Source organism: Aethalodelphis obliquidens, unplaced genomic scaffold (genome assembly GCF_003676395.1).
Source record: "Aethalodelphis obliquidens isolate GAN/ISIS:26980383/991018 unplaced genomic scaffold, ASM367639v1 scaffold13, whole genome shotgun sequence".
NCBI classification, from domain to species: domain Eukaryota; kingdom Metazoa; phylum Chordata; class Mammalia; order Artiodactyla; family Delphinidae; genus Aethalodelphis; species Aethalodelphis obliquidens.
Window position 1 is genome coordinate 75,050 of NW_020837957.1, and position 72,089 is coordinate 147,138.

Sequence of the window (72,089 nt, forward strand, 5' to 3'; positions counted from 1 at the left end):
TAGTGTTTAATAACTGGCTCCCAGGGGGCAACTGTGTGCATAGGTACAGTCAATGCTCATTATTCCAGGAAGTTTTATAAAGCGGCAGCAAACACTGAAATTGCTAATATTGACCATTGCTCCCAGGGAAAATACAGGATTAGGTTCCTATAAGCCTTTTGGCACATTTTCATCAACTGATCAATACATAGCTTTGTTTTATGTTTTTGTTTAAAGAAAAAAAAATATATATATACACACATTATATTTTTAATATGTATCATTGATTCATAAACATTGAACTAATGGCCAACCGTGCCATAACTCACACCTGAACAAAGGTTATCCAACACAAGTATTTTCTCCAAAAAACAGCCTGCTTGTGCTTAGGAACGCTGGTAGCAGTTCAGCAGTATGCTTTGGGGCTGCCTTGAACAGTGAAATCACCTGCAAAAAGTGTGAACATGCAAAAGAGTGCCACCAAATAGACCACAAAAAGGACGTTTGTTTATAGCAAGAGGCTGAAATACAAAAGCAGAGGGTCACCTTGCAACCTCAGCTGGGAAGGTGCACACAAGTTGACTCAAAATTTTGGTAAAAATTTTGCACATATCCACAAATGACTACAAACTTGCTGCAAGTATTGATTTGGGGTTACAGATAAATTTTAGCAAAGTAAGTGAATGTGCAAACACAGAAGCCACACGTTATGAGGAATGGCTGTGCATATAGGTATCCATGTACGCCTTCTGGGGCCCTTCATATCCGCTACCTATCCCTCCAGGTTTATCCCCCATTATCCTCCAGCCAGACTGGACACTTAACCATTCCCCAAACATGTCCCACACTTATCTAGCTTATGACTGAGCGCAGGCCACTGCCTATACCTGGACTCTTTCTCCTCTGCCTCCCAACACGCACATGCACACGCGCACACACACACACACACACACACACACGCACGCACGCACCCGCACATGCGCGCGCGCACACACACACACACACACTCTGTCTTCTCATGTCCAAATAATTCTACCATGCAACTGTACCTTCTCCATAAAGGCCTTCCTGTTGCCCCAACAATGGGATTTCTCCATCCTTGGGACCACCGTGGCATTTTGAAGCCTGTGTCAGACACTGCTCATGTTCTACTGTATGGTCAGGGCCCTCAAGATGGCTCTTGTCTTGCTCTCTGTACATCCCCTGCTGTCCAGTCCCTGCTTCACCTACACCCTACTCACACGACTATTCAATCCTCTTAATCATAGGGCTTAATCAGTAACGGCCTATGGCGCTTGACCTCCACCCCAGCTGCTGGTTTCCCTGGTAATTGATGAGCCAACCTGACGTCAATACCCCCTATAACTGGTAGATTCCACCCTCTCCCCTCTAGAAGACTGCTGCTGGGTCCTGCCACTGTCTGCTGTACATGGTGAGATGTCACTCCAGGACTTCGCTTTGGACTTGTAAGATTCACTATCCAATATATACTTAATGTCTCTGTCGTTGTCTCCAGGCCCTTTCTTCGGCCTCGCAGCTGGACTCTTACAAGGTTTGCAGGTCTGTGGAGTAACAGCTACCTTGCAGGCCTGCAGCCTAACATCTACCTTGTATTACAAGGCAGCCTTAGTGATCTTCAAAAAACACAAATGTGACCATGCCCCTCCCCTGCTTAAACCCTCTGAAAGGCATCCCATTGCTCCTGGGATAAAACCTGGATTCCTTTAAGAAGGCTTACAAGTCTAGCCCCTTCCTACCTCTCCAGCTTCATTTTGTGTCCACCTCACCCTCACTTCTCTAGCCACGCGAGACTCCTTTAGTATCTCTAACATGCTGGATTATTCCCTACCTGGAGTTCTCTGCACATGCTGTGTTTTCTTCTGCCTGGAATTTTCATCCCTCCAATTCTTTGTCTAGATAATTAATATTCATCCCATGAGTCTCAAGCATCACTTCTGTGAGGAATCTCTCTGATGTACCCCAACCTCCCCCTGGACTAAGTTAGGAGTTCCTGGTCTCCAGTAGCATCTCTGCTTTTCTCGTAACACTCAGCATAATCTAAATTATGTGTTATTGCCCATTCTCCCACAAGATTGTAATTACATGAAGAGAGGCCTATTTTCAGCATCTAGTTCAGAATCTGGCACACATAAATGTAAATCTCTCAATAAATGTTTTATGAGTGAATAAGTAACTAATTCTCCATTGTCTTCAGACCTATTTGGGGAGTGATAGGTTAGCAGATGGGTAAAATAATTATGGAGATGTCAAGTTTTCTCTTGCTTACTTGTGAGGTTAAATTACTACTATGTTGGTGTTTTATACCACGCTTAATTTTAAATTCAAAAAAGTTACTATTATCATTAAATTCAAAAGGAATATGTCCCCACTACATTATATCATATACAAAAATCATTTAGCTAATGTAGATTAAAGTGTGAAAGATAATCAATAAGCTTCCAGAATATAACATAGAGAAGACTCATGTCCTAGAAGGAGGCCAATAGGTCTTAAACAAGGCACTAAACCTAAAGAAAAGTATTGATAAACTTGGAATACATTAAAATTAAGAACTTTTGTTCATCAAAACTTATTGACACAATGGGAATTCCCTGGCGGTCCAGTGGTTAGGACTCCACGCTTCCACTGCAGGGGGCACGGGTTCCATCCCTGGGGGGGGGGAACTAAGGTCCCACATGCCTCATGATGCAGCCAAAAAAAAAAAACTTATTGACACAAACAGCAGTCATTTTTTTCCCTCTTATGAAGGTGAGGGTGGGCTGGCTTAGCTGGGCAGATGCTGGCTGGGGTTGCGTCATCTAAAGCTCATCTGAGATGGAACGTCCAAGATGGCTCTTTTCCATGACTGGGTAATCAATGGTGGTTATTGATTGGGAGCTCTGCTAGGGCTGCTGACTTAGGAGTACCTCCACACGGCCTCTCCATATGGCTCGGACTTCTAACAGACTGGTGTCTCAAGAGCAAGTCTTCCAGAGAAGGAAGAAGTAGAAGCTGCCCAAGCTCTCAAAAGCCAGGACCAGAACTGATGCAGCATTGCTTTCAACATGTCTTATTGATTAAGCAGTCACAGGGCAAGCCTAGATTCAGAGGGAGGGAGTAATAAACACCAATTCTCAATGAGAGAGTGAAAAAGAACTTATAGTCACCTTTAATCTACTGCAATACTATTGAGAGAGTGACAGCAAGCCACAGACTAGGAGACTAATGTTCAAAAAACGTTATCAGTTGAATTGTGTCCCTCTCCCTCAAATTCATATGTTGAAGTCTTAACCCCTAGCACCCTAGAATGTGACTTTGTTTGGAAATAGGGTCATTGCAGATGTAATTAGTTAAGATGAAGTCATATTAGAGTAGGGTGAGTCCCTACTCCAATATGACTGGTGTCCTTATAAAAGGGGAAATTTGGATATGGAGACATGTTCAGTGGGAGAATACCATGTGAAGATGAAATCAGAGATGTTCAAGCCAAGGAATAACAAATGTGGCCAGCAAACCACCAGAAGCTAGGAGAAAATTGTGAAACAGACTTTTTCTCCTAGCCCTCAGCAGGAGTCAACTCTGCCAACACCTTGATCTCAGACTTCTAGCCTCCAGAATTGTGAGACAATACATTTCTGTTGTTTAAGCCACTCAGTTGACGGTACTTTGTTATGGCTCTCCAAGGAAATTAGTACAATATATAAAGAATGTCTGCAAAGCAATATGAAAAAAAATCCAATAGAGAAATGAGCAAAAGTTTAAGCAAACACTTCATGATAGAAGACATTCAAAGGTCAACCATATGAAAAAATGCTCAATATCACTAGTTATTAGAGAAATGTAAATTAGTCCCCAATAAGGTCTCACTGTACACACTTCAGAATAACTTATAGTAAAAACATTAATATCAATAATACAAAGTGTTGGCAAGGATATAGAGCAAATGGAACACATAAACATTGCTCCTGGAGTGTAAGTTGGTAAAAACCACCTTGGGAACATTGCTCCTGGAGTGTAAGTTGGTAAAAACCACCTTGGGAAACTGTCTGAATCTACTAATGACCCAGTAATTCCACTCCTAGGCATAGACCAAATAAAAATGTGTACATATTTACAACATGGGGCATAATCATGAATGGTTATAACACTACTATTCTTAATTTCCCCAAACTAGAAACAGTCTAAATTTATATCCAGTGCAGAATGGAGAAATAAACTGTGTTTTAGCACTGCAATGTAATACTATACAGCAGTGAGGATGAACCAGTCCCTGCTACATTTAAACAACATGAATGAATTTCACAAAAATGAATAATGAGCACCAAGAACAGAGTACAGAATATATTATTCCATTTAATAAAGTTCAAACACAGGAAAAACTGCTCTGATGAGAGAAATCAGGGTAGTGGGTATCTTTGGAAAGGAGTGAGCGACTATGAGGTAGCACAATGGAGATTTGGAGGGGAGAGTGATATGTTTTCTTTTTTTTCAATCTGGGTGATATTTACTTTGTGAAAATTCATTGAATTGTACTTTGTGGGCTTTTCTGTGTGTTATACTTCAATGTAAAATTTTATTTAAAAATTAAATACATTCCAGAGTGTCAAGTCATCTTTACCTACTGATAACTGAAAATACTAGTCATGCTTTTCACATTTGTAATGATTTATAAATGTGTTCTACTGGAATATCATTCTGAGCATCTTTGAGGTTTTGTAAAGAAAAAAGAGATTTCAAGTTCAATTTCTTTATCTTTTTATATAATGAAGCTTTGTTGTGTATGTGAAATATTCAATGTTGATTAACTATTTAAAACTTGGTTAAATCATAGAGTGGACAACAGCATATTAAGCAAGGATTTGACACTAAGTTGGGAGGCACAGGTGATCCATTGGATGACAGAATTGGTCATCAACATCAGCTTGCATTCTAATCTCCATATGGATGGCAGCCTCCACTCTAACCTTCCTGAACATGTAATTCCTCCAACTCCAGGAGCTCTCCCTCCCTCACTTCCAAGTTATTTCACATATAGCATTCTCTGCCTAGAACGGTCTTACATAGCTCTTCACCTATCTAACTCCTTCTGAGTCTAGTTCAGATATCCCTGACCCTTATGATAGACCATCTCTGAGATGTTCCCCAGCGAGTGCCTCATCCTGGTCTTCATGCCCTGTGCAATCCCTTCCCTTGAGTGTGGGCTACACCCAGTGATTCACTTCTAAGAAACAGAATATGACATAAGTGATGGGATATCACTTATAAGACTAGGTTACAAAAAGACCATGGCTTCCATCTTGGGCTCCCTCTCCTCTTGCCTTATTCTCACTCTTTTTCTCTCATAACCCTTGCTCAAGGAAGTCAGGTGCCTTGTTGTGAGTAGTCCTAGGGAGAGGCCCACATAGCAAGAAACTGATGCGTTTGGCCAAGAGCCAGTGAGGACCTGAGGCCTGCCAACAGCCAGGTGAGTGGGGTATTGATTCAGAATGAATCCTCCCCAAGTCAAGCATTGAGATGACTTCAGTCCCAGATGACACCTTGACTGCAGCCTTGTGAGACCTTGAGCCAGAGGTACCAACTAAGCAGTACCCAGATTTCTGACCCACAGAAATGGTGATCTAATACATGTTTGCTGTTTTAAGCAGCTAAAGTTTGGTATAATTTGTTACATAGCAATAGATGACTACTACAGCCCCCACCTTCACTTCTCCCACCCCCAGTTGGACTCATTGCCCCTGTTGTACCCAATGCTTCCCAGAATCACAGCATTTATCACACATTATAGTAATCTACTGCTTACTTGCCAATCTCTTCCATGAAAATGACCAGGGACCATGTCATAACTTTTTTTTATTCCACTTCCTAGAGCTTAGTTGTATTCAATAAGTGTTTGATTAACACATGAAAGACGAAATAGATGCTAGCTGTTTAACCTTGGGAAATAACAACCTCTCTGATTCTCAATATTTTCATCTGTAAAATGATAACAAAATTTGTAGAATGATTTAAGAGACAAAAAGAGCATGACTTGGTAAGTAATTACATGTGAAAGGTGAGGGAAAAGGAAGAGTCAAAGTTTGGACAACTGGGTATTCCTAAGAGAGAGAAAGAATACCAGAGGAGGAGATGGTTTAAAGTGGAAGATGGTGAGTTCAACTTTGGAGACGCTGAAATTGAGGTATTTATGAACACATCAACCAGGCTGATGGATATATAGTCCAATGCTTAAAAGGTCTGTGTGGGATAGATTTGGGAGTTAATGGCATGTAGATGGTAACCGAAGCCATGGGAGAGAAGCCAAAGAGTGAGGTAAGCTGTGGGCTGAGAATAAACCCTTAGGGAACATTCTCATGAAGGGGAAGATATAGACAGAGGTCTGTCTAGAATAGGAAGACTGTGGTAACCCAGATGGATGGATGTAGACAGTTTCACAAAGCAGGGAATGATCGGCAATAACAAATACAGTAGCGATCAAGATATTAACATCCTTTGGAATCGGTCATTGGAAGATCATTGAAGACTGTTGCAGATTGTATCGTTCAGAGATGACTGTAACAATATTTCCTATCCCATATGCTCTTCTACAATGTGACCTTGCCTCTGTCCCATTGAGAGATGGGGTCTATACTATCTCCCTTTGATTCTGGGAGGGCTTGTGACCACTTTGATTAGTGATCATGGTGGAAGTGGTGCTATGGGACTTCTGAGGCTATAAAAGTCACAATTTCTGAATCATAAAAAGCAATGCTTCTTCCACCTCATTTCCTGGAACACTAGGCCATGCCATGTAAGAAGCCAGACTACCCTGAGGCCACCATGCTGTGAGGAAGCCAAACCACATAGAGAGGCGCGTCTAGGTCTCTCTGGTCATCATCATGGAGCAGAGACAAGCGATACTTTGTGACCGATCTGACTTCCAGACCCTCAAAATGCACAAGCATAATAAAATGGTTGTTTTATGCCACTACGTTTTGGGGTAATTTGTACTTTATTACACAGTAATAGTACCTAGAACAATGACTTTAGGGAAAGCAGTTTCCATGGCATGGTTAGGACAGAAGCCAGAGTGCAGTGGGTTGGGGAATGTGTAAGAGAAAGAGGGGACACGTGAGTAGATTATCGCAGGGGGAGCTCAAATTGGAGGTTGATAGAAAGAACTTAGGAGAGTTCTTGTCAGATGCAATAGACTGGACAGATTTATAGGGCAAGAGGAAAATATCGGAGGAGTGAGAGTGTTGAAGCAGAGAGGAGAGGTTGTAACAGAGGAATCAGCAGGGGAAGTCCCAGGCACAGGTTGAAGAGCAGGACTTGAACGGTCTCCATGGAGGCTGGAAGAAAATAACTGGAATTTGTTGGGGCAGGAAGGCATAGCTGGTTAGCATGCAAGGAAACTGGTGGTACTGGTGTGAGTGCAGTTCACATGATCACCTACCAAGTCTGGACTTCCAGCTGGGGGGACTGATAGACTGGAGGAAATGGAAAGGAACAAAGAGCTGGGGTCTCTTGGAGGTCAGAGTGCAGGTATCATGGGTATGAAGGCTTGAGATAGCCAGAAGAGTGGGACAATGCAACCATGAAGGAGGTTACTAGAATCCAGATGACACAGTCCTGGGTCATGACAAGATCAAGGGTGGGGTCTGGGAGTGGTGGCTGAAGCAGAGTAGAGGTGAGGTCCCTTGGAGTTAAAGAGATCAAGGAAGTAACAGTCCAGTCAGTTGTCTGCCTGGGCACTGAAATCTCTTAGGGTGACACAGGACTTCAGCAGGAGAGGAATGCTGAGAGCCAGGCCATGAATTATTCAGTGAATGAGCATTGGACAGTTTTCAGTATTGGGGAGGAGAGATGTTGGATGGCATGAGGCTCAAAGAAAGCTGTGAGTCTGGACAAGCAATGGTTGTGGAAGTGACAGAGGGAAGCCAGGAAAATCCAGCCACCACTTCTACTTCAGAGGTGTAGGATATGGGCCTGAGAGGGTGAGCAACTTTCTCCTGAAGGGCTACATAGAGAGTGAAGACTTCTGTTAAAACAAAAGATGATGAGAGCCTTCTACCGAGAATCCGGGGATAAAGGGAGTGTGTGTCCACAGTGGATGGAGGGTTCCTGAGGGTGTAATGGCTAAATAGGGTTTGGAAGTGGGATGAGTAAGAAATTCAAGGAGGGCAAGTAATGGTGCAGGTGGCGGGGTGTGGAATTTGAGGTCGCAGAAGGGACTTTTTGTTGCAAGGCCCTTGTTCTGGGCAGAGACCCTCTTAAAGTATTTAGAACTTCAGTATTTAGAGCCTGAGCTATGCAGGTGGTGGGGCCTTGTTCTAGGCCAAGGTTCTTGCCCTCCAAGTCCAGTACCCCTCCCTTGGGCAGGCCCCTCTCATTGGAGCCAGGAGGCCCCTATGCCTGGCAGATGGCTGTTCTTGAACTCCCCTGAGAGGAAGACAATAAAAGCAATTTGACCACCCACCTGGAAGCTCATATTAAGTAACTTTCTATGGCTATTTTAAGACAGAAATGGACACGGCTCCTATTAATAAGCCTGGCTAAGTAAGGCCTGTCTGCCGCCAGAGTGACGCTGAAAGCCTCTTTCCCCACAGAGGCCCTGAGGGGGGACAAAGAGAAGGGGTGTGTGCTCCTGTCATCGGACAAGCCCACGCTGGTCACTGCAGGTAGAAAATTCTACAGGGAAAAAGAGTCCTCAGCCTCTAATCTACCTCTTGCCCTTCATGGAGGAGTTTACGCACATAATTATAGCATCTAAAGGAGAGACCAAGCATGTTGCTTTCCAGGCAAACCCCATGAGACCCCCAACAACCTGAGGGAGGAGGTTCTGTTCCATGCCCATTTTACAGATGTGGAAACTGAGACTTAGAAGAGTACATTTACGACCAGGTTCTCACAGAAAAAGCAGCTGAGATTTGAAGCACTCTAGCTGCCGGATCCCTGGAAATAACCACTCCACCGTTTTCCCTGCCTGCCTGGGGCACGATGTAGTTGTGTGAAGACTTTCAAAGTCAACTTCCTCTTGCTTCACCTCAGATGTGGTCGGGAGGCAGCTGATCATCACGTCCACTCTGCTCCTTGCTCACACCATCCTTCAATGTTCTGGCTGTAATCTGCAAAGCCACTGTGGACTGAACCTCAGGGCTCCTTCAACCCAGACGCCCCCAGCCTCCTGCAGGGAGGTCACCCTGGCCATCAGATACTCGGGATTCCTGGTTCCATGGAACAGAGGGCCCCTCAGGAGAAAGGGGGTCAGGGCTGGAGCTGCGACTGAGGGGCCCTGGGGATTCTGTGGGTCGTGGTGTCCACCTCCGTCGCTGCCTTTCTCGCCGTCTTCTCACTTCTCGCTGCACACCTTCTCCTACCCAGGTCTCTGCCTGCCTCCTCCTGGCCTCTCCCCCTCCCACGGAGGCTCCAACTCCGCCGGGTGGGACCTTCCAACGCATTCCCGTGGCCCCCAGCCCCTCTGCTAACTGCCTGCGCATCTCAGCATTCTTGGTTCAGATTCCTGAGGTGGGAATATGATCGGCCTGGCTCCGTTTTGGGGCTAGACCATAGGTCGTAGGTTGCTGGCTGGCCTGAGTTGGCTCAGATGACCTCCCGGCTGTACTGGACACCAGGGGTGGGACAAACACAGCTGAGGAATGTCCCTCGGCTCTTTCAGCTGGGGCTCTCTGTTGAAGTGTTCCTTTTATTTTATTTTATTTTATTTTAACATCTTTATTGGAGTATAATTGCTTTACAATGGTGTGTTAGTTTCTGTTGTATAACAAAGTGAATCAGCTATACATATACATATATAAAAATATGGAACGCTTCACGAATTTGCGTGTCATCCTTGCACAGGGCTGTCTAATCTTCCCTGTATCGTTCCAATTTTAGTCTGTGTGCTGCCGAAGTGAGCACGAATTGTTCCTTTTAGAAGAGATGATGGCCAACATTTGTACTGTACTGCTAAAAACCTCCACCCGCCCTCAGGCAGGAACACAGGCTTTTGGAGCATTTATAAATGAGGGCTTTTAACTGCCAGAAATGATAACATACAGTAAGCATACTCTCACTCCAGCGTTCACGAGTGTGTGACCCCGTTCCCTTTCAAACCGCTCCCCCTACCAAAATGTCTCTGTCTCTGAGAGCTCCCAGATAGTGACTCGTGTGTGAGCAATGGGCCCAGTCTGTCACCAGATGACATCTGCATGCTGTCCTCTTGCCACACACACCGCTGGCCCTGCCACCTCTGGCACTGGCGTTTTTGCAGCTGTCACTGTGTCCCCCAGCCTCTGCTGATCCCCTCAGCACACCTAAGCCCTGCGGTGATTTAAAGAACAACCCCAGGAGGAGTTCTTCATCTTGTTTTGTCACCTGTTATTAAGGGGCATCACCATGCTCTGACCACCGATGGCTTGGGGGGGCTTGAATGAATCTGCTCTTCCAGTTTGTCCTCACTAGCCTCTTTCTCCAGGACCCAGGCACAAGGGCATGGGGGGAGGGGCAGGGCGGTGGCTGACAGGCTGGGGCAAAGTTGAGGAGAGACAGCCGGGCTTACCCTGCAACGGCCTCCATTTGGTTCCCTGGGGTTTAGTTATTCCCCAGGAAATTCCTTGTCTCTCAGGCTAGTAGACTTGGGCCAGACCTACCCCAGAGTCTAACCCTGATGGTGGAGGTAGCTTAGAATCGAGGTGGCTGTAATGGGCACAGCCTCCCAGGATCAGCAGGACGGAGGATTTTGAGGTGAAAAATATACCAGATCTGCTGGGTAAGCAGATGGGCAGAGGGCAGATGAGCCCTTAAATTTACACTGGTCTCCTTTCTATACCTCTCTCTGCCTAATCTTGGGGTGAGAAGTAGAAAAGGGTAAGAGCTGTAGGGAGAGGAATGGGGCAAGTGACTGGGCCCAGACAGCAGTGGACCCAGGGCAACGGGTGAAGCAGTCACACATGCTAGAGCACCAAGCCTCTCAGGGGCTGATTGCTCCCTGGCAGCCGGTCCTTTACAAGGGACGTAGCCTAGCCCTGTAGGTCAGCTGGGAACAGATGGTATAGACTTGATGCGACACTTAAGAGCACATTTTCAGGAACCAGACTGCATGCATGAGCATTCCAGCCCCACTCACAAGCTGTGTGACCTTGGACCGGTTACAACAAGTCTCTGTGAGATGGAAGTCACTATAGGACATATCATGTAGGGTCACTGTGAGCAGGCAACCAGATGGTACACACAAAGTGCGCAGAACAGTGCCTGGCACTCAGCATTGGGTTCACTATTGTTGCTGAACTCATCTGTGTCTCGCCTTCTCCAAGACTGTAAGTCCTTCAGGGATTTCAATATTTTTCTTTTTCTCCCTGTACATCAGTGTTGACAATGGGAAAATAAATGAGTGAATGATTGGAAAATAAACTTATTGACAAATGTCCAGGGAAGAAGAGCTTGTTAACAATGCTTAGACCTGTGTGATTTTATGCATCTGCTGGGCTTATCCCCTCAGTGTGATGACTCAGGCCCACTCTCCTCCCCACGCTCTCCCCCATCCCACATCTGCACACCCCTATACTCACTCTTCTCCCCACACGCCTCCCACACATCCACACCCACCTTCTACACTCCCCACAAGCACGCATACAGCCTCTCACACGCAGCCACACCCACTTCCCTCCCAGACTCCCCTCTTCACATACACCCATCCTCACAATCACACACACACACACACACACACACTCACACTCCCATCCTGACACAATGTAAGGAATATATTTTCCTGCTATACCCTTCTTTAGGGTAAGTCAGGAAAAGAAAATGAGCCTCCTGGCTGCTTTAGGTCTTCAGCCCTTATCCCTTTCTGTCCCCGTCTCTGCTTCTCTCTACCTGTTCCTCTCTCAGTTGAAAGAACAGAGCCCTGGGAAGCCTGGACCTGAGTTTCTCAGATGCCACTGAAATTAAGCCATAGTTCAGAGGTCACTCAGAGTCAGAATCACCTTCAATTTCCTCATGACAAGGGGAAACTCATTTTCTCTTTGGCTACCTGAACAGAAACGAGTCTTTTCTCAATCCCAGAGGCATACAGCTCTACATGCTCTGGAGCGACTCAGCTGTATCTGGAGTCTTCCCCCCACAGGGGAGTTTCTAACCACTCTCAGCTCATCTCTGCAATGGTTTTCACGTTGCCTACATGACAGAGAGGAGAACACTGACTTATATTTAACACAAATATTTGTTTAAAATATTTAACAAATATCTCTATTCGAGCAATATAATGTAAACCTCACAGCACTATTGGGCTGGGTAGTCCTCCAGTTTACAAACAAAGAAACTGAGCACAGAGGTGTTCAGTAACTTGTCCGTGGTCACACAGGAAGTAAATGGTGGAGCCACTACTCAGATTCTTCTGACTCCAAAGCTACAACTAAAAATTGAAAGATCTTCCCTATAATCCTGGGTTCAGGGAACAGCTTTGCCATCACATGGCCTTGTCTTGCACTGGTCTAGTGACACGCGTAGCCTTTTCCTGTGATGAGCTTTGATATGAAACCAAATGTGACTTGGCAGCTCTGTCTTTTGGGGAAGATACAAGTACTTTCTCTTGTCTGTGGCAAGAAGCCTCTCCATCCATCCGCCCAACCATTTGTCTGTCTATCTATCCATCCATCCGTCTAACTAAAAGCTTTCTGAACAAAATTTATTCATCTATAAAATGGGGATAGTTGATGTAAAGTCTGAGTGTTACAAAACATGTTAAATACTTGACATAGAGTGGGTGCATTAATATTTATTCCATGATGTCTTTGCCTTGTTAAGGAGTCAGTTTCAGGGTGATTTTAATTCTTCTTTGGAATGTCCCATTCCTGCAGCTGGATAATGTTCAAAGAGCTCTATCCTTTGATTTATGGCTCTGGAGACCTGGGGTTATGGGGATGCATTGGGTCCTTTTTATTAGATGTGTCTCTCTGGCTTCCACAGAGAGCAGTAGGAAAGTCCCGCAAAGGAAAACCGTGGGCAGGGGGATCATGAATGATATAAACAAAAGTCAGGAGCAGCCTATAGGCTTCATCTTAAAGGAGTCAGGCATGGTAGGGGGAGGGGCTGGAGAGCAGGAAGTTTAGATTAGCTTCCCACCTTTTCTCCAGACTCCTTATCTCTCAAGAAGGAAGTTTGTGCAACATTGAACTATAAAAATCCTCCGTTGGGCCTTTGATGCGTCTTCTCTGTAAAAAGACTGGCCTGGCCCTTAGGGAGAAGGAGATGGAAAGCTTAAGGTCTGGGTTTGGACGGCAGTGAACAAAGCTGGCAAGCCGGCAGCCTGGACAGTTTCCTGGAGATAATGATCATGGGACTATTTATGCATGATATCCATACAGTACTTCACAGTTTGCACAGTTTCCATATGTGCCATCACATCACAGCCCCGTATGTCAGGAAGGACAGGCATTTTTAGACTGTAGGGGATCGAAAATAATGCCACCTCAAAATATGCCACTTTGGCAGAAGGATTATTTTGAGCTGAAGACAATTGAGACACAGTAGACACACAAAAATCTCTCCACCCTCACCCCCTATTTGCCTAAAAGCAGAACATAAATTTCCATTTGCAGAGGTGTCTCCTTCTCCTGTACTAGGAAGATGAGGACCCAGGAGGACAACTCTTAGACTCTTAATTGCGGGAGACAATTCTACACTCTTATCAGCCCAGAGGTGGTGCCGCGAGGACTCTCCATAACACATCTTACTAAAATAATCCTTATCTTCTATTAGTTTCCCATGTATTTTCCTACCCAGTCTTTCCTTTGTCTTATCACTGCTCTACCAATTTATTGTTTTTCATTAAGATGCTATGTAAGCCCATTTGAGGCACTCATCACTGCATTTCTCCCACATGTATGCCTGCTGCACTCATTCATAAACTGTGCTTTTTTTTTTTTCTTGTTAATCTGTCTTTCTTCAGTTTCCAGGCCCCAGCTGCAGAACCTAGGAGAAGAGGAAAAGGCTTTTTCCTCCCCTACAATACATATTCTACAGATGAAGACACTAACATAGCCGCAACTGTGGTCCAGATCACCGAGGCTCCAACCCTATCTTCTGACTCCCAGTCAGAGCCCCCTACCCCATTCCAGAGCACCCCTTTTCACAAGGTCCCTAGATGGGAAAGTTATTTCACCATGTCTTAGGCAGCTGTGACTTCCAAACCAGCTTGGAGAGACTGCTGTTAGTTTTTTGTTGCTTTTAAGTTTTTAATTCATTCATTCAAATTGATTTTACAGAGCACCTGCCTCGTGCAGGGAGCTGCCCTCCTGGGTAAGCGAAGGCCATTGCAATTCGGTAGGTGAGGGGCGTGGTCAGGAACAGTTTGCCCCAGGAGCATCAGGTTACCCTGCCAATAACGTCTTGGAGGAAGTGACTCAGCATCCCAGACATAAAAGATAAGTCAGAGAGACTCAGACCTACTAGAGAATGGACTTGAGGATACGGGGAGGGGGAAGAGTAAGCTGTGACAAAGTGAGAGAGTGGCGTGGACATATATACACTACCAAATGTGAAATAGATACCTAGTGGGAAGCAGCCGCATAGCACAGGGAGATCAACTCGGTGCTTTGTGACCACCTAGAGAGGTGGGACAGGGAGGGTGGGAGGGAGACACAAAAGGGAAGAGATATGGGGACATATGTATATGTATAACTGATTCACTTTGTTATAAAGCAGAAACTAACACACCATTGTAAAGCAATTATACTCCAATAAAGATGTAAAAAAAAAAGAAATAAGGTAGAGAAAGTTACTTTGTAAAAAAAAAAAAAAAATAAAAAATTATTAAATATTATATATTAGTGGATAGTTGAAGACACTCTTCTAAATTAAAACCAGTTCTCTTAAAAAAAAAAAAAAGGGAGCCAGAGGAGACGGTTCTGGGTAGAGGAATCCCCACTGCAAAGAACAGGATGCAAAGAGCTTGGTGGGTTTGGGAAAGTGAAGAGGTTCAGGAACTGGGAGGGTGGAGGAGAAGGAGGAAGAAGGGGAGTGGTGAAGTGCAAGGCTGTTGAGGGGTGCAGGACAGAGGTCAGGGGATTAAGCAACAACGTTGAGGAGTTAGTCTTCATCCTAAGAGCAATGGAAGCCTTTGGAAGGTTTTAGCAGGGGCTTCAGAAGGTTACAATTGCATCCTACTGAAGTGAGAAGAATAGGTTGAAAAAGGTGGGAGGTGAAGAGTTAAACTTGGGGGATTTTGTTTTTCGGTGTTTTTTCAACATGTCTTCACCACTAGACCGAGAACTACTGAAAGGCAGAAAATGAGTCAAAAATATGGTCCTGAAGCTGCCAGTGCTCCCACAGAAACAAGCTTCTGGAAGAAAAAAGCCTTTATTAGTATCACTAGACTTTGGGTGCCCACCATGAGCCAGGCAGAGCCTATGTAGACCTGGGCCTGCCCTCAGGAGCCCACAATCTAGTGGCATATAGACATGTAAACTCCACCTAGGTGTCTGCACCAAGTCCTACAGGAGTACCTTGGGGGGCATGACTGGCTTTGTAGAGATCAGGAAGGCTTCTCAGAGGAGGTGACATCTGAGATGGGTCTTGAAGGATGGAAAGGAGTTTGTTGGGTGGCTAAGTTTTGATCAAAGAATAAAGATCTCAACTTTCTGAAAGGACAGTAAAGTGAGACATTAAATGTCTCCTTGGGAGACATTTGTCAGGACTGCCTCACACCTGCTTCCCTGCTCTTGCCTGAATCCCCCACCCCACCTCATCCCCCAGCTGCCCACTCAACAACGCTGGGACTTCAAAACTGTTCTGTTTTCTCACATTTTCTTCACATAAAAATGTGAAGGAAACTTGGTATAGTATTGCCATTAGAACAGATGGACCTGGCTTCAAATCAGGGCGCTGCCACATCAACTTATTAGGCAAGTGCCCTTGACTTCTCTAGACCCTCGGTTCCTCATCTGTATAATGGGAGTAATAGCAGTTCCTGCATCACAGCATTATGGGCAGACTCCTGTACCAGTTATGACACCATGGTGTCTCAGCTCCAAAACCCTTCTGTACTCTTCTTTGTCACTTTTGTCATTTGAGTCACTGCAAATTGTGTTTTTGCCTGGCCAGCTGACTTCTACTTAAGTTCTGACGTTAGGGGTGCTAGAGAGGGCTGGTGAGGGAAGACAGGACTTTCTCCTTACTGTCTGCTTCCTGTGGGTTTCCTATCTGAAGAAAGAGATCAGGAAGGCTTCTAAGGGGAAGTGATATCTGAACTGGGTCTTGAAGGATGGAGAGGAGTTTGTCGGGTGGCTATGACCATCACCCCGGCCATGCTTTTTTACCCTGGCAGCAGCAAGGCCTCCCCATAGCAGTAGCTGAAGCCATTTTGCAGTTTTTCAACACAGAATTAGCTTCATCACATCCAATCAGAGACATCAGCACCGGCCCAGCAGTGCTCCGTCCTCAGTGGTCTGAATTTCAGCTCACAGCTTCCTTCCACTGAGCCTCTAAATTTTAATAATTCTAACTTTTTCCCCTGCACTCCCTCATACCTAGGGTGATAGCTGCTTTCTGCAGTCGCTGTCTCCATTACACCTTATAGTTCTCAATTTACCCTTTCAGTTATCTAGTTAACGATGTTATTCCTAGTTAACAATCCTTTATATTGAATTCATTCTTTCCAAGTAACTGGTGTGGTTTCTGTCTCCTGACTGCACCCTGACTGTTAATAATTAATTAAAAGATACGTTACCAACCCTTTTGAGTTGGTCTCCAACAAGGGTCCTTCTGCCCGATGTTGCTCACCCCAATAGAACAAGAGTTCAGTTCAGAAGCAAAGGAAGGCTTTGTTCTCTGATTAAAGAAGGAGAAGTATGAGCTCACACTCTAGAGCACACACTCTTCCGGACAGGCTGTGAGCCGGGCTGCTTTATAGGGATCTCCATGGGGAGGGGGCAGAGCTCTCATGGGGTAGGTGGAGCCATCCTGCTCACGTGCCAGATCACAGCGCCTAACACAGCATCTCTGCACACAGTCCGCCACCGCCATCTTGAATTGAGGCGTCGGGTGCAACCATCCTGCTCTAGGAACCCTGGCCTGAAGTGCCAGACCAAGGCCTCTGCCTGTGACACCCTATGAGCAAGTGACACTAGACCAAGCACAAAGGAACAGAAAAAGGTCAGACTTAATTCTATCACCCAGATTCTATCTTTATTTCCTGAGAATTGTTAATGGGCTTTGCTGTTGACAAATCCCTCTTCTCTTGTTTGTCCTGCTCCTCATTCTTTTTTTTTTTTTTTTGCGGTATGCGGGCCTCTCACTGTTGTGGCCTCTCCCATTGAGGAGCACTGGTTCCGGATGCACAGGCCCAGCAGCCACGGCTCACGGGCCCAGCCGCTCCGCGGCATGCGGGATCCTCCTGGACCGGGGCACGAACCCGTGTCCCCTGCATCGGCAGGCGGACTCTCAACCACTGCGCCACCAGGGAAGGTCCTGCTCCTCATTCTTGAGGGGAACTGAGGGGCAAGGGTCTGTCTTTTGCAACTGCTTCCTGCTGATTTGGGTGTCGTCATAACCCCAGGTAGAGGAGCAGAACTTCTCCCCAGCTGCCTTTATTTATGTTTGATTGCCACCAGGACATAGCCCTAACTCTTCGTATCCCTGAGTGACCACCATTTGTCTAACCCTTTGGAGACAAAGGACACCAGACAGTTTTTACGTGGCCCAAATATTAGCAAGAGAATAATGGTCACATGTCAAATTTTTCCTAAAAATGAAGGTCTTTTGCCTGTAGGTAGAAGTGTACCCTGATATCAAGGATCACTGCCAGGGCCTGAATAGCCCCAGTCACACTTTTGGTTGTTTTTTGGAAGATAAACTGCAGGTAAGAGAGAGGCTCACACGAGTAGTCAAGGGGACCCTTTGCCCCAGGTTGTCTCTCCAGAGGCTGGGGCTTGGGGTCCTCTTCACTTGAGTGTGATGTGTCCACAGATTGATCCCCTGCAACTTCAGGGCAGGATGGGTGGTTAGGGCCACCAAATGGGGCCCGTTCCACTTAGGAGTGACCTGATCCCTCGGGCTGCAGGTTTTCCAGGTTTTAGGTTCACCCAGTCTCCTGGCGGGGGTGGAGGGCTGGGTAAGTGGGTGCAGGCAGCACCTGGTTACCATATTCCGTGAGAGCTTTCATGGTTTCTCTTACCTGAAGGGCATACTGAGTTGTTCCATTTCCAGAGCATTAAGGTATCCTTTCTCTCGGGCTTGGGGAATGGATCTGCCACACCTGAGTTCAAATGTACTTAACTTTAACTTATCCTCTGGGGCTAACCACATGGGGAGCAGGGCAATGGAAACAATCGGATTTTCTTGGGTTTCCTGACACAGCTTGGCTAAGGTCCATTTGAAGTCTGATTGGATCTTTCTACTTTCCCTGATGATTGGGGTCTCCAGGCTGAGTGCAAGGTCCATTTTATGCCCAGGGCACTCGTTATCCCCTTCATAACGTGAAGCACGTATGCTGGACCATTATCGCTTTGTAAGGATCCTGGGAGGCCAAACCTCAAGATTATTTCTCTCAGCTGCCATTTCAGTTCTAGTGGAGAATGCTTCTATTCACTCAGAAAATGTGTCTACTAGCACCAGGAGATAACCTGAAATTGCCCAGTACTCTCAGTATGCCACTGAAATCAATCTGCCAATCTTCTCCAGGATAGGTCCTTCTAGTCTGAATGGGCCTTATCTAGGGGTCTCTGGGGAGTCCTTTTATACAGGGCTTCCCTCCTGTAGTGAGTTCCTTGTTGAGCCTCCTTGATGACTTGACAAGCTACAGTTTGGGGAAAGAAGTATTGCCCATGTTCATTAACTAGCCCCCCATGGCCTCCTAGATCTCTATTGAAGCCTCATTTTCAGGCTTTGTCTAATTCTTCCTTAGTGTAGATTGGGGGATAATTGGATGGATCTGGCCTTTGAGGTATGAGGGGTAGCTGCCAAGTTATTGGGTTCTGGGGCTGCCCTTTAGGCAGTTGCATCCACCTTGTTTCCCTTTATTACCTCTGCATCCCCCTTTTGGTGAACCCCAACCATGAATCACTACCACCTTTTTTGGAAGCTGTACAGCTTCTAAGAGCTTCAGTATTCTTAAGCCATGTTTCACCTGTTTGTTCTCTGCAGGAAGCAGACCTCTTTCCTTCCAGATATCCCCGTGTGTGTGTGTGTGTGTGTGCGCGCGCGTGTGTGTGTGTGTGTGCATGTGTGTAAGATGGCATATGCATACCGGGAATTTGTGTAAACATTTGGGATCTTCCCTGCCCCGAGCTCTAAGGCTCAGGTGAGGGCAATCAGCTCTTCCTTTTGGGCTGAAATCCCTGGGGGCAGGCTTTGTGCCTCTATGACTTAGGTCTTGGAAGTCACTGCATACCCTGTCAGGCTCTTTCCCTCTCTCATAAAACTGCTTCCTTCTGGGAACAATTCTCTTTTGCCTTTGGTAGAGGCTCACTTCCTAAGTCGGGGCAACTAGAATAGATTATGTCTATGGTTTTTATACACCCAAGCTCCAGGGACCCTGTTTCTGTAGGTAGCAGGGTGGCAGGATTTAGTGTGTGACAGGATTTTATGGTAGCCACTGGGTTGTCTAAAAGCACAGCCTGAACTTGAATAGACCTTAGGGGGTTTAGCCATTCTGTTCTCTTAGAACTTACTAAAGCCTGAACCTGGTATGGAGTCCATATAGTGAATGGCCAAATGTTACTTTTCAATTAAAGGAAGGTTGTAGCTGCTACCACCCATAAGCAAGGAGGCCATCCTTTACTGGTTAATTTAATTATTTAGAGAAATAAGCAACCACCTGAGTAAGGGGCCCCAGTTTTCTAGCTAATACCCTAAGGGTGATTCCCCTTCTCTCTTGAATGTAAAGGTCAGAGGGTTTAACTAAATCTGGGAGGACCAGGACAGGGGCCTGAAGTAATTGCTTTTTAAATTCTTGAAAGGTCCCTTCACATTCTGAATTCCATTCAAAAAGATCATCATCCTTTCCTTTCCACTTTTCATATAGAGGCCTATCTATTAGATCAGAGTTAGGGATCCAGGTGCAGCAAAACCCAGCCATCACCAGGAAACCCCTAAGCTGTCTTCTAGTTTTATGAGGGACAAGGCTGCAAATGGCTTCTTTCTTTTCCTGGGGTGGGATTCTCTGACCTTCTGTGAGAATGAAGACGAGGTAAGTCACCCTGGTTTGTGATATTTGAGACTTTTTCTTGGATAACATATCCTTTATCAACTAGGTGGTTCAGAATGGTTATGGTATTTTTGTCAGAGGCTTCCTTAGTAGGACTGGCGATCAGAATGTTGTCTGGGTACTGGAGGAGGATTGCCGACTCCAGATGCAGATCTTTTCGGTCTTTAGCTAAAGTTTCCCCAAAGATGCTGGGGGAATTTTTGAAACCTTGGGGCAGGATTCTCTAACAGTATTGCTGTTTTTTGTTGTCTTTGGGTCCTGCCACTCAAAAGCAAATATTTATTTAGACTCTGGGGCTAATGGACTACAGAAGAAGCCATCTTTTAAATCTAATACAGAATAAGAGTTCCTGGTGGATGGCAATGTGGCCAGCAGAGTGTAGGGATTTAGGGACTACTGGATGTATATCCTCAGTGCCTTCACTGACTGACTGCCCCAAGGTCCTCTACCATCTGGTATTCCCCATTGGGTTTCTTTGTGGAGAGAATGGGGGTATTACAGGCTGATCTGCGTGGTCTAATAAGGCCCTGTGTAACAGGGGCAGTGCCCAAGAAGGCCTCCCGACAGAGAGGGTACTATTTTCTATTGGGCCATGTATGTCTGGGTTTTAGATAAACTATCATGGGACTGGTTCCTACAGCTTGTCCTACCCATCCCTGGGCCCAGACCTGGGGATTTACTCCAGGAAGGTCAACTTGCTCTAGTCAGGGAGGTTTGTCCTCAGCCATAAACATTATCATCTTGTGCCCCCTGTCTAAGGGAATGCCAATCTCCAGCTTGTCTCCCATTAGGTGGATAGTAGCCCCCAATTTATTTAATATCTTTTCCTGCAGAAGTATAGGGCATTCAGGGACATACAGGAAAGAATGGGTGAGTATGTGTTCATCCAATTTACATTCTAATGGCTTTATGAATGCCCGTTCTTGGACCTTCCCTGATACCCCCATAATTTTACAACTCTTGTGACTGAGTTTGTCTTATCTGGCTTTCAGAATCGAGTAAGTGGCACCAGTATCAACTAAGAATTTGGCAGACTTTTCCCCTATGTCCAATGTCACCCGGGGCCCTTCAGGAGTCAATTGAAGTACCAGCTTTGGAGCCCTCTGGCCCCATTATTCTTCGTCTCTTTGGACCATCTGCCTTCAAGGGTAGTGGCCGGGATCTGCCTTTTCCGTCCCCCTTCAGGGCGGTGAGGGCATTCTCTCTTCCAGGGTCCCTCTTGTTCACATATGGTGCACTGATTGGGTTCTAGTTTCCTTGGCGTGTTATCCCTCGATGGGGGCCGGGAGGTCACTCAACGGAGTCAAGAGTCTCTGTGGGCGGTTGGTCCAGATTCCTGTGCCAACTGGTTGACATTGGAGCATGACAGCCAGTAAGTGGGCTTGCCTCCAGGTCTTTTTATCCTCTGACTTTTCCTCCTCTATATCTCAGTTATTACCCAGTAGGCAGCCATGATCAGGTAAGAGGAAAGGATACCTGGTTCTATTTTCAGTTTCTGAAGTTTATGCCTAGTATCGGGGGCACTTTGGGAAATTCAGTACAACCTCAGGATTGCATTTCCTTCCAGTGACTCGGGGTCAGTGGTAGTATAGATTCAGAGGCATTCCCTGAGGTGCTCTAGGAACGCTGAAGGGTTTTCCATTGGCTCCTGACTGATTTCCTTTATCTTATTCCAATTGACAGGTTTCTTTCCTGCTGCCTGGATTCCCTTTGGGATCATATTTTTATAGTGGCTCAGCCTCTGTCTCCTACCCCATTCTCCATTGTCTCAGGGGTCCCAGTTGGGTTCATTATGGGGCACCACTTGGTTTCTCAGTTTGAAAATAGCATGACCAGCACTGTTTCCGTTCTTTGTCTGCTTCATCTCATGCTTTTGAAAAGACCATGGGCTTTTCTGCCATTAGGAATACATCGAGGAGGCTATGGCTGTCAGTCCAGGTGGGGTCTTAGGTCTGAAAGATTCCCCTAATCATATTCAGGAACCCCTCTGGATCTTCCCTCAGCCTCGTACTATGACTTTTCCAGTTACACAGATCAGAAGTGGTAAATGGGTCGTATACCTGGATGAGCCCTCCTGCCACAAAGGGAGTACTTTTCCTGGCAGGTTGTTGGACCCTGGCTAATAATTAGATCCACTTCCTGTAGTTGCGGGACTGGGTTCCGGGAAGGGGGGCTGGTATGCAGGGGGCTCCTCGGGCCTTTGGCCCAAATTGGGACATACGAAGGAAGGGGGTAGGGAGAGAGCAGTAGGAAGAGGGGAGGAGGAGATCAAGAAGGTCCTCAGAGGGAGGGTGAAGGACGAGTATTACCTCAATGGAGGAGAGCCCACATCCCTTGTAAAGGCCTTTGTTTGGATATAAGACCATAAAAAACTAGGCATAGGGAATTTTATCCCTTTCCTTTTGTCACTGGCAGAGCAGGTCCAATTGTAGAGTGGTGTTGTAATGTAGGGACCCATCGACAGACCAGCGATTCCTGTCTCCTAGCTTGTATTGGGGCCAGACTGTATTATATTGGGAGATTAAATGTTTCGGGGTTGGCGGTGATACCCCCAAATCTTCCAGTTCTGTAAGATGCACCCTAACCGGCTATCCTTTGGTAGGGTGGACCTTTGGTTTCCCCATACCTTAGATGTTCTGTTTTGGATTTGCTTCCAACTACCAAGGGGGCTGTTGGAGGAATTTGTAGGCACACAAATGTCACAGATTTGATTTCTGGTTTGAGAAATTTGGAACCAGCGCCATTAAGAGGCATCAAATGGCAAGAACTCTGGTAGAGCTGGGCGTCCCCCTTGAAGTTGTAACAGCCCGGGCTTGAGACAGTTAGACCCTCCTCGTCAGGATACCCCACAGGAGGGTACAGGGGCTGCCTCCACGTCACAGTAACTTAGCCATACTAGTTCCTGACCATCTCGGTCCATCAGGCACTGGCACAGCTGTCTGAGGTAGGGGTTGTCTCCTTCCGCCTTTTGGCTGAAAAGGAAGAGTTTTTGGACTTCCTGCCAGGTGAAAGTGAAAAGTATGAGGGATTCCCACAGAGTAATCACCAGATATCTGGAGCAGCTGATATTCTGTGCTGTTACAGGGAGGAGAGCCCGTGAACCCTTAATAAAGAATTACCCAATGTTCCCCTCAGAAGCAGAGGGGGAGGACAGACGGGGTGGTGGTGTTTCCTATTATTGTCAGCAGCTCACAGGGTTTCCTGATAATGGGGTTCCTGGTCTTATGCGTGGCTCACAAGGCTCCCCAGCCCACTTCAGAGAAAAGAGCACTGACCGAAAGAGGTTACCCACCTTTGGAGCCTTTCCCACTCGGGCCTCCTGGTGCCTTTTTCTGAACTCTGATGGAGCGTCCTCATCCTGTTTTGTCAGGTGGTCCTCATTACCTGGGCCTTTTCCTGGTCTCTCCTCTTGGCTCACAGGACTGGCCACTTCCTTTACCAAACTAAAAGTGATTATGGAGAATGTGGCTGGCAAGGAGGGCAAAAAGCCCTGGTGTGGCCATTACTGCCTTGTAGAGGGCCAAGAGGACAGCACTACTGGTGAAACAGTGGGCAAGACTTCCATGCTTCTTCCCACCCACAAGACCCCACTGTCCCCTCCATCCCCCCACCTCCACTGGGCACTGTGGGTAGACCAGCCAGAGACAATGGGCAGGCTTGAGTGAGTTTCAGTCTCCAATTCCCAAAGATGTTGCAGTATGATCCGCTCAAGGGGGTGCGGTCGAGATTATTCTGGGGGCTATGTTGTGTGTGCACCACACCTGGGTATCAGGTTTTTGGGCAGAGTTGCTCTGAATTCGCCTGAAGGCTTCCATTGTTCTACCCTAGAGTGAACTTAAATACCAGAGTCAGTCATCCTCACCTGAACCTCCCAAAGCCTCCGCCATCCTCCTGCTGGGGCTGGGACTAGCCTGGAGCCTAGTGGATAGGTGCAGGCAAAAAGGCCATGATCTGTCCCTTCATGGTTTCCAAAATTTGTGATTGACCCTTTCAAGTTGGGCCCCAACAAGGGTCCTCCACCCAGTGTTTTTCAAGCCATTAGAACAAGACTGAGTTTGGTTCGGAAGCAAAGGAAAGTTTTATTCTTTGATCAAAGAATGGAGACGTGCGGTCTCATACTTTAGAGTACATGCTCTCCCCAACAGGCTGTCAATGGGGCTGCCTTATGGGGTTCTTGTCGGCAGGGAGGAGGGCGGGGTTCTCATGGATCAGGCATAGCTGTGCCGCTTGTGGCTCCTGACTGGAGTGCTGGGTGCAGCATCTCTGAATTGTGGTGTTGTGGGCAGCACTTCTGCACACAGCCTGCTGAGCGGAAGTGCTGGGGCAGTCATTTTGTACTAGGAACTGAAGTGCTGGGTGTAAGGCCTCTCTCTGCACATGGTACCCTATGAGCAGGTGAAACTAGACTAATCACAAAGGAAAAGGAAAAAAAAGTTAGACTTTATTACCCAGATTCTATTTTTATTTCTTGGGAATTGTTCATAGGCTTTGTCAATGATATATGTGTGTGTATATACGTGTATGTGTGTATATATGTGTATGTATATATATATATATAAAATGTTTGATGCATACTAAACTCTCAATAAATGCTTCTTCTTATGATTCCTTATGGGTTCCTAACATTCATTTATTCATTCATTCATTTATTCAGCATATGTTGTTTCCTACTATGTGTCAGGGCCCATGTGAAGTATTGGGGTGCAGAACTGAAGAAGCTACAGTCCTCCCCTCAGGGAGCATACAGTCTGAGTGGAGGAGACCACCAAGGACAGGAGCCCAGCCCAGGAATCATTCTTGGCAGCTCCTCCAGGACTCCCCCATTGCTGATCTCACTGCCCAGCTACTCTATCTCCCAGACCACCCAGAATCCTCGTGTCCAACCACACAAGCATTCTTCATCTGGCACATTTTCAAACACCTGTTTTTGACAGACCTCCAGAATTAATACTTATGGTAAGGTTAATTTGATACTATCTTATTATTTATTTGCATATCTTACCATCCTTAGATGGTTTCCCCAAATGGCTTGGTTCTGTATCATTTTATAGGCCTAGTACAATGCCTGGGCCATGATAGGATATCCAAAAAAAGATGATAAGTGAATTAATTCATCTAGTCAGCAAGTATCCCTTGAGCTCTTACTATGAAGCAAGCATTGGACTAGATACTGGGAAGACAAGGACAAAGAAACCAAGAGTATCCCAGCCCCCAGTGAATGGATGTCTGATTCAGTGACTGAAACTGGACAACCTCTGAGGACCCAGACCTTCATGAGGCTGAAAGTGGTTCCATCAGCCTGGTATGACATGGACTTTCCAGCACCTTCTCTGCTTTCTTCCTGACGAACCCTCAGTGGGAGATGGCAGCCAGCCTGCTGTGGTTTACCTTATGTCCTGAACACTGGTGGCCAAAGGCTATATTTAAATAGCAAACATTTGCATTTTTAATGTTGACTAGAATTGGAAAGACTGATATTGGTTTTTACATGATTGAAATAGGCCTGGCTTCAGGCATTTCTTAAATGGAAAATTGAAAGTATTTCCAATAGAGAGGGCAGAACCATCTCAGAACACTGTGGCCGGTCTGTATCCTCAGAAAATATCACCTTGGGACTTCCTCAGTGGTCCAGAGGTTAAGATTCTGCACTTCCACTGCACGGGGCACAGGTTTGATCCCTGGTTGGGGAAGTAAGATGCCACATGCCATGCAGCGTGGCCAAAAAAAAAGAAAGAAAATATCATCTCCCTCCCCTGAGCACACTTGGCACCGTTGCCTTGTCAACATTTCAGGATCCTCTTAATCTTCACCTGGTCCTCTTCACCTTTTTTGGAGCACAGACAGCATGAGAACTACTAGTCCTATCTCCTTGGGGAGGAAATGGATTCTCAGAGGTGCAAACTGCTTACCTCTCTAATCTTCCTTTTCCTCATCTGTAACATAGGAATAAAAACTCTGCTTCACAGGTTTGCAAACGTGGTAATCTGTAAAGAAGTTTAACATCCCATGCCTGATACTTGGCTAATGCTCAGTGGACGTTAGTTCTGTCCATCCCCTGGCAGTGACCTGTCTAAGGTAATCCGTCAAAATCAGCTGAGAACCCTAAGCTCCTTGGCTCCCAGGTCTCTTTCCAAGAGGCCCACTGGACACGAGTAGGCTGAAGCATACATTTCTGGGTTAAAAGCAGAAGGACTCATTTCCATCTTCACTCTATTCTGACTACTCTCATTAACAGTATATGCCATGACAGCCTGCCTGAAGATTTCTTGACATCTATATTTTCCTTCTCTGTTTTTGTTGTAGTAAAAGTCACTGCATTGTCCAATATGGTAGCCAATAGTCACATGTGGCTATTTAAATTTAAATTAATTAAAGTTAAATAAAATTTAAAATTCAGTTCCTCAGCCCTAGTAGCCATATTTCAAGGGCTCAGCAACCACATGTAGCTAGTGGGTACCTTCTGCCTTCCCTAGTTCTGCTGGTCTGATGTGCTTCTGTGTCCAGCATTTTATTCATGTTCTTCAGAGGATTTGCCCAGTCGTATCCATGTCTCTTCACTGTATCTCCCCACAATGGTGATTCTCAAAATGCATGGAGGAAAGACCAGCATTTTTCTGTTTAGTTTTTGTTTCTGTAACTATCCAATCTATTGCAGGTGGGTGATTTTGTAAAATAAAATGAAATTTTAAACAACAGATATATAAAATATGGACCTTAGTTATTGTATTGTTAGATTCAAATTGCTATAAAGGTTTCTAAGCTTTTACTCTCAATTTCTATATTTTTCTCATCTTTAGCCAGTAACAGTTTTCAGGCCACACTTGGAAAAGCAGTGCCCTCCAGCACCTGCTTGAAGTCTCTGCATGTGGTCATCGCTTGATGTGCTTTATGGAATTCATTGGAAGTTGTCTGTCAGTGTTCCTCCAGATGTCTGAGGGATGCAGAGGAGTGTCTTTGTGGAGATGCCATTAGAATGAATAGGCCCCTCTGTGGCTGCGGGCAGATTTGGGTGAGGACACCAGTTCTACTGTCTAAGTAGCTTCATGACCCTGAACTTCTTACCTGAATGTGGTCTTGACCTGAAGCTAGACCAAGGTTCTTAAACTCTTTTTGGCCATGGCCCTAGTTGATAGTCTAGGGAGGCCTATGGATCTCTTCTCAGAATGTTTTAATGTTCGATATTTTAAATGCAGAAAATAAAAAACCACAGGATTTCAAAGAAAATCAATTATTCTCAAATACAATTATGAAAATGTATGTTGCACAAGTGTTTATTAACACATTAAAATAATGATATCTGTTTGTATTTGATTGCTTAGTAGCATGGAGCCTCCACCTGGAGGCTAAACAACATGCTGCTAAATAACCAATGGATCACTGAAGAAATCAAAGAGGGAATCAAAAACTACCTGGAGGGCCTCCCTGGTGGCGCAGTGGTTGAGAGTCCACCTGCCAATGCAGGGGACACGTGTTCGTGCCCCGGTCTGGGAGGATCCCATATGCCACGGAGCGGCTGGGCCCATGAGCCATGGCCGCTGAGCCTGCGCGTCCGGAGCCTGTGCTCTGCAATGGGAGAGGCCACAACAGTGAGAGGCCCATGTACCACAAAAAAAAAAAAAAAAAAAACCTACCTGGAGACAAATGAAAATAAAAACACAGCAATCCGAAATCTATGGGATGCAGCAAAAGCTGTTCTAGGAGGGAAGTTTATAGTGATACAATCCTCTCTCAGGAAACAAAAAAAAATCTAAAATAAACAACTACACTTACACATAAAGGAACTAGAAATAGAAGAACAAAACCCAAAGTTAGTAGAAGGAAAGAAATCATAAAGATCAGAGCAGAAATAAATGAAATAGAGACTTAAAAACAATAGAAAAGATCAATGAAACTAACAGTTGGTTCTTTGACAAGATGAACAAAATTGATAAACATTTACCCAGACTCATCAAGAGAAAAAGAGAGAGAGAGACTAAATCAATAAAATCAGAAATGAAAAAGATGTTACAACCAACACCACAGAAATACAAATGATCATAAGAGACTACTGTGCACAACTATGTGCCAATAAAATTGACAACCGAGGAGAAATGGACAAATTCCTAGAAACATACAATCTCCCAATACTAACCTAGGAAGAAACAAAAAATATGAACAGACCAATTACCAGTAATGAGATTGAATTTGTAATTAAAAATCTCCCAACAAACAAAGGTCCAGGACCATGTGGCTTCACAAGTGAATTCTACCAAACATTTAAAGAAGAATTAACACCTCTCCTTCTCAAACTATTCCAAGAAATTGCAGAGGAAACACTTCTGAACTCATTCTATGAGACCAGCATTACCCTGATAGCGAAACCAGAAAAAGATATCACACATACACACAAAATTACAGGCCCAATATCACTGATATGCATAGATGCAAAAGTACTCAACAAAATATTAGCAAACTGAATCTGACAATACATCAAAAGGATCAGACATGATGATCAAGGGGTTTTATGACAGAGATGCAAGAATTTTTCAATATCTGCAAGTCATTCAATGTGATACACCACATTAACAAATTAAAGAATAAAAACCATATGATTATCTCAATAGATTCAGAAAAAGCTTTTGACAAAATTCAACATCCATCAAAAACTCTCCAGAAAGTAGGCATGGAGGGAACACATCTCAACATAAAAATGGTCATATATGACAAGGGCAAAGCTAACATCATACTCAACAGTGAAAAGTTGAAAGCATTTCCTCTAAGATCAGGAACAAGACAAGGATGTCCACTCTCACCACTTTTATTTAATATAGCATTGGAAGTCCTAGCCACAGCAATCAGACAAGGAAAAGAAATAAAAAGGAATCTAAATTAGAAAGGAAGAAGTAAAACTGTTACTGTTTGCAGGTGATATGATACTATATATAGAAAATCCTAAAGACACCATCAAAAAACTACTAGAGCTCATTACTGAATTTGGTAAAGATGCAGGATGCAAAATTAATATACAGAAATCTGTTGCATTTCTGTACACTAACAATGAACTATCAAAAAGAGAAATTAAGGAAACAATCCCATTTACAATTACAGCAAAAAGAATAAAATACCTAGGAATAAACCTACCTAAGGAGGTAAAAGACCTGTACTCGGAAAGCTTTAAGACATTGAAGACAACACCACAAACAGATGGAAAGATACACCAGGCTCATGGGTTGGAAGAATTAATATTGTTAAAATGACCATACTACCCAAGACAGTCTACAGATTGAATAAAATCCCTATCAAAATGCCAAGGGCATTTTTCACAGAACTAGAACAAATAATTCTAAAATTTGTATGGAAACACTAAAGACCCCGAATAGCCAAAGCAATCTTGAGAAAGAAGAACAGAGCTGGAGGAATCATGTGCTCTGATTTCAGGCTATACTACAAAGCTACAGTAATCAAAACACTATGGTACTAGTACAAAAACAGACACATAGATCAGCAGAACAGGATAGAAATCCCAGAAATAAAGCCATAAACTTATGGTCAATTAATCTACAACAAAAGAGGCAAAAATATACAATGGAGAAAAGACAGTCTCTTTGATAAGCAGTGCTGGGAAAACTAGACAGCTACAGGTAAAAGAATGCAATTTGAACATTCTCTAACACCATATACAAAAATAAACTCAAAATGGATTAAAGACCTAAATATAAGACTGGAAAGCTCCTAGAAAAAATATAGGTGGAATATTCTTTTACATAAATCATAACAATTATGTTTTTGGATCTGTCTCCTAAAGCAAAGGAAACAAATGGGACCTAATTAAACTTAAAAGCTTCTGCACAGCAAAGGAAACCATCAACAAAACAAAATTTGTTTTCAACAAAACAAAAAGACAACCTACTGAATGAGAGAAAACATTTGCAAATGATATGACTGATAAGCATTATATCCAAAATATATTAATAGCTCATGCAACTCAACAAAAACAACCCAAATAAAAAATGGGCAGGAGACCTGGATAGACATTTTTCCAAAGAAGACAACAGGCACACGAAAAGATCACCAATCATCAGAGAAATGCAAATTAAAACCACAATGAGATATCACCTGTCAGAATGGCTATATCAAAAATATCACAAATAACAAAGGTGAGGATGTGGAGAAAAGAGAACACTTTGTACACTGTAGGTGGGAATGTAAATTGGTACAGCCACTAAGGCAAACACTATGGAATTTTCTCAAAAAACTAAAAATAGAACTACCATGTGACCCAGTAATTTCACTCCTGGGTATTTATCAGAAAAAAATAAAAGCATTAATTCAAAAAGATACATACACCACAATGATTGTAGCAGCACTATTTACAATGTCCAAGGTATGGAATCAACCTAAGTGTTCATCAATAGATGAATGGATAAAGAAAATGTAATACACACACACACACACACACACACACACACACACACACACACACACACACACACACACACACACACACACACACTGGAATACTACTCAGCCATGAAAATTTGCCATTTGCAACAAATGGATGAACTTGAAGGGTATTATAGTAAGTGAAATAAGTCAAACAGAGAAAGACAAATACTGTATAATATCATTTATATGTGGAATCTAAAAATTAAACTAGCGAATATAACAAAAAAGAAACAGACTTTCAGATATAGAGAACAACCTAGTAGATACCAGTGGAGAGAGGGAAGAGGGGAGGGGCAGGATAGAGGTAGGGGATTAAGAGGTACAAACTACTATGTATAAAATAAATACACTACAAGGATATATAGTACAACACAGAGAATATATCCAATATTTTATAATATTGTAAGTGGAATATAGCCTTTAAAAATTGTGAATCACTATGTTGTACACCTGAAAATTATATAAATTATACATCAACTGTACCTCAATTTAAAAAAATAATGATATCTGCTTGTAAGCAAAATACCTACTCTAATTTGATGTATTGATGAGTGTAAAACTATATTTCAAGTTATCTACACAACTGTACTGTGATTTGAAAATACCAGTGATTTCTATTGTGACCATCACAGATACTGCTATTTCTCCCTTGATTTGTTGCCTATATTCGACTGAAGGAACTGTTCAATTTCATTTTGAGAATAATGAAAATAAGGATGCAAACACAACACTGTAAAGCAACTATACTCCAATAAAAATTAATTTAAAAAAATAAAAATAAGGCTTCCCTGGTGGTGCAGTGGTTGGGAGTCTGCCTGCCATTGCAGGGGACACGGGTTCAGGCCCTGGTCTGGGAAGATCCCACATGCCACAGAGCAACTAAGCCCACATGCCACAACTGCTGAGTCTGCATGCTGGAGCCTGTGAGCCACAACTACTGAGCCCACGTGCCACAACTACTGAAGCCCATGCACCTAGAGCCCGTGCTCCACAACAAGAGAAGCCACTGCAATGAGAACCCTGTGCACCACAATGAAGAGCAGCCCCTGCTCGCCGCAACTAGAGAAAGCCCGGGCACAGCAATGAAGACCCAGTGCAGCCAAAAATAAATAAATAAAATAAATAAATTTATAAAATAAATAAATAAAAATTTAAAATCTCAGGATAACAACAAAAAAAGATGCAATTTTTCCCATCATCTAAGATCTGGACAAGGTGTCTCCTAACTCATTCATTAATTAATTCAACAAATGTTCATTGAGAAATTACTATGTGCCATGCATTATTCCATCATAGGCAAAGTTTCTGCCCTCACTGAGTTGTCATTCTTGTTGTGAGCCTGATAACAAACAAATAATATAGTTGATTCGCATTATTTGTAGTAGTTATGTTGTATAAAGTCACCATGAACATTGAATTACTGAATATGGAATCATTGGTCTTAGTAGAAATAAAGGGTTAGGTTCCTGCTAGCCTCTGGTCACAATATTGTCATCAATGGATCAACCTTGTTTATGTATATTTCTGTTTAAAGACATCTTATTTCATGTATATTGTTGGTTCATTAACATTGCACTCATGGCCAACAGTACTCTATCAACGTGAATGGAGCTTATCTAACACAGGGATTTTCTCTGTAAGGCACATGACAGCCTTCTTGCACTTAGGAAACTAGACAGCACTTTGGGGGCCATTTTAAACAGTAGAATCACCAAAAAAAGCACAAAAATACAGAAAAAGTGGCACTAAATATACTGTGACAAAAAGATACCTGTTTACAGTATGAGATGAAACAAGAAGGCAGAGATAGTGGAAGTGTAGAGAAAGGGATTGATTTGAGAGCCGTTTATTTTCCGTTTTTTTGTTTGTTTTTGCGGTACGCGGGCCTCTCACCACTGCGGCCCCTCCCGCTGCGGAGCACAGGCTGCGGACGCGCAGGCCCAGCGGCCATGGCCCTCGGGCGCAGCCGCTCCGTGGCATGTGGGATCCTCCCGGACCGGGGCACGAACCCGCGTCCCCTGCATCGGCAGGCAGACTCCCAACCACTGCGCTACCAGGGAAGCCCGAGAGCCATTTTTGATATACAGTTGACAGGACTTATGATGCACTTTCTCCCACCTTCCCATACACATTATCTTCCTGGAAGGGGGCTACGAGGGTGGGCTGGGAGTTTAGGTGACTGAAGTTTCAAGTTTGGATGACTGAATAGATGTTGATGAGAGAGGAGATGTGGGAAGCAGAGTAAGTTAAGGGCAAAAAGATGGTTTGGACATTCCCAGGGGACAACTGGGAAGATGCCCAACTTCAGCTGCAAATATGTCTGATGCTCAGGATAGTGGGTGTGAGAGTCATCAGGATGTAGGCAGTAGTGGAAGCCATGTGGACGGAAATCAACCTTCAGGCTGATTGAGGAAGTGAGGGTGACCCACACCAAGCAATTAGAAACTAACATCTGATAAACTAGATACAGAAAAATGTTCAAATAAGTGACAGAAATAGTAATGTCAGGAAGAAGAGATAACAGCTGGAATTGCTAAAAAAATTTCTTCCTGGAGAAGGTGGCTTGAACAGACATCAGGATATGCAGGATTAGGGGGCCAGAAGGAGGGCATTGCTGGTGGGAGAGAACAGTGGGTGCAGCTATAGGGCAGGAAGGAGGTTAGCCTCAGAAGTGCATTCCCCATGATGGGGTAGCCAGAGAAAGAAACAAGGAACCATTGTAAAACCACTTTGAGGAAGCTGGTCACCAAGGTTGCCTCTGCAGAGGGGAACTGGGAGTCTAGAGAGAAGGGTGGGAGAGAGACACCTCTTTATACCCTTTGGGATATTTTCACCTTGCTCACCAATTACTTTTATTATTTTTTTCAGTGGTGTAAATAAATCATTTGGCTTTGACAGAGTAAGAGATGAGTCTGGTGCAGAAGGGAATCCAATGGATCCTATGTCTTAGGGGTTGATTCTTCGTCTGCCTTTTAGGCAGGAGTGCAGGATAGTCTCTGAAGGACTAGGACTGGCTGTAGCTCTGAGTCTCTGCCCCAAGGGGATCTTTTACATGGATTTAGTCCCTGGGGAAGTTGAGTAAGTGAATAAGTCCTCTAGAGAACAGATGAGGATGGAATGAGAAGAGACTGCACAGCAGAGCTGGACAGCTTCCAGGGACATAGAAGTGTGCCCCCAAAGGTGGGTTGATGGGTCAAGGCTGGATTCTAATCTCAAAACTTTCTCTTATTACTTGTGTGTCTAGGGCCAGGTTATGCTGCAGTAGCAGTGCTGACATCTCGATGGCTTGACGCAACAAATCTTACATAGAGTTCTTTTGAGAATTAAATGAGATCATCATCAACATCATCATCATCCAGCCTTTTTGAGGACTTACTATGTGCTGGGCTATGTAGCTCACGTAATATAATCCCCATAAAAACCATATAAGGTGGTTTCCATTATTATCCCCGTTTTCTAAATGTGGGAAATAGGCACAGAGGAGTCACTGATTTGTTCAAGGTCACACAGTGAGAAAGTACCAACTGGGACTGAAACTGGCTCCCTAACTCTAGAGTTTAAGCTCTGTGTTAAAATCCTCACTTAGCCCAGGGAGAGACACATAGCATTGGTCAAATTAGGCTAGGTACTGCTGCAGTAACAAATAATGCCAAATCTCAGTGGCATAACAAAAAAGAGTATTCCTCCCTCATGCTACACGTCTAGTGCAGGGCAGCAAGTATGGTTCATTGTAATCACTCATAGACACAGGTGATGGAGGCTTCATCTTGTCCTGTGCTTCTGCAATCACTGAGGCAGGAAAAGGGAAGGGGAATACTTTTGCCCAACATGACACACTTTACTTCTGCTCTTCTTTCATTTGCCAAAGCTAAGGCAGTGGGGAAATAAAATTTGACCTCATGTTCTGAGACAAGAGCCTTAATATTTATCAACAGCCATAATGACTGCACATAGGTGCTCCTTTAGTGTTGGTTGAATTGAAGTTAAATGACCAGTTCTGACCATATTAGTGAACTCTGTCTCACTAAGCTCAATTTATAAAGTTTTTGAGAGTTTGCAAACATACGCACTATCAGTTCTGCACAGAAGGCCACCAGAGAACCACTGCATCACTAATTCTGCATGTCAGGCATTTCTCTATGCAGTCCACATGTTGCCAGGAGACCACAGAGAGTTCTGGTTACAAGACTCAAAGATTCCTGGAAAATGTAATTACTGTCTTCCAACCACTGCCATTCAACCCCTTGCTCCATTCCATACCACCCTTTTGCGATTGGTTTTTACTTTTCCCCTCTAATAGTTTCCCTTGTCATGTTCTTCCATGAACTCACATGAGGCACACACAGAAATATGGTAAGCTTGCAAGGTAGGAAATTTTCGGAACCACTTTAAAGTGTGCATCTCAGGGGCAGTAATTCCATTCAGTGTTGTGCAATCATCATCACTATCTATTTCCAAAACTTTGCATCACCCCAAATAAAAACTCTGTACCCTTTAAGCAATAAGTTTCCACTAAGGTGGAAATTTTTATTTTCACTCTTGTTTTTTTTTTTGGCCGCACTTTGAGGCTTGCAGTATCTCAGTTCCCCGACCAGGGATTGAAACCGGGCCATGGCAGTGAAAGCCCGGAATCCTAACCACTAGGCAACCAGGGAACTCCCTATTTTCACTTTAAAGACAAGGATACTTAGGTTAAGCCCTGTGCCCAGAGTCACCCATGAAATAAGTTAACAGAGACAGGATTTCTGACTTTAGGTATCATGATTTTCCTACTACATTCTGAAGCCTCTTTATTATCTTATCACTCATAGTAGGGTGATACCAACCATCTCCTGGAGGTGGGGTGCAATTTCTAAACTTGTGAGTGCCCCTTCAGTGGTCTGGGGAATAGACCGCCCTTCGTTCCCTCAGCACATTCTGCATGTTACTGAATACTGTTAAGTGCGGGAGATTCAAAGATGAGCGCTGCAGTAGTTCACAGCACAGTGAGGTTACGCAGAAGCTGTTCATTTCCCCCCAAATTTTGTTTCCCTTCTTCTCCAGTAAGAAAAACTCAGATTTAGGGCTTCCCTGGTGGTGCAGTGGTTTAGAGTTTGCCTGCCGATGCAGGGGACACGCGTTCGTGCCCCGGTCCGGGAAGATCCCACATGCTGTGGAGCGGCTGGGCCCGTGAGCCATGGCCGCTGAGCCTGCGCGTCCGGAGCCTGTGCTCTGCAACGGGAGAGGCCACAACAGTGAGAGGCCCGCGTGCCATAAAAAAAAAATTTAAAAAAAACTCAGATTTTTAGCTGAGCTAATAGGTCCCAGAAATAAGACTACACTTCTAATCTCTCTAGCATCTGGCTCCTGCAAAGTGACTAAGTTCTGGTCAATGAGATGTAAGAATAAATGCTATGTGTAACTTCTGGGCAGTGTTTGCAAGAGAAGGAGCATACTTTTCTTCCACCACTCCCCCTACCCTGCTTCCTCCTCGGTAGAAATTATGCTGCACCAGCTGGAGCTTGGGCAATCATCTTGGAGCATCATGTGCAAGCCTTGGACTGAAAATGGAAGAAGCTTTAGTCCTTGACACAGTGGAGTGCTATGCCACCCCTGGGCTTCATATCTTTCATTTATAACAGAAAGAAAACAAGTTTCTACGTTGTATGTATCTGTTACCTCTTGCTGCATAACAAACGACTTCAAATTTAGTGGCTTAAGACAACCATTACCTAATGTAGCTCCTGATTCTATGGGTCAGCTGGGAAACTGGAGCTGGATGGTCTAGGCCAGGTTTACATGTCTGGTTGGTCTAGGGGGTCTCAGTTGGGATGGCTCATCTTTGCTCCATTTGGTTTATCCTACGGTAGGTTAGCCTACTGTAGGTTAGCATAAGCATCTTCACATGGCAGTCTCAGGGTTCCAAAAAAAAAGAGAAGGCAAGTCTCAATATGCAAGTGCTTTTCAAGTCTCTGCTTGTGTCACATGTGCTCCTGTCCCATTGGTCTACTCAGGTCACTCAAAGGCATAGTTACAGTGGAGAGTGATTTGTTGGAGGCCATTATTGCAACTATCTCACTGTCTAAGCCACTGGTATTTGGGGATTTTCTGTCATTAGGACATCTGTTGCCTCTGGTCTACACATGACCAGCCATGGAAAGGGTAGGAGGATATGAATCAAAGACACCACATAGTTTGTCCCTTCTGGTTTGCTCTAATCCCATTTTCTCACTTGCAAATGTAGGTCAAGTTTCCTGATAGAATCTGGCTCCAGACACTTGGTGTACAGTTGGTTTAAATTAAGGATATTATATAAATAAAACAATTGCAACCACTCCAGTCAGGCAGAGAAGAAGAAAGACATGAGGTAGGGCGAGGCAGGGGAAGAACAGAGGGTTTGTCAACACCTACCAAGGTAACCAGCTTAGGGCCACAAGAATTTCCCGTTATTTTTTGTTTCAAACATGTACTTCACACTACTCTAGGAGGCAGTTAAATACGAGCCAGAAAACTGACTGTCTTAGAATCCAGACCCTGTGACTTACTATTATGGGGTGTAGGCAAGTGACTGAACGTCAGTGTGCCTGCTTCCTTATCTATAACATTACCACTTCACGACATTGGGCTGTTGCAAGGACTGCACGAGAGACACAAGTTAGCTATTACTGCACTAATGTCGTGTGCTGGCCCTGAGCCAGTCGGGGCTTCCAATGACGTAGGCAGTCCTTGACTCAACATGGTAGCTCAAGACAGCGAGACGGTGATGGTCTCACGAGAAAGGAAGTTCTATGAGGGCAGGGTTGTTTGTTTGTTTCTGTTTGGTCTCCTATTGTATTTCCAAGGCCCAGAATGGAGCCTGAAACATAGGAGAGGTTCAATACATTTTAGTCAAGTGAATAAATTTAAACAATTCAGGTGCTATGCTACATCATACAGGATTCAAGTGGGGCACAAAGGAGGGATGTCAATAAAATGATTATAAAAATGAGATCAGAGAGACAGGTAAGGAAATAAAATGCATGAAGAGCAGGAAGAAGTTATAGTAAAGTTTCTAAAATTTGACTGAGTGGAATGACTTCTAACTCATAATCAAGTCATAAGAAAATTTGAGGATTTAATTAAATTCCCATCACTTTAAGGCAGGGTTAGGGAGATGAACGTGAGTAGCAGCAGGCCAGAAGTACTGTCCAAGTTGCAGGCCAGAACCTCTGACTTTGAACTTGGATCTGTAACCCCAGTCTCAGGCCAATCCCTCAGTTGGCCTGAGATGGTATACCTGTTCCCGGCCATTGGCAAAGGAAATTTGCTACTCAGGAAAGTTATAATCAAGTACAGAGATGATAAAGTAAATTAAACCCACAGGATTAATACTTTCATGTGATGTTTAGGAATAAGTTTTATAAACATCATGAAAAACTGTGGGTAATGGTTATTTATGGTATATGAAACTTTTAGGAAAATTTGACATGTTAATTGAATACTTTAATTTGAAATATTTAATTATTATCAAGCCTCGTTTTACTTTTAAAATGCATGAAGCTTTGTTTAATTTTGTAAACTGTATTGGACTATCTGAAAGATTGAAATGTTTTTAGGTCTTTTCAGGCATCTTAAATTTCTAACTAGAGTTTCTGTGCTAAAGAAGTTTTTGTTTATCTTATCAGTAAATCAGCCTTATCGGGCATCTTGCTTGAGAGAATCATGCTTAAGAGAATCAAATATGTTAAATTTGGGCTTCTAATTTTAAAAGTTTAAGGGAATTTAATTAACTATGACAGTTTAAGGAAATATCTGTTAAACTTAACGGAATATTAATTAAAGGACAAGTGAAAGTGATGTTATTTTTATACAAAATTACTAGATTCATCGATAAATTAGCTAGATTGGTACATTGAGCTCTACAACTTAAGAAAAAGCTATGTTTTAAACTTACAACTTTATTTAATTGAATATCCATGAAAACCCTTCACCTTTTTGAACCTGAGGACCCTGCTTCTTCTGCAGCCCCGCCTCCTCCTATCACTGGGCCCACAAGCCAGCAAGTGTCTGTCTATTTCCTCTTTCATTTCAGTTCCAGACCTTTGCTCCATCCTCCTCTCTGATAATCCCTAGCATTGAAACTCATAGCCTCAGACAATAGCACTGATTCTTACTGCAGGCAAGTATCTTTAGACCCCCGGGTCACTGGTCTTTACTCCTTGAAGATTGTAGCCCATGTTCATTGTCATTCTCTCCAACAGCAGCCTGCCTCAATTCTTGGTGACTTCAATATTCATGGGGACAGTGGTGATATTCAGGTAAAACATAAGTGGGCACCAATCAGAGCAAAGTTGTTCCCCTGAAGGGCCTCAGCCTGGGCCAAAGATTATCCTATAATTTTGTGGGGAGGTCCTGGGTCCTGGGGCAGGGGTCACGGGCCAGTGTGGGCAAGGCAATGGGAGAACATCAGGGGACGTAGGCAGTGGTCATTAACCAACTGGTATAAAAGAATTTCAACATTTTAACAATTGAAATGGACATACTTTTCCTACCAGCTGACATCAGCCCTGAGTGGATATGATTCTCCCGAGTTCCTTGCCCTCCTCTCCTCAGGTGACCTTGTCCTCCACTCCACCTCAGCCACCCACTCCCATCTGTCATACACTAGACCTAAAAACGGTAACTGCATCCCCTCTGTGATCTAAACTGTAAGCATCCCACTCTTGGGCCACCACCTCCTGTCCTTCAAGCTTACTCTGCCTAGAACTCCAACACCAACAATTCTGCCATCTTATCAGAGCCTACAATTCATGATTCCTCCCAGTTTTCACTATGTTTCACCTCCCTCATGCCTTTTATTCTTTGAACCAGATTAGATTCTACAGCACATCACCGTAATCATCCTTTCATGCATACAAAACCCCTTTACCCTAGTCTTTCCTTTTGTCACCAGCCTGACAAAGCCAATCTATGGTAAATCCAAGCCTTCACCTGTTCTAAGATGGCACTATGCACTTGAATGTAGCTGCAGAAAGCCATACCACCACACTGACTGGCCTCACTTTAAATTTGTGATCAGTAACCCTGAGTGGGCCTTTAGTGGACAATGGTACTACATTGCCAGCCCCAGTCACTTTCCCACTCTGGTAAATAACCAGAATTATCTCACACCTCTTCTTGTCTCTTCAAACCTCCAGAAATCTTCTGCCCTCCTTACTCAAATCTAGTTGTTCTCAAAATATTTTGGTCTCATGACTCCTTTAAACTCTTGAAAATTGAGGACCCTAAAGAGCTATTGTTTATATATAGGTTATATCTACTCATATCTATTAAAATTAAAAACTGGGACATTTAAAACACTTTATTAATTTTGAGCTGTAACAAAGCGAGAGAGAGGCATGGACATATATACACTACCAAACGTAAGGTAGATAGCTAGTGGGAAGCAGCCGCATAGCACAGGGAGATCAGCTCGGTGCTTTGTGACTGCCTGGAGGGGTGGGATAGGGAGGGTGGGAGGGAGGGAGACACAAGAGGGAAGAGATATGGGAACATATGTATATGTATAACTGATTCACTTTGTTATAAAGCAGAAAATAACACAGCATTGTAAAGCAATTATACCCCAATAAAGATGTTAAAAAATAAATAACAATAAATCCATTATACATTAACATAAATAACATATTTTTATGGAAAATAACTATATTTTCCAAGCCTAAAAAATTTTAGAAGCACTGTTTTACCTATTTGTAAAATCTTTTTCATGTTTCGTTAAAGAGAAGACAGAAGACTGGATTCTCATATATGTTTCTGCATTCAAATTGTTATAATATATAATTTTGATTAAAGTGTTTCACGAAAATCCTGGCCTCACACAGATACAGATAAGTAGTTGGAAAAGGGAGTAGTATTTTAATAGCTTTTTCAGATAATTGAGGATATTCTTCTTTGATACTACACAAAACTTGACAAGTGATCATTTCTTAAAGGGCGGTTGCAGTGTGAATTTTGAAACCACATCAATCTTTTCATACTCTGTTACATTAAAATGTATTGATTTATCTTGTACTTTAAATGGATATTTTACCCATGCATAATTGTGTAACACCATGCATTGGTCCTTTGGAAAGTATTGATTCACAGAATTATGCAGATCTTCTAAATGTTGACATATTCACATATGTTAGTATTACCACTGATCTCATCAAAAGTCTTTAAGTATTGGGAAGATGCCAAGCTCATGGAGGCAGAAGTTTTCCAAAATTCTAAGTTTTGTAGCAAAGCTTGAATGTTATCACTGTCAAGAAATAGCTCACAAGTATCTCCTGTCAAACAGGATCACTTTGTTCATTTTTTAAAAAATGTCTGCCAATTATGTACCCAAGTCTGAATAACCAGAGTTGGTCTGCCAGTCATTCTTTCAACTGGTGTTCCATGAATAAAGCAGCAGGGTCAGCTCTCATTTCAAATTGAACAAGTGCTTTTCCTCAAGACAGCTATCAGACTTTGGTATGCAGCAGAAGTGCTTTATATGTACTTCCCATTCAATATTAAAAACATGTATACTCAAGGGATGAAATTTTATAAAATTAATAACTTTCACTGCTTCGTTAAAAACGTTCTTCAGCAAAACTATTTTTTTTTTCCCTGCAAGTGCTTGATGGTGAAGATGCTAATGACTACTAGTATAATTTGGCACTCTTGCCTTGACACCAGCAATTTTACCCACCATTGCTTTTACATCATCAGGACAAATGTCAGCACAGTTGTTACAGGATAAACCAAGCAATTAAAAAATGTTAACACTTTGAAAATATCAGTACTACTTGTGTTAACTGCATTCACATAAAGGAAGGTCTTTGATGATTAGTTGGTGCTAATCTTGAACGAATACAAGCAAAACTCCAAGTCTAGGCACATTTGTAGATTTGTTCATTTTAAGACAAAAGTTCAGTTCTACAGAGGCGATATTAACTCAGTCTTTTTGTCTGCAGCTAAATTTTTACTCTGAGTAACTGAATCATTGAAAGGTGGCAGTTCTGTGGTTCTTTTCATCCAACAGGCATTCAGCAATGTCAACTATACAAGATTTTATTTGTCCCTCTACTATTGCATGTACTTTTCCAGCCAGTGCATTATGGTAACTTACCTTGTAAGGTGCTTCAGTAGCTTTTTCATTTCTAGTTTGAAAAGCTGTGACATGCAATTATTGGATTTTAAAGAGCTCATGATATATATGTTTAAAATATTCAATTCATTTTTCTTTATATTCTGTATACTAGCCCCAATATGATGCTGTAGTTTAGGGATTACCATATGTTATTAGAAAATGCTCTGATGCATAAAAGACACTAAGGTAATAATTAAAATTTATAAAGCTTAAGAAAAGATAGCATTTGCCATATTTTTATTTCTTATCTACAATTTTGCCAGTGTCTTTGGAGTAGATTCCTCCCTTCCATGAGTGAGAGAGCTCACTTTTTTTTTTTTTTTTTAAGCTCTTTAGACACGGACTATGTAGTTGTGGCTTGAGAAAGTAAGTCTTCTAATCTCTCCTTTTAAAGTCAACAATATATCTTAAAATATATATATGTTTTAAATAAACTATTTTTATTTTAGGAGAAAATAATAAATTCTAAAATAATAGTTTTAGGTATCTAAACATTTCAAAAAGTTAGGAAAAAATCAAATATTATGCAAAACAAGACCAAAAAATTTACTTCTTACTGTGTTTTCCTGCAGGTGCAAGGAAAACTTTGGGTAGTCACCCACAATGCCTTTCTTAGCCCCTGAAAGTCTTGAGGTTCAGCTCTGTGTTGCATCCCCTCTTTCCTCCAAGCCTCTTGCACATCATCTGAGATGACACCGCTCCAGCTCTCATTCTCACATGTCCGATCTGCATGTGATCCAAGGAAAACGCTTAATCATCTTTTTCCCAGCGAATGAACTCCGAGGGTGCAAGCCATCCCAACACAACCCCTCCTGTTCCTCCAGCTCCTAAAGAGCCACTAGCTAGGCTCTCCCCTTTTAAACTTCTCAGGACACTAGTTCACCTTTCTTTGTGGCCCTGTTGAGGCACATTTCCCCTACATTTGAGGTGAGGTAGTTCTCATTCTTTCCCTCAGAAACTCATAACACAAGGACAGTTTTCTCTAAATATTGCCACATTCATCCATCCCTAACAGTAACAAAATAGATAAAAATTCCTGCTTTCATGGAGCTCATATTCTAGTGCACAACACTAGACAAATTCAAGAAAATAAAACTCTCCTCTTATCTCTTACTCTACTTTCCTTGGCACTCCAACCTATTTTATAGGCTAGAGATGTGTGCTGAGCTTAGATGTGTGCTATGAAACCTCCTTTAAAAGTTCTTCATGGTGTTCTGACTCCTTACTTTGTTAATATGACATCTATTATCTTGGTGCCCCAGCTGAAACTGAGATAAGAACAGACCCATTTTCAACACGTGTTACAGTTTTATCTAACACATTACCTAAAACACAGCCTCCCAGAGCTGAGCCATTGGAAGGTCAAGTAATATTCTTGATAAAGTCCTCTCTTCCAAGTCTAGGAAAACCAACATCTTTGCCATCATCAACATCATCATTATCATCCCTACTTCATTCACAGAGCTCTTCACCCAGCTCCTTCTCCAAACTGCCAAACTCGGCTGGGGCAAGGGATGGGGTAAGGAAGCCTGGCACTGATTAGGATTAGGGTGCTGTAATTTCATTCCTTAAACCTTCCTCTGCTTCAAATGAAGCAATGGCAGATAAAGTTATATATATATAATATATTAAAGTTATATATTATATATATTATGTTGTTTTATATATATATATATATATATATATATATATATATATATTTCATTTATAAAGATACAGCTACCCTCAATAACAAAACAATACCAAAAGCATTTCCATGGACATTAAATGGAACAGATAAATGATAATGGAACAATAAGTGGAGGCAGAGTGTAAATTTTCTGGATTAGAAACTGGTAGAGATGACTGGAAGTTTGACGCTTTCCCTCAAAGTCAAGTGAAGCAATTAACACCCCACACCCCCACCAGTGGTATGGACAGGAGCCAGCACATTGTGTGAATCAAGTAAGCAATTGTATTTGACCCACAGGAAGAGGCTAAAAGAGGCTGAAACCCACTACCGGAGCTTGTAATAAATGGTTTAAAGAAAAATTCATGCTAACTGGTCCTGGGCTGAGATATCTACCAGCTCAGTAACCAAATTTTGAATAATCCCAATATCATCACAGGAAGAAATATAAGAAACAAAGCAGTAAAAGATTCTAGTAAATTTAAATAATTATTGACTTTTAAAATGACAAAATTTTGTTATAAAGATATAGAACTAAAATTCAAGACAACAACAGCAATAAGAAAAAGCAGCTAAAACAATCTAAGATCTTTATTTTGTTCAAGAAGGAAATACAAGGAGAAGTAGAAAAACTTTAGACCTTATAAAACAGATACAGTTATATATAGATGTTAAATATGAAAAGGTAAATTCTGAAAGGATAAAAAAATAGAATCTATAGCTTTGAAACCAGATTTTAAAAGGGAGAAAAATACCACCAGTTCAATCGAGATTTCATATAATGATAGTGTGAAAAGATTGACAATTTCCCTCTGCAAAAAATAAATACATAACTGGATGAAATTGTCAAAAATAACAATTTGGGGGCAGTGGAAGTAAACCAAAGGTAGACAACAAATTGAGAAACATTTATGTTTGAAAAATTTTTAGAGCAAGAGTCTTTGGCTTTCTTGCCTGGGGCTACTGCTGCTGCCCTGTTTCTTGCCTCATCCCCAACTCATTAGGCAAAACTGTAGCTTTACCAGTCTATGGCTAGCAGTGAAGAGCAGCTTTGCTGCCAAAGCAGGGTGAGGTTGTGGAAGGCACTCTACTTGGGTTGAAGTAGGGGACAAAATCTCACAGTTTTGCCAGCTAACAGTGGGGTGCTGTAGGGGAATAGAAGGAGAAAACTTTGCTAGTCTAAGGTTGTTGTCCCAGCTGGAGTGAGGAGTGGACCAGACATAAATTTAACAAAGAGATTCTGAAAATGAGACAGCCACAAAAGGCCGGAGCTAAACTCTTCACACACACACCTGGCTGATAGAGGAAACACACATGCCTAGGAGAGACTTCAGAGAGCCTGGTAAAAAGTGAAAGCTAGGGGAGGCTTGGAATTGGTTGCAACTTTAAATGGATTCTCCAGTTCACACACAGATCAACAGGCAGAGGCTGGAAGCTTTACAGGCCTGAGGTGTTCGAGAACAACTTCTGTGCAAATCATTCACCAATCACTGAGCTACCTAGACATGGGGTGACCCCAGAAGGCCAGGTTGAAAAAATTAAAAGTAGAATAATAAGTTGAGCAGACACATCAGTGTCTCCACACTATGGAAGAGAGAGATTCCACAGTACACGTGCAGACAATTTACGAAAAAGATAAAGACTCAGAAAAATAAAACAGAATTGAGTCATTGCAAAATATTATCTAAAATGTCCAATTGTTAACCAAAAGTTACTAGACCTATAAAATATAGGAAAGTGTGATCCGTGCTCAGGGAATAAAGCAACCAATGCAAATTGTCTCTGAATGGGCCAAAATGTTGGATTTAGCAGAGAAAACTTCAAAGCAGCTATTATAAATATATTCAAATAATTAAGGGAAACTAGACTGACACTGAGTCTAGTTTCACCAACAAATAGGGAATCTCAATAGAGGAACTGAAACTATGAAAAGGAATCAAATGGAAATTCTAGGATTGAAAAATAGAGAAACTGAAATGAAAAATTCACTAGATGAGCTCAATAATGATTTAAGAGGAAAGAAGAAAGAACTAGTAAACATGGAGATAGAGCAAATAAAAGTATCCATTCTAAAGAATAGAGAGAAAAAAGATTGAAGAAGAATAAACAGAGCATCAGAAACCTGTAGGACAATGTGAATTATTCCAAGAAGGAGAGAAGAAAGGAGAAGAAGTAGCAAATTATTTGAAGAAATAGTAGCCAGAGATTTCGCAAATCTGTTAAAAAGTATTAACATACAGATCCAAGAAGCTCAATCAACCCCAAACAGAACAACTACAAAAAGGACCACATCTAGACATTCTGTAGTTAAATTGAGGAAAGACAAAGGTATAATGAGGAAATAAAAATGCAATCAATGGCTGACTTCTCATGAGAAACAACAGAGGCCAGAAAGCAGTGGAATGACATACAAAAGCTATCAGTGATGAATTCAACTTCCAGGAAAACCATCCTTAAAGCTTCTATATCCAGCAAAACTATACTTCAAAGATGAAGGTGAAATGAAGACACTTCCTCATAAATAAAAACTGAGATGATTCATTGCTAGGAGAACTGCCCTAAAAGAAATACAAGAGAAAGTCCTCCATTCTGAAAGGGAATAACATCAGACTGTAACACAAATCCAGTTGTATGCTGGTTTAAAGCAGTATTTATAACCCTGTATTGCTGGGCTTATATAGATATGATATATGTAACAAGATAAGCACACAGAAAGGCAGAAAACATGAAGTTTTACTGGAACAAAGTTGCATTTTCTGCCAGAAGTAAGTCAGAATTAATGTAAAATAGATTGTGATAAGTTGAAAATTCACCTTATAATACACTCACACACACAATTTTTTAAAAAATAAAAAATATTTGCTTAACACAGAAGAAGGTACTTAATGAGGGAAAGAGAAATGACAGAAAAATGACAAATACAAACAAAAAGAAAAACGGCAAAAGTAAATCCAACCATATCAATAAAAGGTAGAAAATGTGAATGAATTAAACACTTCCATCAGAAAGCAGAGATAATTAGAATGAATTTTATAAAAAGAAATCCCAACCATATACTGTCTACCAGACACACTATAAATTCAATGAATTCAGTGAAAGTAAAAGGATGGAGAAATGTATACTATGCAAATATTAAATAGCTATATTAAGATCCAAGAAAATACACTTCAGAAGACATATAATTAGAGACAAAGAGGGATATACCCTAATGATAAAAGAGTCAAAATTCTAGCTATACCCCAGCAGTATGACCTTACGAAATCTAAATATACTTCCTGAGGATTTTTTTTAAATTTACTTTTGTTATCTTTTCATTTGTAAAATGTTTCTACTGTAAAATTAAATGAGATATTATATCATATTCTTGACATATTAACCGATGTCCTTCCGTCCCTTGTATTAAACATACGTAGTAAAGTTTGCTAAAATCAGTTAATGAGGTTATACACTGTGATTATATTATCTGATGATTTTTTTCATAAATTCTGTCCAGTGAGCATTACTGAGTGTCTGTTATCTGTCAAGCTCTATGTGAGGTAACGTATAAAAATAAACACAAATAAAGCATGAAAAAAAATAAAATAAAAGAGTCAATACATCAGGAAGATATAATTATAAATTAATATAATATATAATCATAATAAATAATATAAATTATAATTATAAATGTTTATGTACTTAACAAGAGAACCCCAAAGTACATAAAGCAAAAACTGAAAGAACTGAAAAGAGAGATAGACAATACAATAAATTGTAGTTGGAGATTTCAATACTCTTCTGTCAGTAATTAATACAATTACACAGAAAATCAGTAAGAATATAGAAAATTTGAATAATGCTAGCAATGAACTTGAGCTGACACATGTATGGAAGACTCTGCCTAACACCTGCAGAATATACGGTCTTTCCAAGTGTACACAGAACATCTTTCACCATAGACTGACTATATGCCAGGCCATTTTAAAATTTCAATAAATTTAAAAGAATCTAAATCATAAAAAGTATGCTTTCTGACCAAATCAACAACAGAAAAAAATCTAAAAAACTCCCAAACATTAGGAAATTAAACAAGGCATTTCCAAATAACCCTGGGTCAAAGAAGAAATCACAAGGGAAAAACTTTTAAATACCTGAATTGAATAAAAATGAAATCACAATCTATCCTAATGATTAGAATGCTGCTAAAACAGGACTTAGAGGGAGATTTATACCTTTAATATTTATTACAAAAGATCAAAAAATCAATAATCAAAGCAAATCAACCCCAAAGTAAGTAGAAGGAAGGAAATAATACAGATCAGAGGATAAATTAATAAAATTAAAAGCTGAAAGACAATAGGAAAAATGAATGAAACTAAAAGTCAATTTTTTGCTAGGATCAATAAAATTGATAAACTTTTGGCTATACTGATCATGAAAAAGATACAGAAGACACACATTACTAAAATCAGGAATGGAATTATAGACCCTACAAAAATTAAAAGGATTATAATAAGATATTATTAATAACTTTATGCCAATTAATTAAACAAAGTAGATGAATTAGCCAGATTCCTAGAAAGACACAAATGACCAATTTAAGAAGTCGAGAAAAGAAAAAAAGAAAAAGTGTGGTTAACAGAAAAACCAAATGAAATATTAGAAATAAGTCCAAGTGTATCAGGAAGAATAATACAGTAATTGTAAATGAATTTTATTAAAAGACAAAATTTCAGGTTGAATTTTAAAAACAAAATCCAGCTGTATGTTGCTTGCAGGAGTAATGGCTCAATAAAATGATAGAAAATGACTGAACATAAAGGGACGGAAGAGGACATACTGCAAATATACTAATCAAAAACAAGCTGGTATACAAATATTGATATCAGAAAAGGTAGACTTTGAGATGAAGAATTTAATAGTGGTAAGAGGATCAGTAATATAAGGGAGAGTCTACCAAAAAGATGTAATGATTATGAACTTGTATGTACTTTCTGCTTGTTTAGGAAATCTTGCACTACTTCTGCATTCTAAAGCTATTTTTCTAAATTTTCTTCAAATGGTTCTGCTTTCTTTTCATGATTAATGCTTTAATATATGGAGAGCTTTTTTATTTTTAATTGTGAGAGGAAGGAACTAAGTTGATCACTTCTAATATTTTTAAAAAATTAACACCATTAATTAACTCCATACTACACTGTCTTGAGTCTAACTTTGTGTCTTTTGTTTAACTGGCAATGGCATAGATCAGAGTATGTTTTAAATATTGATTGCATTTATTGAGTAATTGTGTATTCTCTGTTTTGTTTTTGCCTTATTTTAAAAGTAAATTTGGGACCATTTTCCACTTAATGGAACCAGGTCTCCTGAGAGAATGAATGATTCCAGGGCTGGGCAGAGAAGTCCAGGTTGAGCTTGAAAACTCTTGTTATCTTACAGAGAAAGATAATGCCCAAAAATAATGGAACATGTCAAGAGAACATGGGAGCCTAATCTGAGAGAATATGCACACCAAATAAATAATGATATTAACATATTATCACCCCAACGACTAAAGCAATAATTCAAGCCCACGCTAATATAAATAAATCCATCAATAGATAAATAGAGGAGAATGAGAACAGTTTTCTCATAGGAGAATGCCAACCAACAAATGCAGAATGAATGATGGAGTTAGACTATCACTATTTGGCAAGTATGTTTATAACTAATTCAAGCAAGAATTATCATTGGATGCTAAAATTGGCAGGTGAAATTTTGGGGATACTTACATGGCCCCAAAGTATCTCCCCACAGAATACTTATTAGCTACAAAGGGGAAATTGCAAAGGGGAAAATAGTAACTTTACAGCAGAGAAACCTGACCAACACCACCTTACATATTAAGTGATTGACGTTAGCATCACCAGTAATGGAACAAACTCACATCTGTGTCTCTTGATATGATGCACAGCAAGAGACACAGCATCACTTATCTGGGGATGCTGTCCAAGATGCAAAATCTGAATCTAATCCTGAGGGAACATCAGATAAACCTGAATTGAAGGACATCCTACAAAATAATTGGCCAATATGCTTCAAAAACATTAAGTTCATGAAAGAGTAAGAAAGACTGAGTAACTGCTCCAGATTGAAAGAGATTAAAGATATAAAAATGCAATGTGTAATCCTGGATTGGATCCTTAAAAATTATTTTTCTATTACTGTATAGAATATGATTAAAATAATGAGCAAATGTTGAATAATGTCTATAGATTAGAAAATAATATTGTCTCACTGTTAATCTCCTGATTTTGACAATTGTATACTAGTTATATAAAAGAATGTCCTTGTTCTTAGGAATTACACACTGAATTATTTAGAGGTAAAGGGGCAGCATGTCTGCAGCTTACTCTCACATTTATATTTAAAATTAAGTGTGGCAAATGTTAAAATTTGGGGAATTTGGTTGAAGAGTACCCAGGAGTTCTTTGTATAACTTTTGAAACTTTTCTGTAGGTTTGAAATTATTACAAAATGACACGGTATCAAAAACTGGTGAATTCTCTTCCCTAAAAATCAAGGCCTTTTAAAAAATGTGAGCCCTAGTTCTTTCTTTTAAACCACTCTTTGGTACCTTGATAGTGCTTATTTAGTATATATTTTTGGCATCCACTTTGTGCTAGAGTCTAAGGACATAGAGGTAAACTAAAAAAAAATTAGCTTTGCCCACGTGAAGTTCACAGTCTTGTAGGGAAAACAACTCTTATACAAACAATCTTGTAAATGTAGCTATTATGTGATCCATTCCTGCAACAACACGTACCTCACAAAGTCTCACCTATGTGCAGATTGCATTACATTCCTTCCTTATGAAAATACAGATGCAATCTTTTTCTTTCTGAATGTCCTTTCTGTCCCACAATAGAGCTACAACCACAGGAAGCCATTAAGAGTCCACCCAACTGACTCTTTCAAGTGTGTTTCTGTCAGAGAGATAGGAATTAAAGAGGGAAATGGTGGTAGTTGTTTTTTGTAAGCTAAAATGCTTTCCATCTTGAGAAGCAATAAAGTCTGCTGTAGAAGCGGGGCACGTTTTCAAACCTCCTGTTCATTACAGAGATATGCATCTAAGGAACTTCCAGCCATGATCTGGGTGACATTTTTTGAAATTCAAACAAAAAGGAGTTTGTTATAGAACTCACAAGGGCAGCTCTGAAAGCTTCATTGATTCCAATAATAATTTCCAATTAATTCATTTAGTTACTTCCTGATATTCTGAAATCAAGAGTTTTGAAAGCTGCTACCTTTAACCTTAGGTGAAATTTAAAATGCTATGACTTTAACTGATCCAACCTAAGCTAAACTTTTAGCCATTTCTAAAAATGCAAAACAAAGTCTGGGCCCAGGTCTGAGATGAGTGATTTGCAATAATATTCTTCATTCGTGCCGTCTTTGGAATGATGAGTCCTGACACTCCGAGGGGATATTAAGGATTTAGTGATAAATAGAATTACACCAGGTGTTTCTCCTGGCTGGGGCCTGAGGCCTGATAACAGAGATATCAATAAGGCCATAATGGGAACACATCCAGAATTCTCCCACTCAACCTGTCCAGTGTAATTATAGCTCCCCGGTGGAGGGGTGACGGTGGGCGCCCTAAGGAGATGGGTGGGTGGGAAAGAGAGGCTTTCAGTAGCTTTCCCCCTGCCATCATACCTTGCTAACAGCTGCGGTCATTAGTGGTCCCCCACCCTGTGTGTGGGGTGCAGCTATTCCCTAAGGTGCTCCCTCCCTGCTCAGATCTGGCCCCCTGCCATGGCTGTTGCACCCTCAGAGCTAGTCTGGAAGCAGCCAGTGCTGCCGCCTCCTTACCCCCATCAGCCACCGCATGTAGTTTCTAGCTTTTAAATGCAGGTCTCTCCATTTTTAGAAAACTGGCCACGGAAATACCTCAACCCACAGGCTAATAATTGAGAAATGAGGCTGTGTTCTATAAAAAGATTTCCCAGAAACTGAAAACTGAGCTTTGCTGATAAGCAGAGGCAGATTTACTGTGACTCTGACAAAGCCCACACTACAAGGTCCCGCTACAAGGTCCCTGGTCACAGAGTTCCTACCACTGCCTTGGGAGGGCCCCTAACAATGTGTTTATATGGTCATACGTTTTTTACAAATTTGCAAAAGTGCAATATTTTAACTGCAGCTGGTTAAGCCTCTTGTCTCTTTCCATGGTACCCCCCCCCCCTTCATACCACTCTCCCCTATGCTGGTGGTTTGGGGATGTCTGAGAACAATTTTAGGGTCCAGGTAAAGAAAGAATGAGTTGGGTCTAAACTCATTTAGTCTGGATTTAATGGGACATATTTCCATGGCTCAAATTCACTTTGGCGTATAGTTTAGTTATTGCTAGACATCCTGATGTAGGAACGGCTCTCAGGAACATCCCCGCCAACCACATGCTGACCCCCTCAGACTCACAAAGGAGTGATGCTCATATATGTATGTGCGTAATGGAGAAGGAACATGTTAGAAGGAAGACTGGCTGGAAAAGCCTTTCCTCTCACGAAAGACCATGGCCCAGCATGTCTCAATTTCCCCACCAACTCATCTCCTGTTGAATTCTAGAAGCTTCTTTCTGCTCAAGGAGGCAGGGCACTCCTTGGTGTGCGGGGAACACTGCCTCTCCTTCACTGCTGTAAGGTGGAATTAACACTGCCTCTGAGTTCCAGCTCTCAGCAGCTTCTCTGTGCTGGGCTGGTAAAGACTACCACTCCCCTTCTCAAGGCTGTAGTAGACCCATTTCTGAAAAACTATATTTTTGTAAGTGAAATATTAAATATCTTGGAGGATCTCAATATTAAGAAGGATCTCGGGGAGAATTTTCACATAAAACAGATACCTGATTCCAAATTATTCTGATCCAACTCTTAGGGTTACAAATAATAGCTAATATACTTTGGACACTTGCTTCATGCTGGGCACTGTGTTAAGTATGTTTAATGTGCCTTATTTAATCTTTATATTAACCCAGTGAGTCACTATAATTATTCCAGTTTTAGAGATGAGTCAGTCAAGCCTTAGTAAGTAACTTGCTGAGGGCTTCCCAGTTCTGAAGTGATAGAAGCAGCCTTCAAAAGTTATATTTTTCTGAGTTTTACGGATGCTTTTAATTTAATATGATTTTTTATAATTACATAAAACATGAACATGTTTCTAAAGTCAAATCTATAAAAATATTGCCTCTATCCTCCTCCCCTCCATGCTATTTCATCCTTTCCCCACAGGTAACCCCTTTTTTATGGTTTATCCTTCCAAAATTTTTATATATGTAAGCAAATATCTTCTCCACTTTGCTAAATTTAGAGAAAACAAAACCAAGTAATGTACTTGAACCTAATCGCGTAGAGTGGAAGGTATAACCATGTAAAAATGATTCCAAAGTGACTTAAAACACAGCTATTTGATTGCTTTGATTACTTTGGAAGACAACAGGGGATCATCTCTCAATACACATCTACACACTACGTTCTGTCTTGGAGCCTGCTTCCTGAAGAACCCAAATGGCAACAGTAATAACACATTGAAATGCCTGGCTTTACCAGCAACTGAGCTGCTTCATTAAGGCTTCAATCATTCATGTCTTTGATTAGTAGCTCAAAACCCTGAGGCTGTCTTGAAAATATTTCAAGTAGCCTATACTTAAAGAAGTTGACTCTTCTTTTTTTGTGGTCTATGGATATGAGCAAAATAGTTTGTCTTGAGCATTTAGGATCAGCTGGATTCGTGTCACAGATCCTAGACCTGAAAAGTGATCCCAGAGCACAGGGAACGTTTCCTGGTTTTCTTCCTTGCAACTTTTTCACCCCAGGAGACAGATATCAATGTTGCCAAGTGCTTCACTCATCAGCTCATGGAAGGAGACCCCGCAACACCACTGATGTAGCAATCGCTCTGTGGATGCAAGTTTGCCCTTCAGAGAAATTCTAGGCCTCACATATACATTTGTGTATTATTCTGCATTGCCAAAAATTTCACACCAAGTGAACTTGAAGTACAGATCATTGCAAGTCTTGTTGTAGCTGCCATGTTTTTCCTACAACTGGGTTGTCAGGAGATACAACAGGCATCTGGGTTGTTAGTGACTGAGGATGGGAAATGCCACAGCTGGTCTATTGAGTGTAGAGTCTCTACTGGTTTAATTTTAGAAAAGATGAATATGTATAAGGGCTTTTGTGGCCTTGTTCATTACTTTGGTCCCTTTTCACATAAGATCTTGTATTCCTCAACCATGAATTCTATTAATGAAGAGTTTCCATGGTCAGAGAAGAAGTATTGTATAAATCTTAACCGTTCTATTCATTTGCAGATGATTTCAAATTTGATCTTTATGTTAGAGCCAATGGGTTATTTTTTCAAATGGCAACTTCCAATGGGTCTACCTCATGTGGTTGTCGGAAGGATTAAATAAGATGCTGCAGGTAACGTCCTTCTCACGGAGCCTGGCACATAGTGAGTGCTCAATAAATACTAGCTGGAAGTAGAGTGCACCACAGTTAAACCACTCTGGTGTTGGAGGGCTTGAGGGTGAATCAGCTCTACCACTCACTATTTTTATGACCTTGGGCAAATAAGTTGACTTCTCTGTGCTTCAATTGTCTCATCTGAAGAATAGAGAGAATGATAGTCTCACTTCAGAGGGTTGTTGTAAGGAAGAAAACATTTCCATCGATGAACATCAGAAACATATGTTTGCATAAGTTAACATGTAAAGCACTTTTTTTTTTTTTTTTTTTTTTTTTTTTTTTTGCGGTACGCGGGCCTCTCACTGTTGTGGCCTCTCCCGTTGCGGAGCACAGACTCCGAATGCGCAGGCTCAGTGGCCATGGCTCACAGGCCCAGCCGCTCCGCGGCATGTGGGATCTTCCCAGACCGGGGCACGAACCCGTGTCCCCTGCATCGGCAGGCGGACTCTCAACCACTGCGCCACCAGGGAAGCCCTGTAAAGCACTTTTATTAGGAGCAATGGGATAATAAACTAAAGTGATCAAAATGGTTTTATCAGACTATGCACACAAAGTGTTTATTTAAGGTATTTATCATTTGTATTATACTGCCTAATTTTTTTTAAGATTACAAAAAGAATGTTTAATAAGGTATATCACAGAGTATTATCAATTTAGGAAAAACAGTGAAATGGCAATAAATAAGAAATGAATTATATTATGGCAAGAGGATTGGTTTGGAGTGAAGAGAAGGCCAAAGAGTATTAAATGGCTATTAAATGTTGGAGTTAAAGCATGATGCATTTCATTTTATACTATGGAATCTCTAGTCTAATCTTTTGTGAAAGTCTTCCTGAAAGAGTTGAGGTAATGACAATCTCAGGCTTCTTGGCTTATCTTCCCATAAAGCCTTCTCTCAAACTTTGAATATCGATTGTCAACCCATTGGGTAACCAACTTTTTTTTCAACAAATATCTGTACTGCTTAATTTTTATTGTGTTGTTGTGTACCATTAACACTTACCATATGCTTACCATCCATGTCCCAGGCACTCTGCTGGGCAATTCCTAAGCATTGCCTCATGTAATCCTCTTAACATTCCCCATAATAACAGGTAAGGCAACTAAGACACAGAGCACATCAGTGACTTGCCCGAGGATCAGCCACTTGAACCACAGTGTGTCCTAATCCATACCTCTTGCCTCACTTTATTCTATATCTTATGATAGTCTAAAACCATTGCTAACAAAAACACATGTACAATAGAATGCTAACAATAAATAAAGCCTCTGGGAAGGGGGCCAATAATTGAGACTGGAGCCTCGGATAAAATAGTTATTGCATCAAGCATTAATTTAGAGCTAAGCTTCCCAACAACCAAGGCAAAACAGAGTACACAATGCTTCATACGGTACCTGATTTTAAAAACAAGCCATGCTCTTCCTTCCCTCACCCTGAACCTGGAGTACTCCTACTCGTTTATTCATCAATAAAATCTAGTAAACCTCTACTTTTGCCATACACATTTCAGTCCTTCAAAAGACACACTAGTCCCTGACACCAAACTCTCAGCTAAGTTTATGGTGTGGTTTTTCATAGGACAGATATGGGATGATCTGTTGAACAATGTCTTCATAAGAGCTGGTGCAGGAGCTGCATGACCACAGTCTGAGTGACCACTGCTGGTGTCAGCCCTCAATAAAAGCAGATAGTGAAACCGAGTGGGGCCCTGTGGGGCTCCTGGCATGGAGGCCTTTTTGTCCCCCGTTTCTTGTAGGCAAGACTCCAGCCTCCATGACCTTCCCTGAGTTCCGGAGGGCTGATTCGAACAGTTGTTAAACAAGGGAGGAGCAGCCTACAAACCACTTGAAGCCAGATTAAAGGGACCAGAGAAGCTCATCAAGATTAGGAGACCGGGGCTTCCCTGGTGGCGCAGTGCTTGAGAGTCCGCCTGCCGATGCAGGGGACACGGGTTCGTGCCCCGGTCTGGGAAGATCCCACATGCCGCGGAGCGGCTGGGCCCGTGAGCCATGGCCGCTGAGCCTGCGCGTCCGGAGCCTGTGCTCCGCGACGGGAGAGGCCGCAACAGTGAGAGGCCCGCGAACCATACAAAAAAAAAAAAAAGATTAGGAGACCGACCACCTGAGATGAGATGAAGGGAGCGCAGGCCCTGTACACACCCTAATCTTGTCAGTAACCCCACCCTTGAACTATTGCTATAAAACGCCTCATCAAATCCTCCTAGGTGGGGACATACACTTTTTCAGGGCAGGAGCCCTCTGTGTCCCCCTTTGCCTGGCAAAGCAATAAACCTATTCTTTTCTTTTTTTTTTAAATTAATTAATTAATTTGTGGCTGCGTTGGGTCTTCGTTGCTGCTTTCCCTAGTTGCGGTGAGCGGGGGCTACTCTTCATTGTCGTGCGTGGGCTTCTCATTGCAGTGGCTCTCTTGTTGTAGAGCATGGGCTCTAGGCGTGCAGGCTTCAGTAGTTGTTGCACATGGGCTCAGTAGTTATGGCTCGCGGGCTGTAGAGAGCAGGCTCAGTAGTTGTGGTGCACGGGCTTAGTTGCTCCACGGCATGTGGGATCTTCCCGGACCAGGGCTCGAACCCTTGTCCCCTGCATTGGCAGGTGGATTCTTAACCACTGCGCCACCAGGGAAGCCCCAAGCTATTCTTTTCTACTTCACCCAAAACTCTGTCTCCAAGATTCAATTCAACACTAGTGCACAGAGGCCGAGTTTTTGGCATCAGTAGCAGCATATTCAATCCATGGGTCGTGGTAGGGTTAAGTGCCACAGGGATCTTTGTAAGACCATGAAGTACTATGATCTGTTCAACTGAAAATAACGGATGATGCCATTGTGTAAGATAGTGCATTGCTTTATACTGGACTTGAATATGTATAAGGAGTAGCAGGCCCAAAGATTTAAGAGGAAATCATGGAAGAAATTAAAAATTTTTAAGTGTTAAACTCTATCCATTGAGGTAATATATTTTCCTGAAAATTGGGGGAAACTAGATATCAGTAGCAGAACATCTTGACATAGCCATAGAAAAGTAGTGATCATAAAACAAGATTACAAGTGAGAGGACAGAACTCCGTGATGCCTCCCTCGTTCATGTGAGTGTGGCTGAAGTTTGGTGGTCAAAGCAGGGAATGAGGAACTGGCCAAGCCAGAGGAGTCCAGAGCGTTGGGCTGCTGCCCTCCAAGTCCCTGGGGTGGGGGAGGGGCATCCGGACCCAGAAGTCATCCTCCTTCCATAGAAGGGATTCCTTGCTATGCCATCATCTAGGTATTCTATTTCTTACTCTGCCTTTGGGCCCCAAAGCAACAGGCTAATGTGCCTTCTGTATTTCCAAGACAGGGTAGCATAATGCAGCATTTCCCAAACTTTGATGAGAAAAAGCTTTGTTGGCAGCGCACCTATTAATATCTCCAGAACAATGTTCCTCGTGACACACTGATCTAATGTAATGTGTATACATAAGTGAATAAACTCTGGCCAATGTTCAAGATAAGGGATATAATCCTTGTATTATGCTTTCATCTTGCTTTCAATTTTAGACGTTGGTTTTTCTTTAAACAAGGCCTTCTGACTCACTGAAGCTCTTTGTGCAAGGAGGTATGTTTGCATTTCAAAGTCTCATGTTTCCTAAGAAAGCCAAGTTCTGAAAACACGTTTTGCTGTGATAAAGACTTTTCTGAGATTATAAAGCTAAACAAAAAGTACAATGAATTTAAAAGTTCTTTCTTACCATGGATTTAGCAACAAGAGACCCCAAAATACTTATTTATACAATCTTCTTTGCCTATGAATCCACTGGGCAACTACATAACCAACAGGTTAAAGAAACACATATAGTTGTACATATGTGGGTGGGTTCATGGGTAGTAACTGTAGGGTATGTGTTCTTCAGGAATATTAACTCTTCTCCTCCAGCTGGGTGACTTTGACAAACCACTTCCTATGTATATTTCAATCTTGCCATCTGAAAAATGAAGGTGTTGGATTATAGTGTTTTTAATACTTCCGCAAAGATGAGAATCCCTAGAAGTAGTGGTTAAATATTGAGATTATTAAACCCTCTATTTGAACTTCTGATTAAATGGACCTAGGTTGTTTGTTTATTTTTTGTTTGTTTGCTTATATGCTTGTTTGTTCATTTGTTTTTAAACAAAGCCTCTAGGTCTTTATCTTCAAGGAATTTGAAAACTTGATTAGATGACTCAGGGACTTTCCATCTCTGCCATTCTATAATTCTGTGACTCAGTGAGGTGGGAGATCCACTAGCCCCCTCAACAGAAGCTTACTGTAGTTAAGATGAGACCTTGGGGGACTTCCCTGGTGGCCCAGTGGTTAAGAATTTGCCTCCCAATGCAGGGGACGGCTTCGATCCCTGGTCGGTGAACTAGCTCCCACTTGCATGCCGCAACTAAGAGTTAGCATGCCACAACCAAGACCCGGGACAACCAAAAATAAATTAATTAATTGATTCAATAAAAATTTAAAAAAAAAAGATGAGACCTTGGGAAATTTCTTTCTTAGGTTCTCCCCCATGAAGAGTGACATCCAGATAAGTTTGTGTGAAATAGATACCTACCTCTCATAAGTCAAGGAGATGATAAGCCCTATGAAAACAACAAACCCTAGTTATGTGGTGGTTATTAAAACTGTGAACACTCTCCCCCTTAACTCTCCTGATGTGTTCTCTTAAATAAATGTCTCACTCAGGGTCCTAGTGTCTGTCCTCCTCACCAAACCTCACGCTGATAACTTTCAACATCCAGAAATGGTTTGAGAACCGCCTAACTCCATGACCTGTTGTCAAACCTCAAACTCCTAGAAACACCAAGTCTGATCACTTACTTTTTCTTCTCTGGAAGCCAATTGGTCCCCCTGAGACTGACCCAACCATTTCTGGGAACTGGTTGGAAAAATGAAGTCTGGTTTTCCAACCAATCCTTTGAGATAATCAGAAGACAGAAGGCTAAAAGGTCCTGTGACTTTACCTTCTCTAAAAGAAAACCTATAGGACAGCACCCAAACACAATCATCTCAATGTTAATTTTTAAAACTGAAGTTGCACCTTCCCCTGTCCAAATCAATGATTCATGCAGGGAGGAAAGCAGCATCGTGTTTTGCTGCTGAAAGACTGTAATCTCTTTCTCTGAACATCTTTAAGAACAGTGCTGTGCGGTGGCCCAAGCGCAGCCGGAGGAGGCGGAGGACGCCCGCCCTGCACCGCAGCTCGCATCTGCGGCCGCGCGATCCACCTCCCGCGCCGCTTCTCCCGCGTGCGTCCCTCTGGCCGCGGAGCCGGCGGGAGGCCACAGCAGACCGATGGCGGCGGCCCTGTCGGGCCTGGCGGTACGGCTGTCGCGCTCCGCCGCGACCGGCGGCTCGTACGGCGCCTTCTGCAAGGGGCTCACACGCACGCTGATCATCTTCTTCGACCTGGCCTGGAGGTCTGCGCATGAACTTCCCTTACTTCTAAGTTGTGGCTTCGGTGATTCTCAAAGTGGGCCTGCAGGTACATATTTAGAGCAACTAACTTGTGGCACTCTGGGAGGGGGGTGCCCAGCAGGATGGCTGAGCTCCACCCCCGACCTCGCCCGCCCTAGAGCAAAGCGACCAGCTCGCCTCGCGCACACAGACTTGCCTGCCGGTCTTGCCATTGCCCCATCTTTTCATATAAATGGGCGGCTAGAAATCATTTGCTGAAAGCCTGCAATATAACCAAAAAAGCCTAAGATATAATTAAATGTTGAATCTCAAGGAAATAGCTAATTCAAAGAACAGAACTTAAAAATCTGAAAGTCCTCAGAAATATTTGAGAAGTTCTTGCATCCATAAAACAAAAGACAGCATCGAATGTAGGGAAATGACAGTAAGCACAGGATGCCCTAAGGGGGAAAAAAGGAAAAGTTACTAACAACTTAAAAAAAGTTAAACTGTACAAGAATGGTCCAAATAGGAGACAAATCTTGCAAATTAGAAAAAGAAGAGAAGAGACTTCCAACTGAATGGAATCGATTCTAGGCAACAGATGGATGGAGTTAGACGGAGGAAATTTACAACATGATCTGAAGGCAGACATTTCTTCATCCCCAAAGAAAAAACAATGGCAAACAGAATCTACTGGGAAAAACAAACATTTCAAACTGTACAAGGAGAGCATGCTTCACATATGAAGCAACCTCAGATGTGGCCTGTTTTTCAACCGTTGCCTGGAGTGTGAGAAAGGGAATCTGAACACTGGCATGTGGATCAAAACTCTGCAGTCACAGAAAATCCAATCATAGCGTTCAACTTTGCCATTCAGTGAACAGTGTTTAATCATTGCAATGGAAATATTAGTTACGCATTTTCATTTTTAGAGTAAATCTCTAGGCAAAGCAGGGGAGACAGTTATAGAACAGAGTGGGAATGTTAACCAACTTTGACAAGTACAGGCAACAAGTTGGCAGGCAAAGAGGAAGAAATGGAATAGTGGTGTTATTCTCTTAAACTAGGAAGTCCAGATACTGTCTCTAGTTGAAAGAATAAGACAGATTTAGGAGTTAGATTTTTTAAGTGAACAAGGTAACCAACAAAAGAGTTAAAAATAGTGATACAACCAAATGGAGGAGGGAGGAAAACCAAGGGGATAGCAGGAAGTCAGCAGAAAATGCCTCATGTCATCAAGTTAAGAAATAGTAAGAAAAACATATTATTAGGAAAAATGGAGTTAACCTCTAAACAGACATGTAAAAGTTTTTGCCTCTGGGTTGGGAAAGCAAAAGTTGAGAAGGGTGGATGGGGATTTACTGCTTTTCATTATATGTCCTTTTGTACTGGTTGATTTTCCTAAATCTCTTACATGCATGTATTACTTTGATTAAAAGTTAAAACTTATTAAAAATGAATTTACTGCAATTAAAAAAAAAAAGAGTGTTGATCAGAGTGAGAGAAAATAATTGACACCAGGGAAAGGAAATATAGATATGAGACTGATGAGGTTAAGTAAAAATCCTGAATTTGAAATGCAAGTATCGGTATGAACATACATCGGTATGTTATTCTTTTTAATAAATTTATTTATTTTCGGCTGAGTTGGATCTTTGTTGCTGCTCGGGGGCTTTCTCTAGTTGCAGCGAGCGGGGGCTACTCTTCGTTGCGGTGTGCGGGCTTCTTGTTGCGGTGGCTTCTCTTGTTGCGGAGCACGGGCTCTAGGCGCGCGGGCTTCAGTAGTTGTGGCACGCGGGCTCAGTAGTTGTGGCTCGTGGGCTCTAGAGCGCAGGCTCAGTAGTTGTGGCACACGGGCTTAGTTGCTCCAGGGCATGTGCGATCTTCCTGGACCAGGGATCGAACCCGTGTCCTTTACACTGGCAGGCGGATTCTTATCCACTGCACCACAAGGGAAGTCCCTACCTTGCATATTCTTGAAGGTGGCCAAGGAAATCACCCTTTGTTCTCATTCCTGTGGGATGAGCTATACATGGAGATGGCAGAAGCAGGATGACCCTGCTTTATGCTTTCACCATACTGAGGTGTTTCAAAATAAGTGATCTGAATAAACATTCAAAAGCAACTTTTTCCAACATCAACTTAGTGCAGTTATTTGAGGTGGGGGTGGAAGGCCACAGAGGACCATGATGTCAGACTCCAGAACACAACTTTCTTCCCCCTAACATGATTTAAAACTCAAACCATCTTCACATGCCTTTCTGAGGCCAGAACAACAATCCTGGGCTCTTGGCCAGAACCAACCCCCCACCTTTTCAGCACCAGTGTCTTTCCTCTCACTTCTTTAAAGAATGGAGAAGAGAGGAAAAACCTGGAAAACATTATGCACCTTTGACAAAAGTAAACTAGAAACATACTGTGTCAATTTCTCACAGACACTGTAGTCAGAACCTCACTTTATTTTCAGATGTGTGGGAGGGTCTTCTGTTAGATGCTCAGTCCAGCACAGCAGGGAGAAAACAGGATACACTGTAACTAGGTTGTAAATAGATTTAAACCCCCTGGGTCACCCTGCCTTTAATTTCCTAATGCCCTGCCCCACAACGGAATGACAGGGCCAATATCCTCAATCTCAGAGGTTTGCAAAATTTCCTTCTTCACACAACTCTGGAATTCCTTATGTGCACAGACTAAATAGAAACAAAACCAAATTCATGACAAAGGACTTTTTTAAAACTTGAAATAAAACAAGCATTTTTCTGAACAGGAAGAGTAACAGACACAAAGAAAGCCACTCAAATTGTTTTCTTCACATGCTGAGCTTCATAGCTGTCCCTCACACTTATTCCTGATCCACGGTGCCCTTTTCATTAAGTTGCTTGTGGATTTGAATCCACTTTGATTCCCATCCTTTCCATAAAACCTTCAGTCTCTCTTGAGAACCAAGGTCTAGGCTGAAGAAGTTGCAGTTAGAAACAAAAGTGAGTTAATACCAGGCAGAAAGTATTAAGTAAAGCCTGCTAAACTTTCTTCATGCCTTCTTTCTCGTAACGCTTGCATGACCCTCTGAGGGAGCTGCTCTTATTTCCTCCATTTCACAGTTGAAGAAACCAAAGTTTCAAGGGGCTACAACTAGTAAGAGACTCAGCTATGACTGGAACAAATTTCTGTTTTACTCCGAAGCTGAAGCCTGTAATCACCGTGATAAACCTTTTACCAGGAAGCTTTGGAAGGGACTTAGCTATTTATGTTAAAAGTAGGGCTTCCCCGGTGGCACAGTGGTTGAGAGTCCGCCTGCCGATGCAGGGGACGTGGGTTCGTGCCCCGGTCCGGGAGTATCCCACATGCCGCGGAGCGGCTAGGCCCGTGAGCCATGGCCGCTGAGCCTGCGCGTCCGGAGCCTGTGCTCTGCAACGGGAGAGGCCACAACAGTGAGAGGCCTGCATACTGAAAAAAAAAAAAAAAAAAAAAAAAAGGGCAAAGGACCTGAATAAACATTTTTCCAAAGAAGACATACGAATGGCCAACAGGTACAAGAAAAGGTGTTCAACAGCACTAATCATCAGGGAACAGCAAATCAAAGCCACAATGAGCTACCACCTCACAGCTGTAGGAATGGCTGTTATCAAAAAGATAAGAGATAAGTGCTGTTGAGGATGTGGAGAAAAGGGAATCCTTGTAGATGGTTGGTGGGAATGTAAATTGGTGCAGCCATTACGTGCCAAAACAGTACAGAGGATCCTTGAAAAATTAAAATAGAAGTGCTATATGATCCAGCAATCCCACTTCTGAGTATATATCCAAAGGAAATGAAATCACCATTTCAAAAAGATATCTGCATCCCCATGTTCACTGCAGCATTATTACAATAGCCAAGACATGGAAACAACCTAAGTGTTCATCAGTGGATGAATGGATAAAGAAAATGTGATACACACACACACACACACACACACACACACACACACACACACACACACTGGAATATTATTCAACCGTAGAAAGAAGAAATTCCTGCCATTTGCTACAACATGGATGAAACTTGAAGGCATTATGCTAAGTGAAGTAAATCAGACAGAACAAGACAACTAGCATATGCTCTCACTTATATGTGGAATCTTAAAAAAAATCTTTCAAAAATCATAGGAACAGAGAGTAAATTTGTGATTGTTGAGCTTGTGGGGGAAGAAATGAGGTGAAAGTGGTCAAAGGTACAAGTGTTCAGTTATAAGGCGAATAAGTTCTGGGGATGTAACGTACAGCATGGTGACTATAGTTAACAATATGTGAAAGTTGCTAAGAGAGCAGATTTTAACACACTCACACAAAGGTAACTGTGAGGTGACGGATGTGTAACTAACCTTACTGTGGTAATCATTTTGCAATATATGTGTATATCAAATCATCACGTCGAGAATAGATCATTGCTTATCTTTGCTAATAAAATCATGCAAATATTCCAAAAAAATTCATCACGTTGTACACCATAACCTTACACAATGTTGTATGTCAATTATATCTCAATAAAACTGGAAAAAGATAAACTCATTCAAGTTAAAAAAAAAAAAAAAAGATATCCAAAATGGAACTTGTGCTTTTGACCCTTAATGTGCTCTTCCCCAGTCCTGTAAAAGTCACCACCATCCACCCAGCTGCTCAAATCAAAAGCAAGTCCTCCCAACTGTGACCTTCAACATTTATCCTTACTGTGACCTACTCTCCCTACTTCCACTGGCTGCTGGTCTGTGTGTGTCTGTGTGTGTGTGTGCATCAGTGGGTTCCATGTGTTACATTTGTTATTCATGCAGGGAAATTGTTTTGTCTTTCAGTATGTGAGTTCCAGTTTTCCTTTTAAAGCCGTTTCTTCAGGGGTGGGCCCTAATTACCAAACTGCTTTTATTGCTCTCAGTCTCAAAACAAAACAGACAATCTTAGTCCTGCCTTGACCACAAGCGTCTTGAAGGAGTTTGTCTCTTCTCTTACCCCCTACTTCCTTCCAAGTCACTGACTATTCCACCCATGCAGTACCCTACTCACACTATTCTTGTTAAGGCCACCAATAAGCTCCTAATTACCAGATCCAGAGGATTATCTGTAGGTAAAGTATGATTATCCTAATCATATTGGACCTCTCTGCTCATTGGAAATCGCTGGACTTTCCTGCTGCTGTGGGTCCTGCAGCCCCCGTGGGTCCTGAGGCCCCTGCACCTTGCATTGCTCCCACCTCTCTGGCTGAAAGGGGTCAGACTTCTTTGGTGACTCTCCTTCAGACTTCACCCTTAACCCTCCTCTCTTCTCAGTTTATACCAGTGGTTCTCAAACTTCTCTTTTTCAAGAACACCTTCAAAAATATGTTGAAAGCTATGAGACACTCTTTCCTGAAAAAAAAAAAATTGCCTATGTTCATGGATATGCAATATTTTAAGTAATTTCAGGGTTCCCTCACACCCTGAAGGCAAGTTTGACCCCCTGCTCTACTTTTTCAGCCTGGGGGATGCCAACAATTCCCTGAGCTTCAAGGGTCACCATATGTTGATGGTTTTCAAATGTGTACCTTGAACAGCAATTCTTCTCCAAAACCCTAATCTCATATCCTCTATATCCAACTAAAATATCTCTGTTTATCCCAAAGCACCTATGCTCAATGTATCCCAACCTAGCCTGAATATTTGGCAGTCCCTGTCTGATTTCTCCTCCCAGTGGATGACATCGCCATGCATCCCAATCACCAAAAAGAAACCTGCTCTTCCTCTCCCTCCTCTGGCAACTTCCCAGGCTCAAGCCCTTCTTATCTCTTACTTGGATTACTGGAGGAGTCTTCTATTTGGTCTGCCTCTTTCCCACATTGCCCTCTTCCAAGCCACCCTCTACACTGCAGCTACATTTATCTTTATGGACCGCTGCACTGCTCATGGCAGTACCTCCCCAAGTGTGTTTCCAAAAATACAGTCTGTGTGATGTAATTGGTGTTATAGGAACAAGAAAAGTTATCATGGTCAATTAAGTTGGAGAAAAGAGTAAAAATTAGTTAGGTTTAATTACCTCTCAGAATCTTCAACATGCTAAAACACATTTTGGAGCGCCACCTGGGGGGTGTGAAATAAAGCTTTTGTCAAGCATTCTGGCAACAAAAGCCTAGGGTTCTTTGGATTATACTTTGGATAGGACTGGCCTACAAGTTGACATTTCATTTCCTTGTCTATCTTTTCTTCCAATTTCCAGCTGCTCTTCTTGATAATGTCGACAATGGGAGGACAGCAGTGTTGTACTCTGGATTCAGGAAGACCAAGGTTTAAATTTCAGCCCAAGACTTTTGGTCAAATTATTTAATCTCTCAGAACATGGGCTGGCTGGTCTCCATGTGCCCCTCACGAGGCTTACCTCTATAGGCTGCGCCATCCAGGCGTCCCTGTCCTCTGGCTTCCAGTTGGTTTTGGCCAGTGGAAACCAGTGGTGGGAGCCCAGTGAGTGGAGCAGTGGGAGAAGAGAGAACAGGGTATTCAATTCCCCCACCCCGACCTCCCTGCCCTGTTGTAATGCAGTGTTTTGGCCCTCTGACCCTCTCCTGGCTCCAGCTGTCTCCTGTCTGGGTCAGTCTCTCCCCCTCCTTCCCTTTAGACCCTGGGGTGATAGAGGCTTCCAGCTGTTGCTAATCCCCCGTGGTTTCATCATCACTTGTTAGTTCCTTTAACTCTGTTCACACCTCTGTAAATAGTCTATTCCTTAAATAGTCTACTCCTTAAACTCTCTTCAATTAACCCCCCTGAGTATACCATCTGTTTCCTGCTGGATCCCTGACAGTATAGAACTTTAGTCTCCTTACAAAATGGGGATTGTGACACCCGCCTCACGGGGCTATTGAGAGCATTCGGTGAAAGTACATAAGTGTGTAAAGTCCCAGCACAGAGCCTGGCAGGCAGCAGTGCTTGCTAAAGCAGAGAGGACTTCCCTGGTCCTGCTTCCTCTGCCTGCCTCCCAGATAGCCACATACATGGGAATCTTCCTGCTCCCTTGCCAGTGACCCAGGCTGAGATGGGTAAAGGGAAATAGTGCCAAGCCCCGGTCTGAAAATGCAAAGCTGCCACAGGGACCCAGGTTCCACTCAGCAGCCACAGAGCAGGGCTGACCTGCAGGTCCCATTACCCGGCTCTGGAACAGAGAGGGTCCTAATAACTGAAACAGTGAGGGTCAGGGTGCCTATGTGCTCAGCAGTCCTCTGGGAAGAAAGCTGCTTCTGTACTGGTCCCAGATGGCCTGTGTCCCCACACTGGCCAATTGTTTCCCAAGGAGGAAATTCTTCCAGTTCCAAATCTATTCCCTGTCCCCCATTAAAGTGATTAAAGTGGCCTTGAATGGGGGATGCTCTTTGGAAGGGGAGGTCACTTGAACTAGGTTTCCAGTACATTTCCCAAGATGCATAAATTGGGAAAATTTTAAAGGAGTGATAGTAGAAATAATATCTTAGAGAAGATTTAGTGAGTCTGCAGGTAAGTGAACTGTTTCACTTCAAATCTAGTCACGCTGAGCCCTCATAAAGGAAATTCATGTATTGGGTATGTTGAGCAAGAGAAGCCCAGCTTGTGGCACGTAATCAGAATGCAACTTAATTTTGTTTGCTACCATCTCTTTAAATGGTTTCAGTGGGAGAATTCTTCCCATGCCTCTTGAAAACTTAGGGAGTTGTTCTGATCACTCTTAAAACCCCATAGAACACAGAAACAAATTCAGAAATAAAATCATACAGTACGTTATGCAACATTCAAGCTTTACTCAAAGGCAAGCCTCCTCCCCACTCCAGGAGTTCTCAGAGAGAAATTCTCTACCAGGACTACAGTACATCCCGTGGCAGAGGTGCCAGCTGCAGGAACTTTGAACCCTCCCAAAACCCTGGGGCCTGAAAGATTTCAAATGCAAAACTTCTCCTAGCATCACGGGGCCCCCATATTGGTCTGCCGCAAGGTGATATGACTGGAGGAATGGCTCCGGTGCCAAAATGAGGACACAGAAACAAAAGCTGAGCAAGGAGAGGAGGTGGGACTCTGCATGGAGGGTGAGCAAGGAAGGTTTCATGGCCCTCTTCCCCTGTGGCTCTTTGCCTTCCCAAAGCAGGGCCAAGTGCCCCCAAGACACTGAGACTTTCCCAGGGCTAAGGAGGATCCGGCTTGGATAGCACAGGATGCCCTAATTTCAAGCAGTCCACCAGTAGGAGAAAGGGGGTTTTAAGTCTCAACAACCCATAGTGAATGCAAGTTTGGGGGGTGGGGTAAAAAAGGAGAGGGTGTCACAGGGCAGCTGTCAAATTAAATGTCTCTATCCTCCAGGCCACTCTCCAGGACTCTCTACGGTATGCTGACAGGCTGAGGCATAGCTCCAGAAGCTTATTTGGACAACTGCAGATCTGCAGAGATGGTGAAACTGCAAGTCTAAGCATATCTCCCTGGGTCAGGTAGGACACAAGTAGGTCATGAATGGCATCCAAACACCTGGGCTACAGCTATTTGGGAAGTAGGGTGTGAAGGAAGCCCTAGGCCAAGGTTGGCCTGAGTATATTTTCTAGACTTAGGGTTGAGAGGGCTGTGGTCACAGCCGCTCCATTTGATGCCACCCTTTTCAACACACCCCCACCAGACCCACTACCTAGGGCCCCTACTGTGGCAGGCAGAATAATGATGCCTCAAAGATGTTCACGTCTTAATCCACCAGACCACATACTATATTACCTCACAAGGCAAAAGGGACTTGCGAATGTGATTAAATTAAGGATCTTAAGTTAGGGAGGTTTTCCTGCATAATCCAGGTAGATGGGCCCAAAATTATCACATGGGTCTTTATAGGAGGGAGGCAGGTATGTCAGAGTCAGAGAAGGAGATGTAACAACAGAAGCAGTGGTCAGAGTGATGCATTTACTGGCTTTGAAGAGGAAAGGGGGGCACAAGCCAAGGAATGTGGGCAGTCTCTGGAAGCTAGAAAGGCAAGGATTCTCCCCTACAGCCTCCAGAAAGAATGCAGCCTTGACAACACCTTGACTTTAACCAGTGAAACTGATGTCAGACTTTTGACCTCCAGAACTATAACATAATTTGTGTTGTTTTAAGCCACTATTTTTTTTTAGTAAATTGTTACAGCAGCAACATGGGAAACTATAAATGTGGCAAGAGAATATTGAGATGATTCTTTCAGGATCCTAAAGCACCAGTCAAAAATAATCTTAATGAGACCACAACTCCCCACCTCACCCCTGTCCAATGATACCATTTTTACTGCAGGAGATCCCCCTTCCAAATCTGGAAGTTTCAGGGCTGTTCACATCCAGACTTTAGTCTCTATCAGGAACACCATACTGTGTCTCAGCAGTGGGCATAGCTGTCCCTCTTCATGGGCTGATTCCCAATTCTGGAGTGGATGTATTTTTGATACGAGGAAGGGTCCCCTTTTGGAGAGAAAGCCCCTGATGGAGGATTCTCCCTCGCCAATGATGGCATTCATTCAAAGATAATGGTGACTCATTGGGTGGTAGTGGGAATAAATGGCCAGTCTTCATAATTTCTGTATGAGAAACATCGGCAAGTGCTAAATAGTATTCAAGTATCCCTGGAGGAAGAGATTAGGAATTAGAAATACTAGGGTTAAAAAGACACCCCAGCCTAGGGCTTCCCTGGTGGCACAGTGATTGAGAGTTCGCCTGCTGATGCAGGGGACACGGGTTCGTGCCCCGGTCCGGGAGGATCCCACATGCCACGGAGCGGTTGGGCCCGTGAGCCATGGCCATTGAGCCTGCGCGTCTGGAGCCTGTGCTCTGCAACGGGAGAGGCCACAACAGTGAGAGGCCCGCGTACTGCAAAAACAAACAAACAAAAAAAGACACCCCAGCCTAACATCAGTACTCAATGTTAATATTATTAGAACTATGTATTATAATTAACTTTATTATACAATTTTTGGTTTTCTCTGAAGTTAATAATTGCCTTGGTTTTGTTTGTTTCGTTTTCTAGGTAACCATCACTTTTTAATTTTCAAACTCTGGTACTGAAGTATAAATTTCTCAAGATGTTCAAACACATGAGGAAATTGCCCTGCTTTATTTTTTTCTTGGTTACATGCCTTCTGAGTCCCTCCAGCCTCCCACTCCCCTCTGAACTGGTTCCCCTCTAGGCTGACCACAAGGGCTCTTCTGCTGGATTAGCTCTATTTTGGGGTTACGAGTACTAAATTGGCTGAGAGGTACCCTAAAGGAAACAGCCTTGGAGTATGTGCTGGTTCAGATTTTTTTCCTGAAGAGACTTTATAGCCCCAATTCATACAAGGAACATTCTCAGTCATATTGGACTTAACACCAACCCCCAATCAACCTCCCACATTTTTAAACTGTTAGTGTGTCCCACATTTTTAAACTGTAAATCTGACAAACAAAGATGGCTAGCAGGATCTCAAGGTGGAGATAAGTGAACACACACCTGAGAAGAAGAAGCTGTTAATAGTGCCAGGATAGTAGCCCTGGCCCCTAGTATACAAGGAGGCTTGAGGTCACACTAGTCCCTGGCCGGTCACCTGGAGGGGCAAGTGTTCTAGAGACTTTGACTGAAGAAGGGAGCCACAGTACCAACTGCATTCTGGACGCCAGATAAAGAAATGGGAGCTATGGATGAAAAATGACGATGTCATGTTGAATAATCTTTTCCCTAGTTTCCTAATTTCTTAGCCAATTGTCCTAGAGCATGTGTTCTCAAATGAAGGTGACAAAATCTTAGATGTTACAATGGTTCGTGGCAGCAACATGATCAATCAATTATCAGTACATAAACAGATATACAGTATATCTGTGATATTAAAATTTTATGGGGGGCTTCCCTGGTGGCGCAGTGGTTGAGAGTCTGCCTGCCGATGCAGGGGAAACGGGTTCGTGTCCCGGTCCGGGAAGATCCCACATGCCGCGGAGCGGCTAGGCCCGTGAGCCATGGCCGCTGAGCCTGCGGAGAAGGGTGACTTGGAAAATTCACTAAAAAAGTTCCTTAGGAGGGAAATAGCAAAAATAATTTTTTTTTAAGGTTGAGAAATGCTCTTCTAGAGAAAGTTGGTTTTGACTACTGGTCTCTTCAGAGTGTATTTTTAAATATATTTTATTCGATTATTAAAATTTGAGTGAAATGGAAAAGTGGATTGTTTCCTGTTGTGTTCATGGCTGGAAAACTAATTCCTACAAAGCCTGCATCATATCAGGACCCATTAATAGTATGGCACAGGAAGCAAAGGTAGAAACAAGGAACCCAGGGTTACCTATTAGTAATTGTCCAGGTTTATAAAAATTAGAGAGTGAGGGGACACCTTGTATATGAAATTTTCACCCAGGCGTAAGATAGGGATGGTTTGTACTTGCTTCCAGGACCAACTTGGTGGTGAGGCTACTTGTGTTCATAGCAGTTGCCTGGAATAACATCTCAGTGCTAATGAATGGACTTCCATTATAAGTTTGCATTCTTAATGCCGTAACGACTCTAATAATCAACTATTCCACCATCTTTGAAAATACTATAGTGAAAATTGACTGAGAATAATTCGAATAGCCTCAGATATCAGAGGCAAACTTGGGAGCCCTGTGGTAAAACATTGGGTACCTTGAATCTATCAATTGTTCGAAGAAAGAGGTCAGACTGCTCAAACCACAGATCCAGCATCTGGGCTGGGAGTGACTGGGATAGAAAGTGGGATTTAAGTGGGCCCAGCTGGATAACTATTGTTCTACTTGATGAATGCTTTTAAAGAATAGCTCCAGGACTTCCCTAGTGGTCCAGTGGTTAAGACTCTGCGCTTCCAAGGCCGGAGCTGTGGGCTCGATCCCTGGTCGAGACACTAGGATCCCACATAACATGCGGCTGGGGAAAAAAAAAAGAAAGAAAAGGATAGAGCCTGCAAAAAGAAGCTCCCAATTTTCATTCTCACATTATTTCAGATTCCAAATGCAGAGGATCTGAATGTGTACAGCCCTCTTAAGTTTTTGTTCTGTTCGTGAGAGGAATTGATGATAATGATGAATCTTTCCTCCCATCTTCTGTTCCTCCGCCCCTAGCTCAGTGTTGGTTCTATCACCTGAGCTGCAGCAGGAGCCTCAGATGAGGCTGGGCTTCCCGGAAGTGCTTGCAGCTGAAGTCACCACGTCACTGAGCAGGTTTTGCTGGAGGGAGAATGACATGTGAGTACACCAATGACGGTCTCCATACACGCAGGCCTGTGGGCAGTCAGAAACACAGACCCTGCCGTGTAACTTCTAAAATAATTAGAAACCAAACTGCCCTGGCGGGATGAACACTGACATGTGTGGGAAGGTCAGGTAGGCCCAGTACTTGCTGGCTCCGTGGGGACGGCTCCACCTCTTCTGGCCCCAGAGGAACCTGATCTCCCAGCGGATAGGACTGTGAATCCACTGCTGGACTTAGCAACGTGGAAGAGGTTTCAGTGGTGACCTGGGACAAATCCTGAATGGAGTGGATGGGAGGGAGAATGAGGGGAGAAGGAATTGGAGACGGTGAGAACTGACTACTTTTTCAAGTATTTTGATGCAAAAATGAGTAAAGAAATGTGACAGTAGTTGGGGCAGAGGGAGAGCTGGGATCAGGAGAAGATGGAAAATGGAAGAGATAATTGTTCAGTTGTATGCTCATGGAGAGTGGCAGGGGCCAGGCTGATGATGTCAGCTGTAATGGATGATCAATCAATTCGATGGAAGGCTTCAATGGAGTTGAAAGATTGCTGAGTTGGGACATGACAGGCAGAAAGTTGGAAAGTTATAGTTGAG

The 72,089-nt window shown here is 42.6% G+C and overlaps 1 protein-coding gene, 2 long non-coding RNA genes and 1 other non-coding gene across 4 annotated transcripts in view; 1 reads left to right on the forward strand and 3 right to left on the reverse strand.

Moving 5' to 3' along the window:
- Positions 1-3,542: 3,542 nt before the first annotated feature.
- Positions 3,543-23,997, reverse strand: LOC113624574 (uncharacterized). The gene is made up of 3 exons (XR_003434395.1): positions 23,985-23,997; positions 21,250-21,252; positions 3,543-3,654 (listed from the first exon to the last, which is right to left on the reverse strand). It is a non-coding gene; the product is annotated as an uncharacterized LOC113624574 (long non-coding RNA).
- Positions 9,772-9,876, reverse strand: LOC113624623 (U6 spliceosomal RNA). Its single transcript, XR_003434412.1, has one exon. It is a non-coding gene; the product is annotated as a U6 spliceosomal RNA (small nuclear RNA).
- Positions 23,998-46,111: 22,114 nt separating the features above from the next.
- LOC113624253 (small integral membrane protein 10-like) lies at positions 46,112-59,396 on the forward strand. Its single transcript, XM_027113932.1, is given in 3 exon segments — positions 46,112-46,151; positions 59,037-59,320; positions 59,322-59,396. Coding segments are annotated over 3 exon segments (399 nt in total).
- An 11,816-nt stretch (positions 59,397-71,212) lies between these two features.
- The window catches only part of LOC113624298 (uncharacterized), a 28,343-nt gene continuing 27,466 nt past the window's right edge, over positions 71,213-72,089 (reverse strand). The window contains exon 2 of the long non-coding RNA XR_003434292.1: positions 71,213-71,468. This is a non-coding gene — a long non-coding RNA (uncharacterized LOC113624298). The remainder of the gene's footprint in view (positions 71,469-72,089) is intronic.